The 72089-nt window shown below is 34.1% G+C and overlaps 1 protein-coding gene across 1 annotated transcript; it reads right to left on the bottom strand.

Moving 5' to 3' along the window:
• Nucleotides 1-50280: 50280 nt before the first annotated feature.
• Nucleotides 50281-55717, bottom strand: LOC112702883 (protein DAMAGED DNA-BINDING 2). Its single transcript, XM_025754107.3, has 11 exons — nucleotides 55131-55717; nucleotides 54946-55036; nucleotides 54244-54371; nucleotides 53646-53768; nucleotides 53454-53542; nucleotides 53244-53364; nucleotides 52875-52966; nucleotides 52420-52549; nucleotides 52055-52303; nucleotides 51758-51954; nucleotides 50281-51231 (listed from the first exon to the last, which is right to left on the bottom strand). The coding sequence occupies exons 1-11, from the start codon at nucleotides 55386-55388 to the stop codon at nucleotides 51012-51014; spliced, it is 1698 nt and encodes a 565-aa protein (XP_025609892.1). The 5' UTR covers nucleotides 55389-55717; the 3' UTR covers nucleotides 50281-51011.
• Between the last annotated feature and the right edge of the window lie 16372 nt (nucleotides 55718-72089).

Genomic DNA, 72089 nt, shown 5'->3' with positions numbered 1-72089 from the left:
GCATGCTTGTAATATGAAAAGGTACTACAGTTAAAAGCGAACTCTACTCCCTGATATACTCTTTTTCCAACTTCATGATTTTTTCCCAAAAGAAAAGGGTTTTTTTCTGAAGGGGAGTTTTTAACGAGGCATCACAGTAGAGACTAAGGGGTCATAGATAATCAAAAACCCTTAGTAGCAGTAAAGTACCTTCGCAAATAAATAAAGATCCTTTACAATATCTATTATAAATTCCTTCTCGCTTTTTTTCTTTCTACGAAACGCGCCGACTTAAGCTTGACAAAGCGTGAAAATCCCATGAACCAACCTAGATGGTCGTCAGGATAAAACAACGAGGTACAATTCGGTGTAAAGAAGTTATAAAAGTCGATCGTGATAAACTCGGAAATTATCTAACTAACAAGTCGGAAAAAACCGAGAAACAAAGAAATGCATCGCAAAAATAACCTAAGTTATAGGAACTCAATAAATAAAAAAATTGAGTATAAGGAATGCCAAAAAGAGATCAGAAAACCTATGGAAAGCACTAAGACTGTCCCAAGTATTCAAGAAAAATTTAAGAAAAACTTAGAAGAAGGGACAGCCAGCCAAGAAAAAGGTTTTTCAAAACAAGGATCAAAAAGGTTTTTCGAAACCTAAACAGAAAGGCATGCGCACAACCAACAAAGATAACCTAAACCCTTGTCCAAAAAAGGATATTTTTAAATATTTTGTTTACGGCCATAAAAAGTCAAGGAAATGTCAGCAAGATACCACCACAGAATAAAAATAAATAGTTTAAAAAAGGAGGGACACACAGGTCGGGCCCCCATATAGCCACAAATAATTTTTTTCTTTTCAGTTAGGAAGGACGTCACCACCAGAGTCAGGAAGAATAGTCGGAGCACCACCAGAGTCAGGGAGAGTAGTCGGAGAGCTATCGGGGCCAGGAAGAGAAATGTCCATAGGAGATGGAGTGGAAGTTCCAAGAGCCTTCGAAGAACTCGGGACATCTTTTGGTCGGGAAGAGGACTCCATTATCCTCTGCCCCCGAGTCTTTAGACCAGACTCGGTGACATATCAGGGAGAGGGAGGAGAAACGATAGCTCCGTCAACCATAATTTTATCCGGATCCAAAGGAGAGAGATCCAGGTACCTGTTCTTTAAAGATCCCTCATGCTTCTTCAGCCCCGTCAGCAATGGAGTCCTCCAACTTTGTATAGGCCTCTCGAGCTCTCAGCAAATCCTTCTTCACCTCCACAAGATCCTCGAACAGGCTCGAATAACTCTCTTGCGTCTTCTCTCTCAGGCCCTCCGCCATGGAACACTGGGCCTGCAACTTCCTCTCCCTCTCCTGAAGGCCATTCCTCTCCTCCTTCAATTTGGCGACCTCCTCCCTCAGCACCTTCTCCTGCCCTTGATATAAGAGAAGCCTCCCCTCCAGCTCCTCAACCCTCGAGGATGAACCCAAAAAGCTAAAAGGAGTCTTCTAAAAAATATCAAGAAACTTTGTGTACATCCTGCCGCCCTGATACTCTCCTGAGCTAGAATTGTAAGGTGGTTTCAAACAGAAGCATCATCCATACTTAGACGAATATGAGGATAGATATGCTTCCAAACAAACTGAGACGCATCCACCTTGGCCTCACCTTCAAAAGAAGAACTAGACTCTAAAGTCTTGCGCCTCTTCTTTTCTGGCTCACGGGAAGATCGGGAAGGAGGGGACGGCAGAGAAGATGCTGAGGAAGAAATAACAATAGGACGAGTGGGGGTCCCCAAATTGTGAGAAGGAGGGAGAGGAGAAGGAAGAGAAGGACCAGCTTCCCTGGCACCGCCGACTCTGGCACGGGACCTCGCTTTGGCCTCCTAAACTCTCTGGTAAGACTCCCTGGAATTCTTCTTCGCCATTTCTGTAAAAGCAATTAGGAAAAGTTAGTAAAACAAGTCGGAAAAAACAAGTCGTGTGACCATCAAGTCGGAAAATATGATAAATAAACAAAAAGCTACCTAGTTGAGCCTGGACAAAGGTCGGAGATCCCTGGAGAAACGTTTTTGTATCTAGGTAGGGGGCTCTCCCCCATACTTCTCAGAAAAATCCCACAATGGCCGCCTCCACCTCATCCAAACCGTATTTTTCACAAGGAGAGGCCTCTATCCAGTACAGGGGGAAACGAGGAGAAGAAGTTTCATCCAGGAAAAAGGAGTGGTGACCCTCTACAGCTTGAAATTTGAAAAAGAAATTTTTGAAGTCAAGGAAGGATTCATCACAAAGGGTAAAAACTCTCTAGCCTTGTATGGCCCAGAAAGACACCTACTGCTGTTTGTTATTTTGCTCACTGAAGGGCTTAGTCATGTGAAAGAAATAAAAGAAAATCTTTAAAGAAGTCGGAAAGTCTAAAGCATGGCTGATAAATTGATAAATTTTTAGAAAACCCCAAGAATTAGGGTGAAGTTGGGTAGAAGCAACACGACAGTGGCATAAAACAGCTATCTCAAAGTCGGAAAAAGGAAGAAAAATGCCTAAGCGGGTAATCATGCTCTCATACATATAGAAAAAATGAGGGCCTGCCTTAGAAGCCCTCCCAAAACAAACCCGGTCTTCCGGACCCAGGAAAATCAGTTCATATTTCGGCTCATCCTCCTCAGAAGTACAAAGCCTATGATGAGTGCGAAGGTTGGCGATGAAGTCAGTATCAACAAAAGGTTCTTCTCCCAGAACCGTGACATCCACCCATTGAGCAAGGGTTTCTACAGAAGACATTTTCTCCTAGAAAGGGATAGCGAAACCTACAAAGAAAAAAGAAAAAGGATAAAAAACAGGGTCTCTAAGGGGCCTAGAATCAAACAAAACAGAGTCACTAGGAGCCTACGAGCCAACCTTCCTCTCTAAAATAAAAACATGTAAACAAAAGCACTTTGAAAAAAGAGAGTAGAGAAAAACTAACCTTTGCTTGAAAAAGGGCAGGGGCAGAGAAAGAGGAATTCCTTCGAACAGGAGCTTCTTTCGAACAGAGTAGAGGAAGTGTAAAAGTTTTCAGAAACGAAGCAAGGAAAGAGAGGAAAAGTATTTATAAAAATATTAGGGGCATAATGGTAAAAACGGAGGCCGTCATTTAAAGAAAGGCACCGTTCCCAATGTAACTGATCCCCGCGTATGAATACACAAATCTCTAACGGATGCGACGTTTGATTAGACGCGACAGTTGAGAATTTTTAAAACACGTCGGTTCCAAAAAATCACGTCGGTTCCTTATCAGGTCGGCTACGGTCCCAAGTTAAAATACTCGACCCCAACTCTTAAAAGAAATTGGGCTCGAGTAGGGAAACTGTTCATACCCTGGCCCAACGCTAGGGCCCAGGTCCAAACAAAAGGCCCAACCCACAAGGATGAGCCTCGCATTACGCCGACCTTCCCCTGAGAAGTCGGTTCTCGCCACGACTTGCTTTAAGGAAGTCGAAAATGAGGATTAGCTGGCATATAATTGGTGCACGAAATTGTGATCATCAATGGCGCCATCAACATGGTACGCTCAATTGCAATCTCAACTCTTTATCACAACTTCGCACAACTAACCAGCAAGTGCACTGGGTCGTCCAAGTAATAAATCTTACGCGAGTAAGGGTCGATCCCACGGAGATTGTTGGTATGAAGCAAGCTATGGTCATCTTGTAAATCTCAGTCAGGTAGATTCAAATGGTTATGGATGATTTAAGAATAAAACATAAAATAAAGATAGAGATACTTATGTAATTCATTGGTGAGAATTTCAGATAAGCGTATGGAGATGCTTTGTCCCTTCCGTCTCTCTGCTTTCCTACTGTCTTCTTCCAATCCTTCTTACTCCTTTCCATGGCAAGCTGTATGTTGGGCATCACCGTTGTCAGTGGCTACAGTCCCGTCCTCTCAGTGAAAATGTTCAACGCGCTCTGTCACAGCACGGCTAATCATCTGTCGGTTCTTAATCAGGTTGGAATAGAATCCATTGATTCTTTTGCGTCTGTCACTAACGCCCAGCCTTCAGGAGTTTGAAGCTCGTCACAGTCATTCAATCCTTGAATCCTACTCAGAATACCACAGACAAGGTTTAGACCTTCCGGATTCTCTTGAATGCCGCCATCAATTCTAGCTTATACCACGAAGATTCTGATTAAGGGATCCAAGAGATATCCACTCAATCTAAGGTAGAACGGAGGTGGTTGTCAGGCACACGTTCATAGGTGAGAATGATGATGAGTGTCACGGATCATCACATTCATCAAGTTGAGGAACAAGTGATATCTTAGAACAAGAACAAGTTGAATTGAATAAAAGAACAATAGTAATTGCATTAATACTCGAGGTACAGCAGAGCTCCACACCTTAATCTATGGTGTGTAGAAACTCCACCGTTGAAAATACATTAGAACAAGGTCTAGGCATGGCTGAGAGGCCAGCCTCCCAATGATCTAAGATAGCATAAGACTACTCAAAGATAGCTACCCTGATAAGAATACAATAGTAACAGGTCCTATATGTAGAGAACTAGTAGCCTAGGGTTTAAAGAAATGAGTAAATGACATAAAAATCCACTTTCAGTCCCACTTGGTGTGTGCTTGGGCTGAGCATTGAAGCTTTCATGTGTAGAGACTTTTCTTGGAGTTAAACGCCAGCTTTTGTGCCCGTTTGGGCGTTTAACTCCCATTCTTGTGCCAGTTCTGGCGTTTAACACCAGGCAGTTTTGAGCTGATTTGGAACGCCGGTTTGGGCTATCAAATCTCGAGCAAAGTATGGACTATTATACATTTCTGGAAAGCTCAGGATGTCTACTTTCTAACGCAATTAAGAGCGCGCCAATTGGGCTTCAGTAGCTCCAGAAAATCTACTTCGAGTGCAGGGATGTCAGAATCCAACAGCATCTGCAGTCCTTTTCAGCCTCTGAATCATATTTTTGCTCAGGTCCTTCAATTTCAGCCAGAAAATACCTGAAATCACAGAAAAACACACAAACTCATAGTAAAGTCCAGAAAAGTGATTTTAAACTAAAAACTAATAAAAATATAATAAAAACTAACTAAAATATACTAAAAACAATGCCAAAAAGCGTACAAATTATCCGCTCATCAATAATACTAAAATAACTACCTATAAAATCTCTCAACCCACTTCCAGGAGCCATATCTCAACTTTCCTAAGATAAAGGGACGGTTATCCACCTTAAAAGGTGAAACTACTTCAACGGTGGTTATTGGTTCACCACTATAAATACACTGACACCCCTCAGATATCTCTAAGTCCTAATACTCTCTAGACCTGCTCACACCCTTGCTGACTTAGGCATCAGAGTGTCTTTGCAGGTACTATCCCCATCTCACTCACACTCACAAGTCGGACGGAGGCCCCAAAGGTGCGAACCCATTCGAAGGCTTCCCTCCTCAGACGATTGGGCCAACCTAACGAATCCAGCTCATTAATCTCCGGTTACCCATCGTAACAAGTTACATTCGTAAAGTTTAAGGATTAATAATATTACCTCAATATTTTTTTAAAAAATATTGCTAAATAATAAAAAATATTAATGTAATTTTAATAATACTTTTTGAAACATCAAAATTCAAAAGACATCCTAAATATTTTATGAGTAAGTTTGTTAATATTTAAAATTTTTATGAATAAATTAATAGGTTACTCAAATAAAGAATAACTATCAAAATTTCAATTATTATCATTGTCCAAAATAGAAAGGAAAAGTAATTGCGGTGACTACTTATATTGTCAACACGTAACACAAATTTTAGTGGCGTGACAAAAATTTCCCTACTTTATTATCAGGAAATTTGTTTATGAATTTAGGAGAAAATTGTTTATTCTCCCAGACGCGGGTTTTATTTCATAAATAAAAAAGAGTAAAGTATCGTTTTTGTTCCCAATGTTTGGGGTAAATCCTATTTGTGTCCCTAACGTTTAAATCGTCCTATTTGTATCCCTAACATTTGTAAAAGTGATTCAATGTTATCCTGTCATCAATTACACATCATGAACGTTTTAGTTTGAGTTTTAAAAATATTTTTCTGAAGTTAGAATACAAATGTCTGGGATAGAATCGATGATCCACTCCGAAAAATGACTCATCAAAAGTTGAAATTAATTCCTACAACATTTATAAAATTCACTTTTCTAAAGATATAATTGAATCTAAACACAAATAATGGGTATAATATTAAAATCGAACACATTCAAGTGAAACCTAATTGAGAATGAATACATCCAAGTGAGAATAATTGAAAAATATAATCTGATTTGTTAATATAATTGATAGTAGGATAACATTAAATCACTTTTATAAACGTTAGGGATACAAATAGGATGATTTAAACGTTAGGAACACAAATAAGACTTACCCCAAATGTTGAGGACAAAAACAATACTTTACTCAATAAAAAAAGTTTGTATTGAATATTAGGCCAATAAAAAATATATCAGAATTTCTTTTAAAAGTGTATTAGGCCTTCTATTATTAACAACCCATAATTAATTGTGTTTGAAGGCCCTCTGTAGTCTCTTCAAATAGTGAAATGTTCAGTTCAGTAAGACGTTGTCATTTAACCCCTATCTCCAACATAAGGTATATTATTTTTGCATCCAGTAGCACTAACATACCATCACCATGTTTTTTTTTTCCTAAAAAAAAGTAATAAACATGCATCTTAAGTGTTAACCATATATATTCATCAGACCATATATATTCCACTTCCCAGATGGACCATGGTGAAGAAAATTATAGCAACTTACAATAGATTTGTGACAACAATCCTATAGCTCAGTACCTCTTTGTTTCTTCCATTGCTTTAATTGGATATTAGCATGAACTGCATGTGTACAAAGATGAAATTAAATTAATTAATTAATTAAAGTTACAGAGAAATTATTAATTATTATATATATTTTTATCTTTCTTAATTATGATATACACAAGAATTCTTCTATGATAAAAAGTTTTGGACATTACATATAAAGAAATATAATTGTCACTCACGGTTCATGTGCGACAAAAGTTTTGGAGATTAATTAATTAAATAAAAGCTTGCTTTTGAATTATAAGGTTAATGGGACGGATATTAGGACAAACACTGGAGCGGAAAGAATACAATAATTTGTCAATCAGTAAAATTAGAAAAATAAAAAATATTTAATTTAAACAGTCTAAATTTATTTTATTTATTATAAGATGTAAAATAAAATAAAAAATAATAAAATTTGATAAAATTTGACTAATATGTTTTTGTTATTAAATATTTTTATTTGTCAATTAATAATATTTTAAAAATAATAAAAAATTAGTCTAAATAATTTAAAATGATCTTATTTAATATTAATTAATTATTGCTAAAATAATTATATATAATTTTAAATATAATAAATATATAATTATAAATATTATATTATATAACACAATTTTAATATTATCTCTCAAATATTGCTGTTTACCAATTAATATATAAATTTGATATAACAAACATAATAAAATCGATGATCCGTTGCTAACTAATTCATAAAAGTGACACAAATTTGTATAACAAACATAATAAATTTGCTTTTTTAGGGTCATGTACAATGGACTTGCCTAAAATTAGATAACCAAGTCTAACCTATCGGATGTTCATTTGTTTAACAAAGGACAACCTTGCATTTAATATTTTTTATCTACCCCGTTAAGCAATATGCTAATAGTCTAATGATCATATTGAATTTATCAAATAACAGGACACCTATACACTTACCTGTATCAGCGGCGAGAGGTAAATTTATCAAATAACAAGACACCTACATATTTACCTGTATCAGTAGTGATGAAGTGAATACTTTCTCTTTTTCTGTCAGGTGCAGGCTAAAATCGCCCGTGACTAAATAAACGACAACACTATGGAGGAGAAAAAGCCTAACACGAAGTCTAGAAAATTATAATAACACGTCCTTATTTTCGCACAATACCTAGACAGCATAAACATACTAGAAGCAGGTCTCATATTATAGGTGACGTTTGATAAATGCATTGGGAAAGAGAGAACAAATAGAAAAATGCTTTTGACTTTTTCAAATGTTTTATTTTTATGTTTGGCAACTTTTTACTTCTATTAATAAGGTGAATTTTTTTTTTAACCTTACTTTTTATTTTATTTTTATCAAAAAGATACCGATATCCATTAGCTTGATGATTTTACAGTAATTTGTTTCTAATTTTTCGTAATTTTTTGTTTTAATTTTTTTTCATTAAAATTATTTAGATTTGTTTTAATTATCAGAAAGGTGAATATTTTAATTTTTTTATTATTTTTAGTACTCTCTTTTATATTTTTTGTTCATATAATATATATTATTTTTATGGAATTTTTATTGTTGTTTATCTATATGAGTTTTTTTCTTATTCTTTGATGTACTCTATTTTCGTTTTGTATAAAAAAAATTATTTTTTATTCGACTTTGTAAAATTTGTAATTATAATTATTATATGCTACATTTTTTTTTTCAAAGGCAACAAATTTTATTCATTAAGAATAGCATTGCAAAAAAAAGCCCAACTATTAGGCTAATACAAATAGAATTGGAGTTTTTCCAAATGTACTCAAAAGACTACAATAATTAATAATACTTAATTTAAAATAGGAAATAGTACTTCGACGTGAGATTGCAATAAGTTCTTGAAAAAGCTTGAATGATGTTGCGATAGAGTCTGATGATGGAGATTCTTTCTCAAATACATGGCGATTACAAGTATTTCAGACGCACTAGCACATAATAGCCACAAGATGGAGGAGGTGAGTACCATTAACCCTTAACTATAAAAACAAGTTGATGTGCTTCTAAACTTGATGAAAGTGTTTCTTTTTTTCAACATCAAAGATCTCCTGTAAACTACATTTTTTCCATGTTTCTTTTGAAATTGGACATCGAAAAAAACAATGATTTATGGACTCTTCTTCTATGTTGCAGCACCGGCACATAGGATGGATAGAGATTATTCGATGGTGGAGGGCTTGCATTACCGGGATTGAGCCATGAAAGGATCTCCATAAGAAAAATTAAATTTTTAGAGGAAGACCCATTTTTCATAGGTCACACCATAGTTTCTTGTTTCTCATTATTTCAGGGCACAGGTCTATGGGTAAATGGTGGAAAAGGTAAGCTATTTGGTATCCTGAAGAAACATGATATTTTTCATTCTTATTAAAAGACCAAATGATCTCATCTTCTCCATCACCAATATTGGTTGCAAGAATTCTTCGTCTCATCGCTTCTGAAAAATTATGTTCAATTAAATTTTGGTTCCATACTTTACCAGGTAACATCAAATTACGGACTCGAAAAAGAGGCTGAGTTGGTACAGAATTAGCTTCAGAAGGAAGAACATAGTATGGATATGGAAGAAAAACCCAAGGATCTCAAAAAATTTTGATGTTATCACCAGTTCCAACTTTTCAGCGGAGATCCTTCTCTATCACTTTTCGACATTGAAGAACACTCTGCCACCCCCAATAAGGTAATATTCCGATCTCAACTTGCATTGCATTACTGTATCTAAAATATTTTTCTCTGAGCATTCTGGCTAGTAAAGGTTGGGGTTGTTAGATTATTCTCCAGCACTGTTTTGCCAATAGAGCTAGGTTCTGAGCTCCTAAATCTTTAAACCGCAAACCACTTTCTTTCTTAGCTCGAGTCATAGTATCCCCAGCTAACTCAAACCATTTTTTGTTCTGAACCCTTTTGACCCCACCAAAATTGAGCTAAAATACTGTGAATCTCTTTAATAAGAGTATCTGGGAGCTTGAAGTAACATAACGAATAAATAAGCACTGCTTCTCCCAGTGCCTTGTGGTGCACGAAATTGTATGGCCAATATTAATGGACTATTTAACAGTTTCGCACAACTAACCAGCAAGTGCACTGGGTCGTCCAAGTAATACCTTACGTGAGTAAGGGTCGATCCCACGGAGATTATTGGCTTGAAGCAATCAATGTTTATTTTATTTGTCTTAGTCAGGATACCAATAGGATTCTTTGGATTTAATTGCAAGAAGTCAAAGTATTTAAAATTGTAAGTTGGAATAATAGAGAATAACAGTGTTACTTGTTGTGCAGTAATGGGGAATATGTTGGAGTTTTGGAGATGCTTTGTCCTTAGAACTTCAACTCTTCCTTGAATTCCTCTTCTCACACGCAAGTTCCTTCCATGGCAAGCTCTATGTAGGGTGTCACCGTTGTCAGTGGCTACTTCCCATCCTCGCAGTGAAAACTATGCTCACGCACTCTGTCACAGTACGGCTAATCACCGGTTGGTTCCCGCTCCTACTGGAATAGAATCCCTCTTTTGCGTCTGTCACTAACGCCCAGCAGGTTAAAGTTTGAAGCACGTCACAGTCATTCAATCCCAGAATCCTACTTGGAATACCACAGACAAGGTTTAGACTTTCCGGATTCTCATGAATGCTGCCATCAATCCGGCTTATACCATGAAGATTCTGTTGGGGAATCTAAGAGATATTCATTCAATCTGATGTAGAACGGAGGTGGTTGTCAGGCACACGTTCATGGGTTGAGGAAGGTGATGAGTGTCACGGATCATCACCTTCTCCACAGTTAAGCGCGAATAAACATCTTAGATGAGAACAAGCGTGTTTGAATGGAAAACAAAGGAATTGTATTAAATCATCGAGACGCTGCAGAGCTCCTCACCCCCAACAATGGAGTTTAGAGACTCATGCCGTCACAAAGTATGTAATTCAGATCTGAAAATGTCATGAGGTACAAGAAATGTCTGTAAAAGTTGTTTAAATAGTAAACTAGTAACCTAGGTTTACAGAAAATGAATAAACTAAGATAATTGGTGCAGAAATCCACTTCTGGGGCCCACTTGGTGTGTGCTGGGGCTGAGACTAAAGCTTTCCACGTGTGGAGACCCTTCTTGGCGTCAAACTTCAGGTTATGACGTGTTTTGGGCGTTCAACTCCGGATAATGACGTTTTTCTGGCGTTTAACTCCAGACAGCAGCATGAACTTGGCGTTTAACGCCAAGTTACGTCGTCTATCCTCGCTCAAAGTATGGACTATTATATATTGCTGGAAAGCCCTGGATGTCTACTTTCCAACGCCGTTAAGAGCGCGCCAATTGGACTCTTGTAGCTCCAGAAAATCCATTTCGAGTGCAGGGAGGTCAGGATCCAACAGCATCAGCAGTCCTTTTTCAGCCTAAGTCAGATTTTTGCTCAGCTCCCTCAATTTCAGCCAGAAAATACCTGAAATCACAGAAAAACACACAAACTCATAGTAAAGTCCAGAAATATGATTTTTGCCTAAAAACTAATAATATTCTACTAAAAACTAACTGAAACATGCTAAAATCTACATGAAATTACCCCCAAAAAGCGTATAAAATATCCGCTCATCACAACACCAAACTTAAACTGTTGCTTGTCCTCAAGCAACTAGATGAATAAAATAGGTTCTAACAGAAATAAAGAAGTAATAATATTCTTGAGTTTTAAATGAGGCTCAGATTCTTATTAGATGAGCGGGGCTTGCAGCTTTTTGTTTCTGAATAGTTTTGGCATCTCCCTGTATCTTTAAATTTTCAGAATGATTGGCATCCTTAGGAACTCAGAATTCAGATAGTATTGTTGACTCTCCTAGTGTAGTATGTTGATTCTTGAACACAGTCATTTTATGAGTCTTGGCTGTGGCCCTAAGCACTTTGTCTTCCAGTATTACCACCGGATACATAAATGCCACAGACACATAACTGGGTGAACCTTTTCAGATTATGACTTAGCTTTGCTAGAATCCCCAGTCAGTGGTGTCCAGAGCTCTTAAGCACACTCTTTTGCTTTTGATCACGACTTTAACCACTCAGTCTCAAGTTTTTCACTTGGACCTTCATGACACAAGCACATGGTTAGGGACAGCTTGGCTTAGCCGCTTAGGCCTGGATTTTTATTTCCTTGGGCCCTCCTATCCATTGATGCTCAAAGCCTTGGATCCTTTTTACTCTTGGCTGGTGCTCATGGCTTGTGAATATTGTGTTATTTTTTTTTTTTTTTGAACTGCTTTTTCTTGCTTCAAGAATCAATTTCATGATTTTTCAGATCATCAACAATATTTTTCGTGTTCCTCATCCTTTCAGGAGCCAATATTCATCAAATTCAAAGTACATCTTATGCACTGTTCAAGCATTCATTCAGAGAACAGAAAGTATTGCCACCACATATAATTAATTATAAATTTTATTTATTAAGAACTCGGAAAATATAAATTACTTCTTTATTCTAAAAGAAAATCTACTACTTTATTCATGCCTAATGATGATGAGAAAAATAAATTATAGCTTAATTGGAAATAAAATCAAAATAGACATCCTAATTACTACTAAATATCTTCTAAGGTCAATTTCTATAATAATACTATCACAGAGTTAAAGCTGGAATTAGAACTTAACAACCTGTATTTTGGGAAGTGGATGTTCCTCTAGTCTGTGGGGTGCCTTCAAGAATTAATTTCTGACGCTTCAGCTCCCTTAAGTTCACATCCTTGCTCTTCCTGTTCTCTTAGGTGCCATGGTCTTAATGAGTTTTAGCTCAGTGATCATGGCAAATCACACCAAACTTAGAGGTTTGCTTGTCCTCAAGCAAAAGAAAGGAAAGGAGAGGAGTAGAAGGAAAGGCATTGTCAAATAAAGATAAGATGAGTTTAAAAAAAAGATATGAGAAGAAATTAAAAATATTTGAAAAAGAATTGGATTAGAAAAAGATTTGTGTTTATGAATTAAGATACATTTGATGTTTTTGAAAAAGGGATTTTAGAAATTAGGGTTCTTAGAAAACCAATTTGATTTTGAAGGATGACATTTTGAAACATGTTTATGCAAGAAATCATGAATTGAAACTTAAAAATTTAGAAAAATTGTAAAGAAAAATGAATTTTACCTCCTCCCCACCATCCTGGCGTTAAACGCCCAACTGCTGCATGGTTTGGGCGTTTAACGCCCAAATGCTGCTTCTCCTGGGCGTTCAACGCCCAGCTGATGCATCTTTCTGGCGTTGAACGCCAGGAAGGCCTTTGTCACTGGGCGTTTTTCTGAACGCCCAGGATGCTAACAAGCTGGCGTTAAACGCCCAGAATGTGCTTCTTTCTGGCGTTTAACGCCCAGATGCTACCCTTACTGGCGTTAAACGCCCAGTGGGTGCTTCTCATGGGCGTTCAACGCCCAAATTGTTTCTTACTGGCTTTTTCACGTCAGTGAGCTTCCAATTTTCCTTGTAACTCTGTGACTTCAATCAATTGCTATTTCACCTTTTGAAGATACTATAGCATCTACCTGTAAAACTAGATCAAATAAAATTATATTTTGTGAGTGGCTGGGTTGCCTCCCAGTAAGCGCTTCTTTAATGTCATTAGCTGGACTATTATTGAGCTTTTTAATCAAGTCTCAGTTTTGAGCATTCTTGCTCAAAATTGCCTTCAAGATAATGTTTAACTCTCTGTCCATTAACAATGAACTTTTTGTTAGATTCATTATCCTGAAGCTCTACATATCCATATGGTGATACACTTGTAATTACATATGGACCTTTCCACCGGGATTTTAATTTCCCAGGGAATAATTTGAGCCTAGAATTAAATAGCAGAACTTTCTGCCCTGGCTCAAAGACTCTGGATGACAATTTCTTATCATGCCATCTTTTTGCTTTCTCCTTGTAAATTTTTGCATTCTCGAAAGCATTGAGTCTAAATTCCTCTAGCTCATTTAACTGGAGTAAACGTTTTTCTCCAGCTAATTTGGCATCAAGGTTTAGGAATCTGGTTGCCCAGTAGGCCTTGTGTTCCAGTTCCACTGGCAAGTGACATGCCTTTCCATACACAAGCTGGTATGGAGAGGTCCCTATAGGGGTCTTGAACGCTGTTCTGTATGCCCACAGAGCATCATCCAAGCTTCTTGCCCACTCCTTTCTACGGTTAATTACAGTCCGTTCCAGGATTCTTTTGAGTTCTCTATTTGAGACTTCAGCTTGCCCATTAGTCTGTGGGTGATATGGAGTAGCCACCCTGTGGTTGACTCCATAACGTACTAGAGCAGAGTAGAGCTGTTTATTACAGAAATGAGTGCCCCCATCACTGATTAATACTCTAGGGATACCAAATCTGCTGAAAATATGTTTCTGGAGGAATTTTAACACTGTTTTAGTGTCATTAGTGGGTGTTGCAATAGCCTCCACCCATTTGGATACATAATCCACTGCCACCAGAATATAGGTGTTTGAGTATGATGGTGGGAAAGGTCCCATGAAATCAATGCCCCATACATCAAACAACTCAATCTCCAAGATTCCTTGTTGAGGCATAGCATAACTGTGAGGCAGGTTGCCTGATCTCTGGCAACTATCACAGTTAAGCACAAATGCTCGGGAATCTTTATAAAGAGTAGGCCAGTAGAAGCCACTCTGGAGGACTCTTGTGGCTGTTCGTTCACTTCCAAAATGTCCTCCATACTGTGATCCATGGCAATGCCAAAGGATCTTCTGTGCTTCTTCTTTAGGCACACATCTACGGATCACTCCGTCTGCACATCTCTTAAAGAGATATGGTTCATCCCAAAGATAGTATTTTGCATCTGTGATTAATTTCTTTGATTGCACCTTACTGTACTCTTTGGGTATGAATCTCACTGCCTTGTAGTTTGCAATGTCTGCAAACCATGGCACTTCCTGGACGGCTAGTAATTGCTCATCCGGAAAGGTTTCAGAAATTTCAGTGAGAGGGAGGGACGCCCCTTCCACTGGTTCTATTCGGGACAGGTGATCTGCTACTTGATTTTCTGTCCCTTTTCTGTCTCTTATTTCTATATCAAACTCTTGCAGAAGCAGCACCCATCTGATGAGTCTGGGTTTTGAATCCTGCTTTGTGAGTAGATATTTAAGAGCAGCATGATCAGTGTACACAATCATTTTTGATCCTACTAAGTAAGATCTGAATTTGTCAATGGCGTAAACCACTGCAAGTAGCTCTTTTTCTGTGGTTGTGTAATTCTTCTGTGCATCATTTAGCACACGGCTGGCATAGTAAATGACATGCAGAAGCTTGTCATGCCTTTGTCCCAACACTGCACCAATGGCATGGTCACTGGCATCACACATTAGTTCAAATGGTAATGTCCAGTCTGGTGCAGAGATGATTGGTGCTGTAACTAATTTAGCTTTCAGAGTTTCAAATGTCTGCAGACACTCTTCATCAAAGATGAATGGCGTGTCTGCAGCTAGCAGGTTGCTCAGAGGTTTGGCGATTTTTGAAAAATCCTTTATAAACCTCCTATAGAACCCTGCATGTCCCAGAAAGCTTCTGATTGCCTTAACATTAGCAGGTGGTGGTAATTTTTCAATTACTTCCACCTTAGCTTGGTCCACCTCTATCCCCTTGTTCGAAATTTTGTGCCCAAGGACAATTCCTTCAGTCACCATAAAGTGACATTTTTCCCAGTTTAAAACCAGGTTAGTCTCTTGGCATCTTTTCAGAACAAGTGCTAAATGGTTAAGGCAGGAGCTGAATGAGTCTCCAAATACTGAAAAGTCATCCATGAAGACTTCCAGAAATTTTTCCACCATATCAGAGAAAATAGAGAGCATGCACCTTTGAAAAGTTGCAAGTGCATTGCACAGGCCAAATGGCATCCTTCTGTATGCAAATACTCCAGATGGACATGTGAAGGCCGTTTTCTCCTGATCCTGGGGATCTACTACAATTTGATTATAACCTGAATATCCATCCAGGAAGCAGTAGTATTCATGACCTGCTAGTCTTTCTAGCATCTGGTCTATGAATGGTAAAGGAAAATGATCCTTTCTGGTGGCTGTATTGAGTCTTCTGTAATCAATGCACATACGCCACCCTGTAACTGTCCTTGTAGGAACCAGTTCATTTTTTTCATTATGAACCACTGTCATGCCACCCTTCTTAGGGACAACTTGAACAGGGCTCACCCAGGGGCTGTCAGAAATAGGATAAATAATCCCAACCTCTAGTAATTTAGTGACCTCTTTTTGCACCACTTCTTTCATAGCTGGGTTCAGCCGCCTTTGTGGTTGAACCACTGGCTTGGCGTCATCCTCCAACAAGATTTTGTGCATGCATCTGGCTGGGCTAATGCCCTTAAGATCACTAATGGACCACCCAAGAGCTGTCTTGTGCGTCCTTAGCACTTGAATTAGTGCTTCCTCTTCCTGTGGCTCTAAGGTAGAGCTTATAATTACAGGAAAGGTTTCACCTTCTCCCAGAAATGCATATTTCAGGGATGGTGGCAATGGTTTGAGCTCGGGTTTTGGAGGTTTCTCCTCTTCTTGAGGGATTTTCAGAGGTTCTATTATCTTCTCTGATTCCTCCAAATCAGGCTGAACATCTTTAAAGATGTCCTCCAGCTCTGATTCGAGACTCTCAGCCATATTGACCTCTCTTACCAGAGAATCAATAAGATCAACACTCATGCAGTCATTTGGGGTGTCTGGATGTTGCATGGCTTTAACAACATTCAACTTGAACTCCTCCTCATTGACTCTTAAGGTCACTTCCCCTTTTTGGACATCAATGAGGGTTCGGCCAGTTGCTAGGAAAGGTCTTCCTAGAATGAGAGTTGCACTCTTGTGCTCCTCCATTTCCAGCACCACAAAGTCAGTAGGAAAGGCAAATGGCCCAACCTTGACAATCATGTCTTCAATCACGCCTGATGGGTATTTAATGGAGCCATCAGCAAGTTGAAGACATATCCTGGTTGGTTTGATTTCTTCAGTCAAACCAAGCTTTCTGATAGTAGATGCAGGTATTAGGTTGATACTTGCCCCAAGATCGCATGAAGCTTGCTTGGTACAAACACCTTCTAATGTGCATGGTATCATAAAGCTCCCAGGATCTTTAAGCTTCTCAGGTAAGCTTTTTAGAATGACTGCACTGCATTCTTCAGTGAGGTAAACTGTTTCAGTTTCCCTCCAATCCTTCTTATGACTTAAGATCTCTTTCATGAACTTAGCATAAGAAGGTATTTGCTCAAGTGCTTCTGCAAACGGAATCTTTATTTCAAGAGTCCTGAGATAGTCTGCAAAGCGGGCAAATTGCTTATCCTGTTCCGCTTGGCGGAGTTTTTGAGGATAAGGCATTTTGGCTTTGTATTCCTCAACTTTAGTTGCTGCAGGTTTATTACCTACAGAAATGGGTTGGGAAGCCTTTTTAGAAGGATTGTTATCAGCACTTGTATGTGACTGATCACCCACTGGCGTTTGAATACCAGGGGTGGAAGCTGGGGTGGCGTTAAACGCCACCTCCCTGCTTGTTTCTGGCGTTTGAACGCCAGAACCATGTTCCTTTTGGGCGTTCAACGCCAGATCCATGCTTGTTTCTGGCGTTGAACGCCAGGAATGAGCATGGTTTGGGCGTTCAGCGCCAGCTTTATCCCTCTCTGGGCTCTGCTTGTCCTTAGAGGGATTTTGAGTAGCTATTTGTTCATTTCCTGTCTTCTTGCTGCTTTGAAGTGAGGTATTTAATGTTTTCCCACTTCTTAATTGAACTGCTTGGCATTCATCTGCTATTTGTTTTGACAGTTGCTTTTCTATCTGTTTTAATTGCACTTCCATGTTCCTGTTAGCCACTCTTGTTTCCTGTAACATTTCCTTGAATTCGGCTAGCTGCTGAGTTAGAAAGTCTAATTGCTGATTAAATTCATTAGCCTGATCCACCGGACTGAGTTCTGCAGTTACTGTTTTAGCTTCTTCTTTCATGGAAGATTCACTGTTCAGATACAGATGCTGATTTCTGGCAACTGTATCAATAAGATCTTGAGCTTCTTCAATTGTTTTTCTCATGTGTATAGATCCACCAGCTGAGTGGTCTAGAGAAATCTGAGCTTTTTCTGTAAGCCCATAGTAAAAGATGTCTAATTGCACCCATTCTGAAAACATTTCAGAGGGGCATTTTCTTAGCATCTCTCTGTATCTCTCCCAAGCATCATAAAGGGGTTCATTATCTCCTTGTTTGAAGCCTTGGATGCTTAGCCTTAGCTGTGTCATCCGTTTGGGAGGGAAATAGTGATTCAGGAATTTTTCTGACAGCTGTTTCCATGTTTTTATGCTGTTCTTAGGCTGGTTGTTTAACCACCTCTTAGCTTGATCTTTTATAGCAAATGGAAACAGTAGTAATCTGTAGACATCCTGATCCACTTCCTTATCATGTACTGTATCAGCAATTTGCAGAAATTGTGCCAGAAATTCTGTAGGTTCTTCATGTGGAAGACCAGAGTACTGGCAGTTTTGCTGCACCATGATAATGAGCTGAGGATTCAGCTCAAAGCTACTAACTCCAATGGAGGGTATGCATATACTACTCCCATATGAAGCATTAGTGGGGTTAGCATATGACCCCAGAGTCCTCTTGGACTGATCATTCCCCCTTAATTCCATAATGGAATAAAAGAGATGGTATGTATGTTGCTATTGTCTAAAAAAATAAAATTAATTTTTTATAAAATAAAATAAAAACGAAACAAAAGCAATTGAAAAATAATTTAAAATTGAAATCTGAATTTTTTTTTTTTTTAAATTTCGAAAAAAAGTAGTTCAAAATTAATTGGAAAATAGAAAAATTTTTGAATTTTGAATTTTATGATGAAAGAGGAAAACACACAAAAGACTCAAGACTTAAAATTTTTAGATCTAGTGCTCCTTATTTTCGAAAATTCTTGGAGGGAAAACACCAAGGAACACCAAACTTAAAAATTTTAAGATCAGGACACAAGAAAAACTCAAGAACACCTTGAAGATTCACAAGAACACCAAGAACAAAAGAAAGAACACCAAACTTAAAATTTTTAGAAAACTTGAAGAAAATTTTCGAAAATTATAAAAAAGATTAACAAGAAAACACCAAACTTAAAGTTTGGCACAAGATTCAATCCAAGAAAAATTATTTTTGAAAAAGGTTCCAAAGGGTATAACCAATTATCAAGAACAACTTAAAGATCAAGGAAGAACCAAGAACACTAACACGAAATTTTCAAAGAACAAATAAAACATGCAATTAACACCAAACTTAGAACAAGACACTAAAACTCACAAAAATTATCAATTAATTAAAAGAAAATAATATTTTTGAAAAGAAATTTTTGAAAAGAAACTATCCTATCAAGATTTAATGACTCTATAAAAATAAGAATAAAAATAAAAAGAAATTATTCCTAATCTAAGAAATAAAATAAACCTTCAATTGTTCAAACTCAATAATCCCCGGCGCCAAAAACTTGGTGCACGAAATTGTGTGGCCAATATTAATGGACTATTTAACAGTTTCGCACAACTAACCAGCAAGTGCACTGGGTCGTCCAAGTAATACCTTACGTGAGTAAGGGTCGATCCCACGGAGATTATTGGCTTGAAGCAATCAATGTTTATTTTATTTGTCTTAGTCAGGATACCAATAGGATTCTTTGGATTTAATTGCAAGAAGTCAAAGTATTTAAAATTGTAAGTTGGAATAATAGAGAATAACAGTGTTACTTGTTGTGCAGTAATGGGGAATATGTTGGAGTTTTGGAGATGCTTTGTCCTTAGAACTTCAACTCTTCCTTGAATTCCTCTTCTCACACGCAAGTTCCTTCCATGGCAAGCTCTATGTAGGGTGTCACCGTTGTCAGTGGCTACTTCCCATCCTCGCAGTGAAAACTATGCTCACGCACTCTGTCACAGTACGGCTAATCACCGGTTGGTTCCCGCTCCTACTGGAATAGAATCCCTCTTTTGCGTCTGTCACTAACGCCCAGCAGGTTAAAGTTTGAAGCACGTCACAGTCATTCAATCCCAGAATCCTACTTGGAATACCACAGACAAGGTTTAGACTTTCCGGATTCTCATGAATGCTGCCATCAATCCGGCTTATACCATGAAGATTCTGTTGGGGAATCTAAGAGATATTCATTCAATCTGATGTAGAACGGAGGTGGTTGTCAGGCACACGTTCATGGGTTGAGGAAGGTGATGAGTGTCACGGATCATCACCTTCTCCACAGTTAAGCGCGAATAAACATCTTAGATGAGAACAAGCGTGTTTGAATGGAAAACAAAGGAATTGTATTAAATCATCGAGACGCTGCAGAGCTCCTCACCCCCAACAATGGAGTTTAGAGACTCATGCCGTCACAAAGTATGTAATTCAGATCTGAAAATGTCATGAGGTACAAGAAATGTCTGTAAAAGTTGTTTAAATAGTAAACTAGTAACCTAGGTTTACAGAAAATGAATAAACTAAGATAATTGGTGCAGAAATCCACTTCTGGGGCCCACTTGGTGTGTGCTGGGGCTGAGACTAAAGCTTTCCACGTGTGGAGACCCTTCTTGGCGTCAAACTTCAGGTTATGATGTGTTTTGGGCGTTCAACTCCGGATAATGACGTTTTTCTGGCGTTTAACTCCAGACAGCAGCATGAACTTGGCGTTTAACGCCAAGTTACGTCGTCTATCCTCGCTCAAAGTATGGACTATTATATATTGCTGGAAAGCCCTGGATGTCTACTTTCCAACGCCGTTGATAGCGCGCCAATTGGACTCCTGTAGCTCCAGAAAATTCATTTCGAGTGCAGGGAGGTCAGGATCCAACAGCATCAGCAGTCCTTTTTCAGCCTAAGTCAGATTTTTGCTCAGCTCCCTCAATTTCAGCCAGAAAATACCTGAAATCACAGAAAAACACACAAACTCATAGTAAAGTCCAGAAATATGATTTTTGCCTAAAAACTAATAATATTCTACTAAAAACTAACTGAAACATGCTAAAATCTACATGAAATTACCCCCAAAAAGCGTATAAAATATCCACTCATCACCTTGATAAGTACATGTCTTCCAGCCGATGACAAAAGGTGTCTTTTCCATCCTTGCACTTTCTTTCTAACTTTCTCTTTAATCAGCCCAAAAATAGCCTTTTAGAGCGTTGAACAACAGAAGGTAACCCCAGATACTTGTCTTAAGCTCCTATGTGTCTAATATGCAGTTGGTTAGCATGAGAGATTCAGATATCAGCAGGAGTGTTATTATTGAAAAAGATAGTTGATTTATCTAAATTAACTTTTTGACCTCTGAACTCCTCATAAGTCTCTAGATGTTGCAAAATATGATCACAAGATCGAGGGTTAGCCTTGCAAAAGAATATAGAGTCGTCGGTGAATAAAAGATGATTAACAGTAGGACTTCTTCGATTGATCTGAATACCTTGAATGAGACTGTTTTGCTCTGTCTTGTGTAGCAAAAAGGATAATCCTTCTGCACAAAATAGGAATGGATATGGAGATAGAGGGTCACCTTGTCAGATGCCTCTATTTAGCTTAAAAAAGCCAAAAAGTTGACCTTCCACAACAACAGAGTAAGAAACTGTAGTCACCACCTCGCGAACCCAATCAATCCATTTAGAATGAAAGGCCAACTTATCCATCATAAACCATAAAAAATGCCATTCAACTCTATCATATGCCTTGCTCATATCTAATTTAATAGTCATCTCAGTCTCCAAGCCTTTCTTCTTGTTTTCTAAGTAATGCATACATTCATGGGCTATAAGGATATTATCAGAAATAATCTTGTTCATAATACCTTGTAGCCTATGATATTATCAGATATTATCAGTCTCCAAGCCTTTGATTAGGGCTGATTAATTTGTTCATAATACCTTGTAGCCTATGAACCAAGACTTTAGAAATAATCTTGTAAACAACGTAAGAAAGGCTGATAGGTCTCACCTGAGTCATATTACCGGCATTTGAGACTTTTGGAATCAAGCAAATATGGGTATGGTTAAAACTCCTAAGAATTCTTTCACTAATAAAAAAACTCATGACTGCCTAAGTGACATCTTCTCCCACAATATTCTAGTAGAATTGAAAAAATTTGGCTGTAAATCCGTCTTCTCCTGGTGCACTTTGTGGGTGAACGCTAAAGGTTGCCCGCTTAATTTTCTCCCTCGACACCAGCCTTAATAAGCTTCTATTCATAGAGTTCGTCACTTTAGGCACAAAATCTTCAAACATCAGGTTCGGATCAGAAGTTTCTGAAGCAGAGAAAATCTTCTTAAAATACTCTTTAGCCACTAAAGCAATCCCATCATGAGTTGTAGCTACTCCACCATCAGTCCTCTCTAGTCTCCAGATTTTATTATTCCGGTTTCTAGATTGGACACTTCGATGGAAAAATCTAGTATTTCTGTCACCTGCTTGTAACCACTTAATACGAGATTTTTCTCTCCAGTAACTTTCTTCTTTATCGTAAGCTGACTCGACTTTCAAATCTAGCTCATCAATCACTTCCCCGCCATTAACTCTTGCTTCCCGCAACACTTCAATTTCTCTCAAAAGATCTTCAATTTTTTTTCTTGAGTTTGACTTGCATTGCTGCTGTCACTGCACTAATTTATGCCTACATATTTTTAGTTTTTATGCCAAAATAAACATAGCCAAGACCTCTACTTCCGTCCTCCAAGTCCTTGTAATAATATCTCTAACATCCACTTGACTACACCATCTCTCTTAAAATTTAAACCTCCTTTTAGACTTCTCCAAAATTGGATTAGTATCTAAAAGGAGGGGGGCATGGTCAGAGCCGTTCTCAGAGAGTCTATGAATTGTTGCCGAAGGATAAAAATTCAGCCACTCTTCTTTTGTCAGCCCCCTGTCAATGCGTTCTTTGATAAGCTCTTGACCCCTTCTTCTATCTGTCCATGTAAATGGTCTTCCAACCATACCCAAATCAATAAGTGCATTTCCATCAATAAAGTCAGTAAACGCAGCAATAGAGGAAGGAAATTCGTCATTACCTCCTTCCTTTTCTTGCTGGTTTACAATGGCGTTAAAATTCCCTATCACCACTACCTCCTCTTGCATCTGGTTGATTATAAAAGAAAGTTCATTGAACTGTAACAACCTAGTATGTCTAGGTTACTCAAGTGCACACCAACCAACACCCATATCTTATTAATTGCTAAATCTGTAACTTTTGCTGCAATGAAGTATACCTCTTTTCGAATCACTTTCACTTCCGTTTCTTCCCTCCAAGCTAGTGCCAAACCTCCAGTGGTACCATTTGGATTCACCAAAATCCATTCATTAAAGCCACAACCTCCTATCTTCCTCTCAACCTGTCGAAATTGGTTCTTAGTTTCACAAATGAACGCAATTTTGGTGGAGTGGGATCGGTAGATCCCTTTCAAGTTCTGGATTGTCAAGGGTCTTTCCAAACCCCAACAATTCCAGCTCAGAACCTTCATATCTCTTTGGGTGCCAATTGAAGGCTGGCATCCTCCACCATCATTTCAATGGTCTCTTTCTTGCTAGGACAGAATTTCTTCGCATCTCCTCCCATATCTTCCTCAGAGGCTCTCTTTTTTTATCCTGATTCTGGCTGTTTTTTTTTCAAATTCTATCTAGCCAATTTTTTAATTGAAGGCAATTTACTTGGCCCTCTTATCTTCACTTCTACAGCTTGATTTTTTGATCGCATGACATCTTCATCAACAGCCGCTTCTTTTTTAGTTTTCATGTCAGAATTTGTAATAGAAAGGTTTGTTACTTCTGCATTCATATTGTTTTCTGTCTTTTCATTCTCCATATTTGGCACTGGGTTATCTATCTTTTTAGAATTCCGCCCTCCTATGTTCAACTTTGAAAAGCTTTCTAGAAAGCAAGGTGGGAGTGATTTTTTTCTTGGAGTTGAGTAGTGTTCTGAGCTTCTCTCCTTTAGCGTCACTCTAATCCCAACCTAGCCTGCCTTCACCCATTCTCCTATAACATTTTGTTTTGTAATCTCCTGCAGCGAGTCTTTTATAAAAAAAATTACACGTTTTAACTTCATGTCCAATGTGTGCACAATAAGTGCATACAGTACCTATTCGCTCATACCGCACTCCGATTTTAATAGTTTTATTATTCGGGTCAATGATATTGAAGCTATCTTTCACCAAATTATCTCCCGAAATCATCACCTTTTCCTTCACAATTCTGGATTCCTTTCCCTTCATGTCAAAGAAACCCACATCCATCACTTCGCCAATATTTTCCCAAATCCTCCTACCAACCTCAATGGTTTTGTAGCTTTTTGGCAGATCCCAGAATTGGGCCCAAACTGAAAAGCCAGAAATTTGAGTCTTCTCTTCATTCTCCTCTTCTGTCCACCTTTGAACATGGAGGATAAAATCTTTAAAAAGGCAAGGAGATCCTCTTTCTATTCTTTTTACATCTAACTCTTTATCAAAGAAGAACTGAAAATGGTTACCTCTTTTTTCTACAGTTCTGAATCCGTCAGGGTGGCGCCATATTGCTCTGAGAGCACTGTCTACAGTACCTTTGGAAAAGGCCTTATCAGCAAACAGCTTGCCGAGTAAACTATTATTGTAGGCATGTACTCCAAAGGCAATGTCTTCCTTTCTCAAGTGGATTGCACTTCCATTATTTCTACCTTTTTCTTTGGACTTTCTTCCATGTCTTCTGTTGTCATCTGCCACGAGGATCAGTCCGCCAAAAGGTTGTTTGAAATTCAGGTTAAAAGATTATGAGTGGTTACCGTAACGCTGAGGAACAGTGTTGACGGCAGAGACCAAACTATGTTAAAGGTAAAAAGAATCCTAACAAAGCACTAAACAATTCTATTATCAAAATTTGTATAATATGAATTGATCCTATCAAAAAGGATAAAATAAATAAAAAATTAATTATAAATAATAATAGAATCATAAATAATAAAAGTTTATAATTTAAAATAATACTAAATTAAAGAAGACTAATAGTACAAAAAAATTATAAAATATTTTTTTTGTTTGACAATATAAAATTTATAGTACTGTCTTTTATATTTTTATTTTTATTATATTTATTTTATTTATATGATAAATAATGTTTATATTATTTTTGTTAATGTTCTGATTTTTCATATATATTGTTATTTTTTGTAATTTTTATTGTTTTTTTGTTCATATTAATGTTTTTATCATTTACTGTTCTTTATGTCTAATATTTTTGTTTTGGTTGAAAATTTTTTATTTTTTATTCGGTTATGTAAAATTTATAATTATAATGCTCGTATATTATGTTTTATTATAATTTTTTATAATATAGATTATGATCCTATTTAAAAAGATAAATCAAAATTATTCATAGATAATAAAATATAATTTTTTATTTTTAATATAAAATATATTTTGTTAACTTTTATTTGTTACTTTAATTTAGTAAGTAAATATTAATTTTATTATAAAATTAATTAATAATATTTAAATATCTAAATTAAAATTAAAATGATAGAATAATATAAAAAATATTTAAATTGATGTCTTTTTATTAATTTTTCATCTAAAAGTAATTTTGAATAGTATAATTTAAACAACATTTATTTTACTATAATTTATTTTGATATAAAAATTGTCAAATATAAATCACATTACAAACTTACTTTTCATCAAAATCAATTTTATACAAATTTTCTTTTGTAAACTGTAATTCAAACACACACTATATCGGATTTTATAATTGCTTCTACAAATTTGGTTTAAATAAATTTGTCTTGAATATTGTAAAAAAAAAAGCAAAAAAGAATTAAATCAGCGAGAATAAGAATGAACTATCATCTGTACTACTAAAGTACTAATAACTCTTTCTGAAAGAAAAAATTGGGTTATGTAGCAAACTTATGCTGAATTAATCACTGATTAGACTAGTATTCCTCTCAAATTATATCTTGGGTCTTTCTGTTATATGAATGAACTATCAGTAATTAACTAATGAATAGAAACAGAGCTCTAAGATTTTACACAAAGTAAAATCAAAATCTCATGAGTTAAATATAGAATCCTTTCTAGTGTGTGTGAGTGTGTGTGAGTGTGTGCAGTGTAAGATCTAAAAAAAATAAAATCAAAATTAAAATTAAGATATAAGCAGAGTCAGACCCCCAAAAAAGGCATAAAGATACCTTTGTTCAATCTTATAGTTTGAAGAGTGAAAAATTATACAAAATCATCAGAAAGAAAGAAGAAAAAGAAAAAAAAAAGCACAATCCAACATAACCTATATACATGACTTCCTAAAATGCTATAGTGCCATTAGCATTGCCTTCACTATAGCACAAAAATACATCATGATTTCCGTTTAGAAAGATCCATTCAAAAAACATAGGATGGAGAGTTGGAATTTAGAAGTCATGACATGTTAGTAGATGCAATGGTCAAAAGTAGTGAAATGCTATCCTAAAAACTAATAGTTTTTCATAGTTATTTATCATTTAAATAGTCAAATTAGTTCTTTAGATTTCACTCGTCAGTTAAACTAATCTTCTAAATTTTTACTAAATCAAATTGATTTTTCAAATTTACCAAAGTCAACCACATTCGTCTTTGTCTAAAGTGATATGAGAAACCAATGTGATTTGCATTAGGAAATTTGAAAAACCAATTCAATTTGGTGAAATTTAAAATTTTATTAACCCAAATCATCCGAATTGAATAAAAAATATATATGATAATGCGGAAGCGTACCTTTACTAGTAGAAATTAGAAATTAGACGAAAAGATTATCTCAATTTTGTGGTTCTTTTGATCTTCCTCAACCAAAATCTTCTGTATTCATAGGCGGCTGAATTGTGACTCTTTTGATAGGAAAAGAGCAACAAAGACGCCTTTTGGTATATTAGGAACCGAAACCCTGAAGGCACTATTTATATTTGAGCATGGTACCCATTAAACCCTAAAACCCAAATAAAATAGTATTTAAAGTCCAAAAGATAATATATCTAAAATCTAAAAGATAATTATCTAAAGAACAAAAGATAATATCCGGTTTTATTCTCATTTAATTTCAAATCAAAATTAATAATGACTTATTCAATTTAGCATTTAAAACAATAAATGAGATTATCATTATATAAATCATTTAATTTAAAATAGTATAATCTGTGATTATAATTAAATATATGTGTTGCCCACACACAAATTAGAAAATTAAAATAATTTCCTAACAATCTCCCATTTGGGATATACATATATTTTTTCTTAACATAATCACATCTTACAAACTTTGTGTATGCATCTGAATGCTATTTCTTTTATTACTTTAACAATCTGGTCCGTCTCATATATTAGATATGGAACTATCGCAGCTTTTATCACATTAATGTCATGACTGAACCATGATAATCACCATCCTAATATACTTAACGACAAAGATCAAATTTGGATGAGTAATATGGAAATTACATGCCAAGTGATATCATGCATGTCTATTTCCAGCTGGTCCAACCTTAAAACTTTATTGAGATCAAACACATACAAATTTTGCAAAATGAACATTTCACATAACATGAAATAAATCATCAACTTAATTCTGCAGAAAAATAATTCAATTATCTGTCGTAGGACATATAGTCTAAAATAAACTCCCACTAAATCAAGGTATCACAAATATTGACACCCATCCGAGCAGTGTGCTCATAAAAGACTTTAGAGTTCAATTCCTTGGTTAATGAGTCTGCTAGCATATACTCTATTCCTATATGTCCTATGAAAATATGTTTTTCTTAAACTTTTTCTTTGACAACTAAGAACTTGATATATGTATGCTTCGATTTTTTCAAGCTCTTATTGTTAAAGTATATTACTGGTGACTTATTGTCACAAAATATCTTTAATGACCTTTTAATGTCATCTATTATATGAAATTTAGTGACAAAGTTTCGCAACCATATGACATGAAATCGGAATTAGAGGACCTAATTATCTCCAAATTTTCTGATTTCCGATAAGTAAGCATGTAATCCTTTGTTCTCTTTAGATAACGCATTACGCATTTAACAACTATCCAATGATCCATGCTATGATTGCTCAAGTATCTACCCAACACTCCTACTAAGAATGATATATCAGGGAGTAGGCAGACTTAAGTATACATTAAGCTCCTTAGTGCTAATGCATAAGGGTTATCATGCATTGTTGTCCTCTCAAGGTCATTTTTAGGGCATTGCTTGAGACTGAACTTGTCTTTTTTAGTTACGGGTGTGTCCATTGGTCTACAACTTTTCATGACATATCTACTTAAAATCTTTTTGATATAGTTCTTTTGTGATAATCCAAGAATACCTTGAAAGCGATCTGTTAGTATCTTGATTCCTAATACAAAAGAGGTATCACCAAAATCTTTCATTTCGAATTTGTTCGATAGAAATTTCTTAGTTTCATGCAACAAACCTATATCGTTACTGGCAAATAGAATGTCATTAATATATAAAACAAAAAAAATGTATTTACTCCCATTAAATTTGCGGTATACACATTCATCTATAATATTTACCTCAAAACCATATGAGGTAATGCCTTAAATTTGTGATACCATTGACGAGAAGCTTGTTTGAGATCAGATGAATTTTCTCCTTTTTTCTGTTGGATCTCCTTAATAGTACTTCTTGAGGTTGTTGAGCTTGCTATATGGGTTGGGATTTAGGAGAATTCTCATTATTTTCCTGTGCTGTAGCAGTATCTTGAGCAACAACAATATTCTCATTGTTCTCTTGTACTGTAATTGGATCTACAGTAGGATTCTCATCATGCTCTTATACTATAATTGTATCTTGAACAATAATAGGTACAAAGACCTGATAATTGTCAGTTATAGAATCCTCATAAAAAATAACATTCCTAATATTTTCTTCCCCCCAAAATTCAACATCCTCAAGAAATCTCACATTTTTCGTTTCAAAAATAGATCTTGATGCAGGATTGTAAAATTTGTACCCCCATAAACGCGAGCGTAACCAACAAAGTAGCAACTAATTTTTCTTGAATCCAATTTTCTTTCATGCGGCCTATAAGGTCGTGCCTCAGTTGGACATCCCCAAACATGCAAATGCTTTATACTGGGCCTTTTTCCAGTCCAAATTTCATAAGGAGTTTTGCTAACTACTTTGCTTGGCACCCTATTAAGAATATACACTACGATCTTTAAGACTTCTCCCCAAAGTGATTCAGGTAAGGAAGAATGACTAATCATACTTCTCACCATTTCCTTAAGAGTTCGGTTCCTACGCTCAGCAATACCATTCATGCTAGGTTTGCCTGGCATGGTGTATTCAAAATAATACCGCACTCCTTTAAGAAAAAAGCAAAAGGGCCGAAACGTTACTCACCTGAACCATCATATTTTTCGTGGTATTCACCACCATGATAAGATTTTATAGCTTTAATTTTCTTCCCAAGTTAAAGTTCAACTTCAACTTTGAAAGACTTGAAAATATCCAAGACTTGGGACTTTTCATGGATTAAATATAGATACCCGTAACTAGAGTAATCATCTATGAACGTAATAAAATACCATTGTCCATTTCAAGAAACAGTAGGGAATGGGCCACATATATCAGTATGTATTAGTTCTAAGACATCTTTGGCTTTCTCGACACCTAATTTCCTTTTGTTTGTCCTTTTCCCCTTTATACACTCAATGAGACTTCAAAGTCTGCCAAATTTAGGAGTCTGAGAATTTCATTCGACAAGATCCTCTAAATTCGCAGTTTAGAGATGTGACCTAGGCGATTGTGCCATAATGATGCTGAATTCTCATTTAGTTTTCGTTTTGTACTTGTTTGCAGTATTTCATTATTATAGGAATTCAAATCAAGCCTATATAGATTATCCACCAAACGACCAGAGCAAATATTATTCTAATTATAAAAGAGACTGACTTTATTATTTTCGAACGAACAAAAATAACCTGATTTGTCGAAACGAGAAATAGAAACTAAATTTCATCTAAATGACGATACATAAAATGTCTCTAATAAATCCAAGTAAAATCCACTCGTGGAACATACTCTAAAGGTTTCTATAGCTTCGACTACAACTATATTGCCGTCTGCCACAAAGATGTATCTTTCAGTATCACTTGGCAGTCGGCTCCACAGGCAACCCTGCATAGTAACACTTACATGAGTAGTAGTAGCAGAATCTACCCACTAAATATCAACAGGTGCATAACTTAAACTAGCCTCAGAATAAACGAAAGTAAGAATTATACCCTTCTTTACGCCCCAAGTAACATGTTTGGTACAATCATTCTTCATGTGTCCCACCTTGTTACAGAAGAAACAGGTTGAAACTTGATCCTGTTTCTTAGTCTTTTTCTACTGAGAAGGCACATTCACAGTAGTATCACGCTTTTTTTATATTGAGAAGATGAAGCCATATGAGCACTTTCACTCTTATCTTGTTGTAGCCTCTCTTCTTCTTGCACATAGTGAGATATAAGCTCATTTAAGGACCAAGTGTCCTTCAAAGTGTTATAACTCACTTCGAATTACCCAAAGTGTGCAGGAAGGGAGATCAAAATGAAATGCATGAGTCAATCTTCAGACAACTCTAACTTTAGCACTTTCAATTTTAAAGCAAGATGAGACATTTTCATAATGTACTCCCTTATGTTCCCTTTAACTTTATACCTCATGAAGACAAGTTTGCTCAAAAGGCTACTTGCCTCCGCCTTTTCATTCTTAGCAAAGAATTTTTCAACATCTTTCAGGAACTGTTGGCATCTTTATCCTCAGTAATTGAACCCTGAAACGCCTTAGGAATTGAGCGTTTCATGATCATAATGCTCATTCGATTGGATCTCTCCCACTTCTCTATTTTAACCTCATTGAGATTTTCTGGAGTGGAAGTGGGTTTCTCCTCTCGAAGAGCTATATCCATATCCAAACAACCGAGGACAATCTCTATGGTATCCTTACAAACTTTAAAGTTTTAATCATTCAGCATAGTAATACTGCTAATTTGTGCAGAAACATTGGTAGCTGAAGTCATAGTTTCTGAATTAGAACAAAAAGAACATGCAGTAACTGTTAGTTAAATAATGGAAAAAATCCATATTGAGATATCTAGAACAACGTTAATTTTCAATCTTTAGATAGAAAAATTAACTATAAATGATACTTTCATTGCAGTAATTAAATATTGTCAAAATTCATGTTACACATTAATCCTTTCTTTGGACCGACTTAATGCGCACATGGAAACTTTAACTTCGCAACCTATTTATTATCGCATATATTTTCTATTAATTGGCCAAACAATAACCTTCCTTTGGGCCGATTATTGACCGCATAATTAAAAGAAAATAAACAGAAGTGTGCAATGCTTATTATTTGGCCAAACAATAAACATCTAATTGGACCGATTATTATCCGCATAAATAATAAGTATTACTTTATTCTTAATTAGTTATCCAAACATGTATTTACTATCAATATGTGTATATAATTCGGCCAAATATAGACCTTCCTTTAGGTTGACCAATATTCGCATGAATTATATATCGCCATATTCCTTATGTTATGAATAAATCAATTTTAATAAAAGATGCTACTTTGATAGCATAATGTTCAATTAATTTATTTCAAAACTAAATCTTTATAAAATAGATGGGTATAATAATCCAAATTGTTACTAGTTTTCTTATGTAATAATTAATTTTTTTTATTATTGATATATACATCTAATTTGGCCAAATATAAATCTCCTTCTGAATTAATTAATATTTGTATAAGTGACATATATATATTAATATTTATATCCTAAAAGGATAATCAATTAATTTTATATCAAATTAATGGTATACACATAATAAAAAAATGAGATAATTATAATTTAATAATATTCTATAAATATTTTAAAATAAATCATCAATATTTATTTATCAAAATAATTTTATGGGCATTGTCTAAAAAAGAAAAGAAATAACCAAACACACTAACACAGGAGGTATCCATCACAAATACACAATAATGTATATAGCCAAAAAATAACAAGATGATGTCTCCGAATTTACATACATAATAGTACGAGTATATATATAGAGAGAACTAACCCATGATAGCATATATACATATATATAATGCATGCACATAGTAAATTATATATATGCAGTAGCAATAAACCAAACCACGTAAGGATGTTTAAAAAATTATATGTATATAATTTTACAGCACAAAAAATTCCAAACGTATACGATGTACGCATATACATATATTAATTCAAAAAAATAATAAATTGAATTTTTTGATGGTTAAATTATAGATGACTCTGATATTACTTGTTGGAATAAATAATTTTATTAATTCAGATCATCCATATTGAATCATCAAAAATATATCATAATATGAAAGGTATTTTTATTTGTAGAAATTAGAAATTAGACGAAAGATTGTCTCAATCTTGTAGTTCTTTTGATCTTCTTTAACTAAAGTATTCTGTATTCTTAGGCGGCTGAATTGTGACTCTTTTGATGGAGAAAGAGCAACAAAGACGACTGAAGGCACTATTTATATTCGAACAAGACACCTGATGTGCGGAAAACGATCCGACACAAAACTCACTGGCAAGTATACCAGGTCGCATCAAGTAATAAAACTCACAGGAGTGAGGTCGATCCCACAGGGATTGAAGGATTGAGCAATTTTAGTTTAGTGGTTGATTTAGTCAAGCAAACAGAAGTTGATTTGAGTGATTTGTATCCGGCTGAAGCTAAATTGCATGAAATTTAAAAGGGAGAGGGAAAATTGCAGTAAATTAAAGAGAACAGGAAGTAAAGAAGCTAAATCTTAAAGTGCAAGTAATATAAATTGCAGAAACTTAGATTGCAAAGACATGTAAATGACTGAAACTTAAAGTGCAAGAAATGTAAATTACTTGAATTATAAAAGGAATTGGGAATTGGGATTGCAGAAACTAAATGAGAGAAAAGTAAATTGCAACAAGCAGGAAAGTAAAAGATGAATTTAATTGCAGCAGGTTTCAAACAGAAAATGTAAATTGGCTTGAAGAAGCATTCAACAGAAGAATTGAAAGTGGTAACCGGCAGATCTCCGGACCCAAGAGACTAGATAACTAAGTCTAGATCTCAATGCCTTCCTAGATCCAAATTCAGAGAGCAATTGCAGAATTTAAGAAGAGAGCAATGTAGAAAAGTAAATTCAAAGTTCAATTTCCAAAAGTTGCAGTAAATCAAAACAGAGGGAGATCTCAAGGTGAGATTGAAACAGAATTCCTTCAATTCTCAACACCCAAGACTCAAGACAAGTGTAAATGAAATTGAAAACAAGAAAACTAAGAGGAAGAGAATTCAATTCTCCTTTCTCAAGACTCAGAATCTCAAAACAACTCAAAACCAAAAGCTTTCCAAAACTACCCAGCAAAACTCAAAGAAAAAAACTCCAAAAGGAAAGCTCCCCGAAAACTTAAATTCTAAGCTATTTATACACTTTCTTCAAATGATCTTCAAGTCTTGAATTTTGGGCCTTGGCCTTGATGGAATTGGGTTGATAGTAGCCTCCGTTGATTGCTCTTGGTGTTAGGAAGAGATCCACTTGTGAACCGGGCCATGAACCATTTAAGCTTGAGTCAAAGCTTGAGGCAAGCTTTGGCTCAAGCTTTTTTTAGCAGATTGCCTTTCTTTGCTGCCATCCACGTTTGGCTCAATGTTTGAGGTCAAACGTGAGCTCAAACATGGCTCCTTCATTGCATCTCTCTTGGCCAACGTTTGGCCCAACGTTTGAGGCAAACGTTGGCTTATCCAAGGCTTCAAACAAAGTGCTCCTCCTTGCTAAAATGGCGCCAACGTTTGAGCTAAAGCTTGAGGCAAGCTTTAGCTCAAGCTTTTTGTCCTCCCTGGGTGAAATGTTGCAAGCTCTTCCTCACGTTTGAGCTAAAGCTTGAGGCAAGCTTTAGCTCAAGCTTTTTGTCCTCTCTTGCTCTTTGCCATTCCTTCTTTCTTCATCTTTCTTCAAAGCTCTTTTCACCTATCATCAATCAACCAAAAACATCAAAGCTATGCTATAATCATGAGAGTTTTTCTTCTTCTTGAAATTTAAGCAATTATGGCATAAAAACTCATGAAAATGCATCAATCCATCCATGGTTGATTGAATTAAAGGAAACATGAAATTCTACCCAAATGGCTTGCTTATGGCTCAAGAAAGTGCATAAAATCTATTGAAAACAAAGGAAAAGACTAGTGAAACTAGGCTAAGATGACTTGTCATCACAATACCAAACTTAAAACTTGCTTGTCCCCAAGCAAGAAAAGAATTTATTGAGAAGAAAGAATGAAAATGGAAGAGGATGTTCATGCAAGCAGAGTATTATTGGTAGCTCATGGGGTTGTATGCATATATGCAGCTACTCACTTCTTATTTGACATTTAGGCCTAGTAAGTCTCCTCCAAGTATCAAGCAACACACTGCTATGACCTCTCATTATTCCTTTGTCCTTGGTTACTATTTTTTTCTATAAGCTTTAATTCAGTGTCATGTGTAACAAGCTCCTTTCTTTATTTATGCTTGACACATTATTCACTATAGACACTTGGCTTACATTCCTTCTTAGAACATTGATGCCCAGCACCTCTTTGGGTTACTAAATGCCTTGTAGTTAGGTTGCTCTTGATAGTGGACTTTCAGTTGATAATCCCGGGTTAGTTAACCCAAGTTACCAAGTGTTGATGCACTCCAAAGAACTTAATAATCCAAGCAGATCCTAGTACAAAGACACCACAGGCATATATTCCAAGGTTCAAGCTATTGGTGTCTAGCTTTATTTCTCTTTTTTTTCTTTTTGTTTTGCTGTCACCTTTGTCTTTTTCTTTTCTCTTTTTGTTTTTCTTTTTAACCAAGGACTTTTATTTGATTGAGATTCATAGACAGTGAGTTATTTTCTACTTAGAAGGATAACAGTCTAGTCCTTTTATTCACTAAAAGTGAGCTACCACACAATCATACATACATGCCACCACTTACTGTTATTTGACTTCTAGCTAGCAATGAACTATCTTACTTCATGTTCCAAACATTTCTTTTATTGAATTAAAAAGATACAGGGGACAGAGCATGCATTTAGTTAAGTGAGAGTAAACATACAAGCACACACTTAGGCTAGCTTACTTGTTGCAAAGAGTGATTCTACTTGTACTAAATGAATACTTTAGCAAGACATGAGTCAAAGCGTCTCTTAACAGCAAGAGTTAAGTATAGATACAACCTATTGGTTTGCAGTCCTCTTGTTCTTTCTTCTATTGTGCTCCTTTTGAGTTATGAGTTCCCTGCATAATTCTCAAAGGTTGCTTGCTTCTCAAGCCCTTAGGTGACTGGTTAATATGCACGAATCGAATGTGGCTTTTGGGTTTAATTTGATGTGGGAACACCAAACTTAATTCCTTGCCACTTCCTCTGATGCAACGGGTTAACTGTTTGTAAAATCTTGTGTCCTTGCTAAAGGTTATGGAGTTAAATCTAGAAAGTGGTTAAGTAGTTGAATAATCTGTTTGATTGCTTGGAGCTAGTATTGTGCAGGAACTGAGAATGAGGTTTTGGTGGAACACCAAACTTAGAATCCTTCATTCTCTCTTGAATTGTTTTGGTGTGCAACACCAAACTTAGCTCCTTGTAATGCATACCAGTTATTCAACATTTTTATTGAAAAAGCTATGAAAAGAAAACTACCTCAGGTTGGGTTGCCTCCCAACAAGCGCTTCTTTATTGTCACTAGCTTGACATCTTTCATTTTTGCTTCAAGAGGGCTGTAGGCTCTGAACCTCTTTTTCCTTGTCCCATTGTCCTCCTAAGTACAGCTTTGCTCTGTGACCATTTGCTGTGAATTGACTCTTTGTTGCTTCATCTAGCAATTCAATACTCCCATAAGGAAAAACCTTAGTTACCAAATATGGACCAGTCCACTTAGATTTAAGCTTGCCAGGGAATATCTTGAGTCGTGAATTGTACAAGAGTACTTGCTGCCCAGGTTTGAATTCTTTCTTCAAGATCTTCCTGTCATGCCACCTCTTGGCTTTTTCTTTATATATCTTGGCATTTTTATAGGTTTCTAGCCTAAATTCATCCAGCTCATTTAGCTGCAACAACCTTTTCTCCCCTGCTGCTTCAGAATCAAGGTTGAGGAGTTTAGTGGCCGAAAAAGCTTTGTGTTCAAGCTCTACAGGGAGGTGACAAGATTTTCCATATAATAGCTGAAATGGAGACTTTCCAATGGGAGTTTTGAAAGCTGTCCTATATGCCCAGAGTGCATCTTCTAACTTCCTGGCCCAATCTTTCCTTGTGCTTCCCACTGTTTTTTCCAAAATTCTCTTCAACTCTCTATTTGCTAGTTCAGCCTGGCCATTAGTCTGAGGATGGTATGGTGTGGCTACTTTATGGATTACTCCATATTTGTGGAGGAGCTTCTCCATTTGTTTGTTGCAGAAATGGCCACCACCATCGCTGACAAGACCCTTGGGTACTCCATATCTGGTGAAAATATGCTTTTTAAGGAATTGGAGGACAATCTGTGCATCACAAGTGGTTGTGGCTATGGCTTCCACCCACTTTGAGACATACTCCACTGCCACCAAGATGTATCTGAAAGAGTAAGAAGGGGGAAAAGGTCCCATGAAATCAATACCCCATAGGTCAATAGCTCAACTTCCAAGATGAAATTTTGAGGCATCTCATTCCTTTTTGTCAATCCTCCAGCTCTTTGGCATTCATTGCATTGATGAACAAACTCTCTGGCATCCTTGAAGATAGTTGGCCAATAGAAACCGCTTTGTAGTATTTTTGCAGCTGTTCTCTCTAGTCCAAAGTGTCTGCCATATGCTGAACCATGACAATGCCACAATATGTCCTTCATTTCATTTTCATGGACACACCTCCTAATCATTCCGTCAGAGCACCTCTTGAATAAGAAGGGTTCATCCCACAAGAACTTCCTTGCTTCATTGAGTAACTTTTTCACTTGTTGCTTAGAGAATTCTTGAGGTATCTTCCTTCCTACTTTGTAATTTGCTATGTCAGCAAACCAAGGTGCTTGTTGAATTTGGAACAGATGCTCATCAGGGAAATTCTCATTTACTTGTTGTGGTCTATCTTGATAGGCTTCTTGTGGTACTCTTGATAAATGATCTGCCACTTGATTTTCACTTTCCTTCCTATCTCTTACTTCAATATCAAACTCTTGTAGCAGCAGCACCCACCTAATAAGCCTTGGCTTTAAATCCTGTTTAGACATTAAATACTTGAGAGCGGCATGGTCAGTGTACACTATTACTTTTGAGCCAATCAAGTATTGCCTAAACTTATCAAATGCATAAACAATTGCCAAAAGTTCTTTCTCAGTGGTGGTATAATTTTTCTGTGTTTCATTTAACACTTTGCTGGCATAATATATGACATGGTGCAATTTATCTTTCTTTTGTCCCAGCATAGCACCAATAGCAAGGTCACTTGCATCACACATAAGTTCAAAAGGTAAGTTCCAATCAAGAGGTGTGATGATTGGTGCTGTGATGAGTTTTCTCTTTAAGGTTTCAAAGGCATGCTTACAGTTGCCATCAAAGATGAAAGGGTTGTCAATCACTAGCAAATTGCTCAATGGCTTTGCTATTTTTGAGAAATCTTTGATGAACCTTCTGTAGAAACCAGCATGCCCAAGAAAACTCCTTACTGCTTTCACATTAACGGGTATAGGAAGTTTTTCAATAATTTCTATTTTTGCTTTATCAACTTCTATACCTTTGCATGACACTTTATGCCCAAGAACTATCCCTTCAGGAACCATGAAATGGCATTTTTCCCAGTTCAAGACCAAGTTAGTTTCTTGGCATCTTTTCAAAACAAGAGTTAAATGATGCAAACAAGTATTAAATGAATTGCCAAAGACAAAAAAATCATCCATGAAGACTTCTAAAATTTTTTCAACCATATCAGAGAAAATGGAAAGCATATACCTCTGAAACGTGGCTGGGGCGTTACATAGCCCAAAAGGCATCCTCCTGTATACAAAAACTCCAAATGGACATGTGAAGGCAGTCTTCTCTTGGTCCTTGGGATCCACCACAATTTGATTGTACCCGGAATACCCATCCAAGAAGCAATAATAGGCATGGCCGGCCAATCTTTCCAGTATCTGATCAATGAATGGGAGAGGAAAATGATCTTTCCTCGTGGCATCATTCAATCTTCTATAGTCTATGCACATCCTCCACCCAGTCACTGTTCTGGTAGGGATCAACTTATTCTTCTCATTGGTGATGACCGTCATCCCTCCTTTTTTTGGTACAACTTGAACTGGGCTCACCCATGAGCTGTCAGAGATTGGAAAAATTATTCCAGCATTCCATAACTTCATGACTTCTTTTTGAACCACCTCCTTCATGGCTGGGTTGAGTCTTCTTTGGGGTTGAACCACATGCTTTGATTTTTCTTCCAGCAAAATTTTATGCATACAAATGGCTGGGCTAATGCCTTTGATATCCTCAATTGTCCAACCCAAGGCTGTTTTGTGGGCTTTCGACACCTCAATCAGCCTTATCTCTTCTTCCATATCTAAGGAGGAATTAATGATTACTGGTAGGGTCTCTTCTTTTCCCAAGAATACATATTTGAGGTGAGGAGGAAGAGGCTTCAACTCCTGTTTTGGCTTCTCTTTCTCCTTGTCTTCACTGGAAATTTCTACCACTTCTTCTTCCTGTTGCTCATGACAATTGGCTTCTAACATTTCCTCCACCAGACTTTCTATCATATCCACCTTCATGTAGTTTTCTTGTTCAAGGAGGTGTTGCATTGATTTGAAGACATTGATGACCATTTGTTCATTATGCACCCTGAAAATCATTTCTCCCTTCTCTACATCAATAATGGCTCTGGCTGTGGCTAGGAATGGTCTTCCCAAGATGATTGAATTGTTTCCTTCTTCCTCTATATCCAGAATTACAAAGTCTGCAGGGAAGATAAACTCCCCAACCTTTACTAACAAGTTTTCCACAATGCCATTGGGTGTCTTGATTGATCTGTCAGCCATCACCAAAGACATCCTAGTAGGTTTGAGTTCTTCTATATCAAGCTTTCTCATCATTGATAACGGCATTAGATTAATGCTAGCACCAAGGTCACAGAGAGCTTTGTCTAAGGTCATTTTGCCTTTGGTGCATGAAACTACAAAGCTCCCTGGATCTTTGAGCTTTGGTGGGATACCTCCTTGAATCACAGCACTACATTCTTCAGTGAGCATTACAGTCTCCTTTTCTTGCCAACTCCTCTTCTTGTTGATAAGCTCTTTCAAGAATTTTGCATACAGGGGCATCTGTTTCAATGCTTCAGCCAGTGGAATGTTTATCTCTAATTTCTTGAAAATTTCAAGAAATTTAGGAAAGTGTTGGTCCTTAGTCTCCTTGTTGAACCTTTGAGGGTAGGGCAATGGGGGTGTGAAGTTTACTCCCTGCCTTTGTTCCTTTGTTGACTCTTCCATTGCTTCCTTCTCTTTCCTTGATTTTTGTGGCTGATCTTCCTTTTCTTGGGGCTGATTCTGAGGTTGCTTGCTTGCTGTTGCATCTTCATCATTGGTTTTCTCTCCTTCATCTTGTTTCTCGTCACTTTCCTTTGCTTTTTGGTAGCTTCTTCATTTTTCACCAGGATTTTTTCACTCCTTAGCTGTATCGCCTTGCATTCTTCCTTGGGATTTGGAATTGTGTCACTTGGCAGGGAACTTGATGGTTTCTCTATTGCAAGGTGTTTACAGAGCTGGCCAATTTGTCTTTCCATGTTCTTTATGGAGGCTTCTTGATTCTTGGCCGTCATTTCTTGGTGTTTCCATATTTTGTCTATCAAGGTTTCCAGGTTGGTGATTCTTTGAGATTCTGGTGATGCTTGTGGTTGGTTGTGAGATGTGGGTGGTGGATGATGAAAATTTTGGTTGATGGGCTGGTTATGGGTTTGATAATGGTTAGAGTTAGGGTAAGTGTTTTGTGGTTTTCTGAATGAATTTTGGTTGTTGTTTTGCTGGTTGTTCCTTGGGTTATTTTGGGTTGTGTTTCTTTGCCATGGCTGTTGCCTTTAGTTATGGTTGTCTCCCCATCTAAGGTTGGGGTGTTTTTTCCAGGAAGGATTGTAGGTATCACCATAAACTTCATTCTGTCCAGAGTTTTAGTTATGCATGTATTGCACTTGCTCCTGTTGTTGTTCTTCTTGATTTTCTTCATTTTGAACCCATATGGTTGATGGTTGGCTTATGTTCACAGCTGCCACTTGAAGGCTGTCAATTCTCTTGGCCATCTGCTCAAACTGTTGTTGAATTTGCTGTTGCATCATCTTGTTTTGAGCCAAAATGGAGTCCACTCCTTCCAATTCTAGTACCCCCTTTCTCTGTGATGGTTGACGGGTTCTTTGATGAGCAAAGACGTATTGGTTGTTAGCCACCATGTCCACAAGATTCTAAGCTTCTTCAGCGGTTTTCATCAGTTGCAATGAACCTCCAGCAGAGTGATCTAATGCCTCTTGAGATTTCAGTGTTAAGCCTTCATAGAAATTCTGCAACACGTCCCATTCATTGAACATTTCTGGGGGACACTTTCTGATTAGAGCTTTGTACCTCTCCCATGCTTCATATAAGGATTCAGCATCTAATTGAGTGAATGTCTGCACCTCGGTTTTCAGCCTGATGATCCTTTGGGGTGGATAGAATTTGGCTAGAAATTTATTCACCAAATCATCCCAACTAGTAATACTTCCTTGGGAAAAAGTCTCAAGCCATTGTGCAGCCTTGTCCCGTAGTGAGAATGGGAACAGTAGAAGTTTGTAAGTTTTAGGATTCACACCATTGGATTTAACAGTGTCGCAAATCCTCAAAAAGGTAGATAGGTGCTGGTTTGGATTCTCTAGTGGACTTCCTCCATATGAACAATTGTTCTGGACAAGTGTAATGAGTTGTGGCTTCAACTCAAAGTTGTTCGCATTGACATTGGGAGTGAGAATGCGGCTCCCACAGTGTCTTGGATTTGCAAAAGTGTAAGAGGCTAGGACTCTTCTTTGAGGGGGGTTATTGTTAGCTACTCCCCCTGTTGCATTCAAGTTTGAGTGATTCCCTTCCATTTCGTGATACTCTTCTTCCTCAGAGACTTCTTCTTCTCCAACAACACCTTTTTCTCTAGCTTCTCTTCTCAACCTCCTGAGAGTTCGTTGGTCTTGCTCAGAGAAGTGAAGAATCTCTCCTCTTACCTGTGTCATACACACAATCCACAAAGAACAAACATCAGCACTCTTGAAATTTGAGTGCAGTTAATTGAGACAAAATCTCAAACAGTTAGTGGGTTAATCAAAATTAAAGAAAAAAATGCTTGATCTAAACTACCACCTCACTTAATCATTGTCAATCTAATCAATCCCCGGCAACGGCGCCAAAAACTTGATGTGCGGAAAACGATCCGACACAAAACTCACCGGCAAGTATACCAGGTCGCATCAAGTAATAAAACTCACAGGAGTGAGGTCGATCCCACAGGGATTGAAGGATTGAGCAATTTTAGTTTAGTGGTTGATTTAGTCAAGCAAACAGAAGTTGATTTGAGTGATTTGTATCCGGCTGAAGCTAAATTGCATGAAATTTAAAAGGGAGAGGGAAAATTGCAGTAAATTAAAGAGAACAGGAAGTAAAGAAGCTAAATCTTAAAGTGCAAGTAATATAAATTGCAGAAACTTAGATTGCAAAGACATGTAAATGACTGAAACTTAAAGTGCAAGAAATGTAAATTACTTGAATTAGAAAAGGAATTGGGAATTGGGATTGCAGAAACTAAATGAGAGAAAAGTAAATTGCAACAAGCAGGAAAGTAAAAGATGAATTTAATTGCAGCAGGTTTCAAACAGAAAATGTAAATTGGCTTGAAGAAGCATTCAACAGAAGAATTGAAAGTGGAAACCGGCAGATCTCCGGACCCAAGAGACTAGATAACTAAGTCTAGATCTCAATGCCTTCCTAGATCCAAATTCAGAGAGCAATTGCAGAATTTAAGAAGAGAGCAATGTAGAAAAGTAAATTCAAAGTTCAATTTCCAAAAGTTGCAGTAAATCAAAACAGAGGGAGATCTCAAGGTGAGATTGAAACAGAATTCCTTCAATTCTCAACACCCAAGACTCAAGACAAGTGTAAATGAAATTGAAAACAAGAAAACTAAGAGGAAGAGAATTCAATTCTCCTTTCTCAAGACTCAGAATCTCAAAACAACTCAAAACCAAAAGCTTTCCAAAACTACCCAGCAAAACTCAAAGAAAAACTCCAAAAGGAAAGCTCCCCGAAAACTTAAATTCTAAGCTATTTATACACTTTCTTCAAATGATCTTCAAGTCTTGAATTTTGGGCCTTGGCCTTGATGGAATTGGGTTGATAGTAGCCTCCGTTGATTGCTCTTGGTGTTAGGAAGAGATCCACTTGTGAACCGGGCCATGAACCATTTAAGCTTGAGTCAAAGCTTGAGGCAAGCTTTGGCTCAAGCTTTTTTTAGCAGATTGCCTTTCTTTGCTGCCATCCACGTTTGGCTCAACGTTTGAGGTCAAACGTGAGCTCAAACATGGCTCCTTCATTGCATCTCTCTTGGCCAACGTTTGGCCCAACGTTTGAGGCAAACGTTGGCGCAAACGTTGGCTTATCCAAGGCTTCAAACAAAGTGCTCCTCCTTGCTAAAATGGCGCCAACGTTTGAGCTAAAGCTTGAGGCAAGCTTTAGCTCAAGCTTTTTGTCCTCCCTGGGTGAAATGTTGCAAGCTCTTCCTCACGTTTGAGCTAAAGCTTGAGGCAAGCTTTAGCTCAAACTTTTTGTCCTCTCTTGCTCTTTGCCATTCCTTCTTTCTTCATCTTTCTTCAAAGCTCTTTTCACCTATCATCAATCAACCAAAAACATCAAAGCTATGCTATAATCATGAGAGTTTTTCTTCTTCTTGAAATTTAAGCAATTATGGCATAAAAACTCATGAAAATGCATCAATCCATCCTTGGTTGATTGAATCAAAGAAAACATGAAATTCTACCCAAATGGCTTGCTTATGGCTCAAGAAAGTGCATAAAATCTATTGAAAACAAAGGAAAAGACTAGTGAAACTAGGCTAAGATGACTTGTCATCAACACCCATTAAACACTAAAACTCAAATAAAATAGTATTTAAAGTCCAAAAGATAATATATCTAAAATCCAAAAGATAATATATCTAAAATCCAAAAGATAATTATCTAAAGAACAAAAGATAATATCCAATTTTATTCTCATTTAATTCCAAATCAAATGTAATAATAACTTATTCAATTTAGCATTTAAAACAATAAATGAAATCACTATTATATAAGTTATTTAATTTAAATAACATAATCTGTAATTATAATTAATATATGTATTGTCTACACACAAATTAAAAAATTAAAATAATTTTCTAATGGTGAATAAATTGAATATAATTAGACAAGGGATTCTTTGAGAGAGACTTGTATAATTAGTTTTCACATAATAAGTGTTATTATGTTGGTTATTTTCCAATAATAGCCATCACTCCTTTTTTCCAATTTAAAAATTTTTCCATACAAAAATTATGTTTAAATTGGGATTTTTAAATAAATTAAATATTTAGCCATGTATATATATATGGTGCAGACTCTAGGCTCTGGTGGCTTATTTTTTTAATAGCTAAAGTGACTAAGTGGTTAAACTAAAAGAATATTAGCATATGGCTTATTGAGCAGAGACTGAAACGTTTGTTTGACTTTGCTGACTCCAGTAACTTTGGTAATCATTCAAAGTAAAAAAGTTAGATAATTAATTAGGACCATCATCTTTAACAGTTAATCAAATTAAGAAAAAAGGTTAATTAGAAATTTTAAAAAGCTACCCAAAAAACCTAAATGACCAAAAAATTCTCGACATTTGAGTTTGAAAGGTTTGCGTGAATGGTGACCATGACCTGGGGTTCATGTTGGAGTCAACTTGAACCATTGTTGAAGGTGAGTTCTTAACAGTTGATTTCATGAGTAAGTTCCTGTGTTGTTTCAGGAGAGAATTTTGGGTTCTAGCTGACGATTGTATTGTGGTTTGGGCGTATTCGGTACATACAGTAGCAGATTCAACCACTACTGTCCCGTTTCAGGTCCGCAACCAAGCACCGTGATAAAAGTGGTTGACGACATCCAAGCCTCCTCCAATCTGCGGCTGTGTATCTCCTTGTTATTTGGATGCAATTTGTACAGCAGCATATACAAACATTCATCCTCATTAATTTTCTGATATATTAATTAAGTATTTTCACAATTTTCTAATTCTATCCAAATGTAACATTTTTTTTAACATATCAAAAAATGCTACTAAAGAGTTTGATTTTCACATATTTTCTTATAAACTAATTTAAAACTTATTGTTTGTGAAATACAATGAAAAACAGTAATATAAAGATTTTTTTTTTATAAATCAATATTTTAAAAAAAATTAATAATAAAAATAAATTACTCTTAAATTAAGATAATAAAATATATATTTTATAAAATTTGTAAAATTAATAATAATTAATTTTTTATTTTATTATTTTACTAATTTTTTTATTTTAAAATGTTCAAATTTTCTTATATATAAAAAATTTCATTATTTCCAAAAAAAATTACAACAAAAGATAAATTAGTGTTTTTTGTAATTGAATCTAATTTTACTTATAATTAATATAAGAAATTTTTGTACTAACATGGATTTTTTAAGTTTTTCGATTCAAATCTTAAAGAACTATTTTCGTTTTTTTAAATTTTACGATTAACGGAATCTATCAATCTAATCCTAAAATAAATAAAAAAATCCTTTATTTTTTTTTTCTCTACATTGACCTCTACACCTTAATTTTTCATTCATTTCTAAAAATTAGATTTATTCTTTGTCTAATTTATTTTCGGATATTCAACCATTTTTTAAAACAAGTATTTTTGTCCACTCATATTTTAGCCGATCCATGTCACAATCATTTTTTTAAGTCAAAATTACTCCACTATCTTTACGGTAAACCTCACAAATTTTCGGCGCTCAACATTAAGGTAGTGTTTGGTGGAGAGACAGATACTGAAATATTGAAATAAGTTTTAGTATTCTATTTGGTGCCAAGTGAAAGACAAAAATTGAAACAAGAATAAAACTCTAATTTAATTTACACAAAAAATAAAATTAAAATTAATTAATTAAAATGAGAGTATTTTAGATATAAAATGTTATTAAAGTTTCAGTCTCTATTTCTAAAAATATCAGTCCCCTGTGTCCCTACATTTTGGAGGCACTGAAATACTGAAACTTTGAAGAAAGAGACAGAAATTTTAGTATCAATCTTTGAGCTAACAAATATGATACTTTGTCTCAGTCTCTTAATCTCTGTCTCAGTACTGCAAAATAACCGCTATTTAAGAGATCCTTTTGCTACATAGTTGATACACTCAAATAAGATTTACCACTTACACATGTTAACATGTCATTGACCAGTCAAATATTAGTCACACTTACTTGGGAGTGGATCCTCTCCAGTGGAAAAAAAAACTGGATGATATCCAGTGGAAGATCTCACCCTTCATTGCATTCTCTTTCTTATTTATTTCTGGTCCCACTTATAGAATTAAAAGTGGAAGATTACACTTTATTCTCTCCGGTGACAAAAAAATGGAGAGGATCCATTTCCCACTTACTTAGCCACCTAAAATCATGCCACCAGAAAACTCACCTATAATATATATGTGAAGCAAATTACATTTTTACACTGTATTATAAAAGTATGTAGGTTTGACCCCAAAAAAAATATATGTCGATTATATATACTCTAGGATGAATTCTAATATTTATAATTACGGTGGTTATTATATGCATATTGTTAAAACTAAAGTTGCAATTTTTAATATTTTGGTACCATTTTTTTAATAATATTTTTTTAGTTAATATTTAATTTGGTCTTTTGATTTGTGCGCAAACTTTAATTTAATCTTTAAAGTTTCAATTGCTTTTATTTAGTTTACAAATTTTATAAACTTGACTTACAATAATTTTTGAGATAATTTTTGACACACAAATATTAATTGAGCGTTAATATAGACTGTCAGATACTATGGTGGAATTTGTAAAATAATATCATTTTAATTTTGGTGCTCAAATAGCTCAAAAATAATGCTAAAACACTTATTTTAGAAGAAAAAGTTTCAATAAACACCACTTACAAAATTATTTTTAGCTATTTGAGTGTCAAAATAAAAATAATATCATTTTATAGAGTGCAACGTAGTATCTTACTGCCTATATCTATTAACATCTGTAGGTCGAAAATTATTCTAAAGACTAATAAGAGATACATTCGTAAAGTTTGAGGACTAATAATATTACTTCAATATTTTTTAAAAAATATTGCCAAACAATAAAAAATATTAATATAATTTTAATAATACTTTTTGAAACATCAAAATTCAAAAGACATCTTAAATATTTTATGAGTAAATTTGTCAATATTTAAAATTTTTATGAATAAAATAATAGGTTACTCAAATAAAAAAGAATAACTATCATAATTTTAATTATTATCATTGTCCAAAATAGAAAGGGAAAGTATTTGCGGTGACTAAATAAACGACAACATAAAGGAGGAGAGAAAGTCTGACACGAAGTCCATAAAACTATAACCACGTGTACTTATTTCCGCACAACACTTAGATAGCATAGGCATACTAGAAGCAGGTCTCATAGTATGGGTGACGTTTGATAAATGCATTGAAAAAGAGAGAACAAATAAAAAAGTGCGTTTGACTTTTTTAAATGTTTTATTTGTATGTTTGGCAAATTTTTACTTCTATTAATCAAGTGAGATTTTTTTTATTAACCTTACTTTTTATTTTTTTTATTAAAAAGATATCGATAACCATTAGCTTGATGATTTTAGAGTAGTTCTTTCTAATTTTTCGTAATTTTTGGTTTTAAAATTTTTTTCATTAAAATTATTCAAATTTATTTTAATTACTAGAAAGGTGAATATTTTAATTTTTTTATTATTTTTAGTATTTTTTTTATATTTTAATTTTTATATTTTTTTATTCATATAATATATATTATTTTTATAGAATTTTTATTGTTTTTATCTGTATGAGTTTTTTTTCTATTTTTTATGTACTCTATTTTCGTTTTGTATAAAAAAATTATTTTTTATTTGATTTTATAAAATTTGTAATTATAATTATTACATGTTACTGATGGTTTATCAGTGGCTAAGAGAGGGGGTTAAATCTTAGCCCCTTTTTTGCTTAGTAGCACTTGCTGTCTTTTAGAACACTTGAGGAGATATTTTTGTTTTTGTCTCGTGCCTAGTCAAGAGACTTTTTCTTTTTGTTTCGTAAGCAGTCAGAAGATATTTTTCAATTTTGTCTCCTATACAACAGAATCAGAAATAGAGTAGAAGAGAAAGAAAATCACACCAAGATGTATCATGGTTCAGCTGCTAACTGCAATGCAGCCTACATCCAGTCTCCATCACAACAATGATGGAATTTTACTATAATCATGATTACATACACCAATTCTCCTTAGAAACTACCCTTCCTATCTGGGACAAGTCCAGAATCTAGTCCCAATCCTGAATTTGACTTGGTCACCTACCAAGCTTTCAACTGCTAAGTGCTAACCCAACTTGCAAGGGGATTCCCACAGAATCATGAAACACAACATAGATGTACAAATGACCTCTAAGGACATCTATGGCTTTTTCTTTTAATTTTGTGCACTTTGCCTTTTTTCACTCTATGTCTTTTTCTTACAAACCTCACTGTTTGTCTTTTTCCATGAGACTTAAGACAGACAAAATTAAACAGAAAAATACAAAATGAAGAACATTGAAGGAGAAGAACTTCTGTTAGTTTAGGTAGTTACGTGAACACTGTGCTTTCACTCTTTTCCTTACTTCAAGCCCTGTCTATTCTCCCTTATTTATAGAAGGGAAAGCCTCGACGGTTGAAACTGTTGGACCAAGCTAAACTTCTTCTTCTTCATGCAAAACCGGTTCAGCCAGATTGAGAGAGTACCGGTTCGGCCAGAGAGAGAGAGTAGAGGAAATCGAATGTAAAACCCAACATGCAATTACCTCTGTGTCTTCCCTTGTCACCAATATTCATCAATCCGGGCCTTCCATCTTGACTTGCACTCCAAGAAGAATTCCTAGCCCTTGATGCGTTCTTGATGATGATAGCTCTATCTGCTCTAACTTCTGCCTCTTCCATCACGTAGCTACTGTAGCTACCTCCTGTGGTGGTTGATCAAAAGCAGAGACGAGCCATGCCTCCAAGGATCTTCTTCCTCTGACCGAATGGATCTTCTTCCATTTTAGGTTATGGAGAGCTTAAGCTTATTTCACCACATCTTACCTTTTGTGGTAAAGATCTTAGCCACTCCATACCTCAGATTTTCTTTTTCTTGATGCCATCAGCATAATAGCTCTTTGCTTGTGCCTAGCTTCATCACTTCATTCTCTGATAGCTTGTTTCTTCATTTTTCTTTCTGACAGAGAAGTGACCGAAAGTTTGAGAGAGAAGAGAGAGTAGAAAGAAACGCATTCAATGGATTTGAACAAATGAATTAATTTTACTTTCCTCTTGTTTTGAGTGGCGTGGATCATCATTAAGTTGCCATCAAATCAATTTCTCTTTCTCTTTCATAGTCTCAATATCTGCATTAACTCCTCTTAATAAAAATTTAAATTCCATCAAGTAAGGGGTGTGAAATCCGTTGGAAGCATGCAGCAGTTTAAGAAAAATGGATTTCATCCTGTTAAATGAGTAAAGAAAAATATTGTGCCCCATTTTCTTTTCTTTGATTTCGGACCAAGCTAGTGGATCTTTTCTTTAAAGTTGATTTGGGCTAATAATTAAATTTGGCCCAATAAGACTAATAATAATTCAGCCACAACATTTAACATTTTTATAACCAAGGCTGATTCTCTTTCAACATCTTGGGCTTTTTTTTCGGCCCAATAGTAAAATCTGCACAACAAAATTATTTAATTAACACATATGAACCAAAATTAAATTAATAATTTTGCAATTAATTATATTAATAATGTTTAATCATCACTAATTTAATTTAGAGTTTTCCAAACTCATCAGTTACATTTATTATCAAAATTTTGTATAATATAAATTGATCCTATAAAAAAGGACAAAATAAATAAAAAATTAATTATAAATAATAATAAAATCATAAATAATGAAAATTTATAGTTTAAAATAAAGCTAAATTAAAGAGTACTGATAATACTAAAAAGATAATAAAATATTTTTTTATTTGACATTATAAAATTTATAATACTCTCTTTTATATTTTTATTTTTTATTATATTTATTTTATTTATATGATAAATAATATTTATATTATTTTTGTTAATGTTCTAATTTTTTATATATATTGTTATTTTTTGTAATTCTTATTTTTTTTTGTTCATATTAATTTTTTTTATCATTTATTGTTCTTTATGTCTAATATTTTTGTTTTGGTTAAATTTTTTTATTTTTTATTCCGTTATGTAATATTTATAATTATAATGCTCATATATTATGTTTTATTATAATTTTTTATAATATAGATTATGATCCTATTTAAAAGATAAATTAAATAAAAAATTATTCATAGATAATAAAATATATTTTTTATTTTTAATATAAAATATATTTTGTTAATTTTCATATATGTTACTTTAATTTAGTAAGTAAATATTAATTTTATTATAAAATTAATTAATAATATTGAAATATCTAAATTAAGATGATAGAATAATATAAAAAATATTTAAATTGATGTCTTTTTATTAATTTTTCATCTAAAAGTAATTTTAAATAGTACAATTTAAACAATATTTATTTTACTATCATTTATTTTGATATAAAAATTGTCAAACATAAATTCCGTTACAAACTTATTTTTCATCAAAATCAATTTTATACAAACTTTCATTTACAAATTGTAATCCAAACACACACTATATCTCATTTTATAATTACTTATACAAATTTGGTTTAAATAAATTTGGATTGGATATTGTAAAATTAAAAGCAAAAAGGATTAAATCAACGAGAATAGGAACAATTTTTTTTTTTCGTCGGATAACAAAAATCATCTATACTACTAATCACTTTTTCTGAAGGAAAAAATTGGGTTATGTAGCAAACTTATGCCGAATTAATCGCTGATTAGACTAGTATCCCTCTCAAATTATATCTTGGGTCTTTCTGACATAAATGAACTATCAGTAATTAACTAATGAACATAAATAGGGTTCCAAGATTTCACACAAAGTAAAATCAAAATCTCATGAGTTAAATATAGAATCCTTTCTAGTGTGTGCAGTGTAAGATCTAAAAAAAATAAAATCAAAATTAAGATATAAGCTTAGACCCCCCAAAAAAAGCATAAAGATACCTTTGTTCAATCTTATAGCTTGAAGAGTGAAAAACTATACAAAATCATCAAAAAGAAAGAAGAAAAAAAAAAGCATAATCCAACATAACCTATATACATGACTTCCTAAAATGCTATAGTGCCATTAGCATTGCCTTCTAATATGATACACTATAGCACAAAAATATACCATGACTTCCGTTTAAAAAGATCCATTCAAAAAACATAGGATAGAAAATTAGAACTTAGAAGCCATGACATGTTAGCAGATGCAATGGTCAACAGTAGTGAAATGCCATCCTGAAAACTAATAATTTTTCAGTTATCTAACGTTTAAATAGTCAAATTGGTCCCTCAGATTTCACTCGCCAGTTAAACTAATCTTCTAAATTTCCACTGAATCAAATTGATTCTCCAAATTTACCAAAATCAACCACATTCGTCATTGTCTAAAGTGATATAAGAAACCAACGTGATTTGCATTGAGAAATTTGAAAAACCAATTTGATTTAGTGAAATTTAAAAGACCAATTTGTCCATTTACTCATCACCTATAGTTATAAAGTGAGAGAAATGTTTTTTCAAGTTGCAAAAAACAATGCGCTCCTTTCTCTCATTATAACAGTAGACAATTATAGATAACTGACTTATCAAAATAGCATTTCTCCATCAAAAAAATCATTGACAAGAAAACATCAAAATAGTCAATGTACTCAAAAAGGGACTGACTTCGCTATTCAGCATTTATTCTTGGTGCAGCGAGTCAATTTCCAGTTGGTCTTTTCCGACTTAGATTTCTTGTTCTTGGGTAGGAATGCTTCATCATCTGATTCATCACTGTCATCGTGCTTCTTCTTACCGCGTTTCTTCTCGGCTTCTCCACAAATCACAATTTTGCTCTCATCTTTCTCCTCTACAGGCGCAGATGTCTCCTTGGGCTTCCATATGAACAGAGATCTGAATAACAAACCAGACTCAGAACACCATGGTTTTACAGCTTTTTTTCACACATTATTGGTAACACTAATGATCTATCATTAACAGAATATCAGATCAAGTTATGTATGTACCATGTCAGAATTGATTATAGTATCACCAGTTTCAATGTTCATAATAATTTATGGTCCTAAAAGCACTTGTCAAAGACCAGTTATAAGGGTCTATTTGGTTTCTATTTTCATTTTCAATATTTTCTGCTTTCATAATTTTGTTAAAAAGTGAAACTCATTTTATTTCCTGTTTTAGCTTTATTTTTTCCAGAAAATCCTGAAAACAGAAAATACTATAAATAAAAATAGAAAATAAAAACAAAAACCAAACATGCTCTTTCAAATCATAGAAGGCCTTCAAAATTTTCTATTTGGATATGGAAAATCTCAACAGCAAAGGTAACATGAAGTTTGTCATGGATAAAATGGAGGGAAAAAAAATCACAAGCATCATTATCCAGTTCTCTAGGACTGATTAAAAAGAAAATTCAAACCTTGAACTTCCAGATGCTAGGATATCATCGCGTGGGTGTAACTTATTCACTGGAGTGATGGTTGTGATGTTTGGATCCATGACTTCAGCTACCAATTGTCCGGTACTGGTATCTATAAAATCAATGGGATGTAAGGCAGCTCCATTATAGTTCTCGCTTATATAACGACCAATGACAGCAAGCGATTCCGATGGATCCTGCAATTACACACATGCCGTTGCCCATTGTCCCTAAGCAACTTAAAAAATAAAACACTATAAACAACTAGCACAAACTTTAACTTTAAAATAATAATACCTTTGGATCCCATTCAGCTTTAAAAGGGGTCAAGTAACGATTGAAATCATTACTGTGAACAATTTCTCGGCTGGGGGAGTCCATATTTCCAAAGATTGAATCCCAAATACGAAGACGGTTGTCTTGTGATGTGGTAAGAATTTTGCACCCAGACACTGGAGAGAAATAGGCTGAGTTGACTACACCGCCGTGCTTAAGTTCATATATGGATGATTTTGGTTCTATTCGACGAATATCCCAAATACGAGCCTAAAAAGAGAGGCCATTACATGTTTTAAATACTAGTATATATACAGTGAGCACCGAGCATCAGACTTACATTTTTTAACTGAATAACTTTTGTATGGACAAGAGTAAGGACTCACAAAATGATCATTTCCACAACTCAATAGGAGGTCTGGCTGAACTGGGTTGCAATGGAGACCAACTACCTTTCGACCTTTTTTATGGATCAAAATTGCATCACTAGTCTTGTGGTTAGAGCGAGTGTCAACCCTGTAAATGCCACAGGTGGCTACGGATTAAAGATACATAGCTACAGATTAAAAGGAAACAAAATTTTTTTCCCTATTCAAGAAAAATAATGACATGATAATACAAAAAGAAAACTTTCATATTAGGAACAAATTCAGGCTCTGGTGGATGCAAATATCGAGTACTTTATTATTTACCTTACGAATAAGCCATAACATAAGCTTACCATGTGTGATGTACGCATTCATTACTTTGTTATTAAGTGATACTAATGCCTAACAAGAATGGATATCTCTTCATAAAATTAAAAACTTTAGGAAATAAAATACCAACCCAGGTTACTTACATGTGAAGAAAGCCAAAGCTATCGGCAGCAAGCACAAGACCCTTTTCAAAGTTAATATCCATGCCATAGAGCATTTTCCAAGTGTTTGGACCCTAAACAAAACATTATAAAAAAACGTTGTAAATAGACAAGAAAAACTTTAGGGAAACTTCAATGAATGGCCATTCCTAACTTTTTTTCTATTTTCTACCACTCTTTTTTCTTGCCAAAACTACCCAGAAGTAAAATTAAAGTAAAACAACTTGCTACAAGCCTACAACCATTCCAATTAAAAGCAGAAAATTAAAGCAGGCCAAAACAAAAACCCACACATTGAGCACATCATAGTCAAGAAGTTAAACCAGACATATCAGAAATGAAAAATGTTACCTGCCATCCATCAGGGTTCAGGTTCAATGGACAGGATGATATTCCAGTCTCCATGTCAGAATAACTAATTGTTCCATCCGAGGATGCAGAATAGACCATGCAATCATTTCTAGGATCAAACCTACGAAATTTTCCATATTGAGAATCAGATTCTGAGTTCACAGATACAAATAAATGCAACTTACTTCATGTTTTGATAAAGCAACTTACTTCATGTTATTCAGAATACAAGAATGTATGTTACCATAGACCATCCTCTCATGTACTTTCTGAAAATCCCAAACTCCAAGTTGTCCTTTCTTTAGGGTCAAAGAAGGAAAAGCACAATCAGTGGTGTTAAACGAAGGCAAACTGGAAACTAATCTGGACTAACATAATGAGAATGTAATTTATTATAATTACCTTATCTCCAGATAAAAGGATGTTATTTTTTGTCGGGTGGAACTCCAAACAAGTTACACGTCTACTGTGATATCTAATAACGGCACAATTCACTTGATCTGGGATCACATATTTGGGCTTGATCTATTGCATAATGCATATAACGAAGAAAATCTTGTAAGATACAGCTGTGCCATATAAATAACCATAACAATGAAAACACATTCATGTAAAATTATTAGCAAAACCCAATGATTCATCTCAACCATGTAAACTTCATAGAATCCTACAATGGCTAACTAAGCAGATGAACTTAACACTAATAGCTTAGAAGCAAGTAAACTGAAAAAGGCTAAGCCTAAAAGTACAAAATCTACTTGGTTAATTAATTAGGCTGTGCATGGGGTAAATGCCATTATACCATCAAATCAATGGCTTAAAAAATAAATTACAATACCACTGCATAGACAGGCAAAAGAGTAAGGCGCTTAGAAAACTTCTAGTTGTTTTGCTATTTGGTTAGAGGAACTCTTATCCTCTATCTTCTATGATTCTTCCATTTGTCTCAATGAAATTCTTCTTATCAAAAAAGAAAAAACAAAAAAAAGCTCAGACTTACCGAAGGAACAGAAGGTTTTAGCTGGCGTTCAAACACATACTCCAATGGTTTACGTGTCTTTTTGCGAGGTGCCGGAATAACTCCATACTCAGTGGTCACCCGATGAGGGCAAGTCAAAGTGGTATGTCCTCCAATTCAAAAGATCACAGCAAATGAAGAACATTAACAAAGAAGTACCAATAAATTAGAGAAATTAACAAGTTGTTATCATGCCAGAGTGGAAATGGAAACAATGTCACAAAAACGAGCATCCCACAATAAATGGATATTTAGGGGGAAAACATTCTTAAACGATCAAAGCTTTTAAGATTTAACATAAAATATCCTCTACATATATGAATACCTCAATGCTCACTCATACTCATTGAAGTATATGGTAGCAGTGGCATACATGTTATACTCCTGATGATGTCACTAAGTAAAACAAATACTTTTCTTGATTAAAACTTAAAAACAACAGCGAAAAATAGAACCCCCTCTCCTCTCTCGATGAAAAAAAAAGGGCATTTTGATGCATTTTGGTAATCACTATCAGTTTAAGCATTCCATGACCATATTCACTATCACTATAACTAAATTTTAGTATTAAAGTGTTAAACAAACTTTTTAAAGAAATTAAAACAAAGGAGTCCTATATAGAACAACAATACAAAGCAATGAGCAGAATATAACAGTTAGTTAGTTAGTTACTTACTTACTTACCAGGCATTTTACAGAGAAAGCAAGGCTTCATAGGGCAATCAATATAAGTAGCACCCTTGAACCCCGCTTCATGTCCAGGCTTCTTACACACCTATAAAAACAATCAACATTGACTTTTTTGTTTTTAACCAAAACAGCAACGAACATCATGAACTTAAAAAAACTAAATAATATAAAACTTCAACCTTGCAAACTTTTTTGAGAGTGATAGTGATCGGTGCTTTCCCTTTCCTCTTACAATCCAAACCCACTTCCAACCTCTCCGCGTTCCCATTCCCAGCAACATTAACATCATTGTCCTCCTCCTCCTCCTCTTCTTCTTCTTCTTCTTCTTGAAGTGATTCTGGCCCTTCCTCTTCTTCTTCTGAGGAACTGTGTTCAGTGTCGGAATCCCTCTCAATGATGACCTTCGGGAAGAAAGCTTTTCTAGTTATGGGTGCCATTGGCGGTTGAGAAAAAAGGACCAACCTTTTCTTTCTGTTGTTTGGGGGGAAAACAGAGTTGTAGAGAGTACGATACAGAATAAGCGAAAGAGAATGAAAGGTTTTTGAGCCTTTCGAGGGAAGACACGGAGGGTGGACTTTGACGACTTGGTTTTGTTGGTTTTGGAGTAACGCACGTCACGCTTTATTTAAATTACGGAAATGCCCCAAGGATTCTTGTCTTCCATTTCTTCCATCACCTCTGTAAGGACAAATTCGGAAACTACGCCGTTGTTTAGTTGAAAGGGAAACTTCAATAAAGTATTGGAAAGTTTTCAAATGGTCCGGACTATTTTTTTTGGAACTCCGATGATTCATGTACGGTAAGGTAGCAGGTGTTGTTTTTGTCTTGTAGCATGCAGTGAAATATGTAAATATTTCTGTAATAAAGTAAAAATTGAAGATAGGGGCAGTGATCCATGATCAGCTTAAAGCATAAAGGAAGTCAAGTTGCAGCTGAGCCAGTTGGATGAAAAATTGTATTCTTTGGACCCGCAAGAACATAATTGGCTGAATTTGGGCTTGTATTAAATTTTGGATTGGTTTTCTATTATGGGCCTTTTTGTTACTGTTGGATTGTTGGAATAGCGATGGTTATAGTGATGCAGTTAGGAAAAGAAACTGAAGCCCGTGATGAAAATGGTCCATGGAGGGAAGTTAGTGCAACGAAAATAGTTTATTTTTAAAACACAAAAATATTTTTAAAAGTTTATTTTTATTAAAAATATCAATAAAATTTATTTTTTCTATTTTTTAAAATATGTTTATTCTTAAAATAATATTAAACATATTTTTTTTAAATAATAAATTAAAATAATACAACATATATGATAATTATTAGTTGAAATAAAACATAAAAAGAATATTTATTTATTTATTTCTTTATTTTTGCGGATACGCGGATATGCGGATATCTACACAAAATCCGCAATCTGATCCGATTCGATAGACTTGCGGATTAGATCCATATCCACAATTTTTGGATCGAATTTGGATAAACACAGTGGATATGCAGATCGGATCCAATCCATGAACACCCTTATTTTAGACTATAAAATCTATCCAATTTTTTATTAGTAGATAAACTCTTAGCTATTATAATTATGGTTAACTTAATCACCATAGTCATAACTTTATACTAAGAGTTTAATTTTAATATATTAAGTGTGTAAAAGAGTTTTATACAGTTATGTAATTACATTCGTTATTTTGGATGATTATTTATGTGATTAATATGAAAGATAATTATTTTTATCGATGTAGTGTTATGTAATTGAATATACGTATAAAGCTACTTTACACTGACAATACATTAAAATTAAATTCTTATACCTGAAAAATAAGAAAGATCGTAACCTTAAAAAAAAAAACTAATTTGTAAGTTCAGAAACATATAAAACTAAGGCAAAACATATAAAACTAAGGGCATGAATAAGTTATAGGAAGACTTTCACATGTATCAGGCAACTTTACTGTCATATTGCTATGCCATGTACGGCTAAGTGTGTGTTTGGATTACATTTTGCAAATGAAAATTTACATAAAATTGATTTTGTAAAATTGATTTTGATGAAAAGTAAGTTTGGGTTAACGTGATTTTTGTTTGGTAAATTGATTGTAGTAAAATAAATGTTGTTTGGATTATACTACTCAAAATTACTGTTAGATGAAAAATTACTAAAAAGACATCAATTCAAATAATTTTTTTATATATGCAAAATCAGAATACTAACAAAAATAATATAAAAAATATTTATCATATAAATAAAATAAATACAATAAAAAATAAAAATATAAAAGAGAGTACTATAAATTTTATAATGTCAAACAAAAAAAAATATTCTATAATTTTTCTAGTACTGTTAGTACTCTTTAATTTAGTATTATTTTTTATTATAAATTTTCATTATTTATGGTTTTGTTGTTACTTATAATTAATTTTTTATTTATTTTGTCATTTTTTATAGGATCATAATTTATATTATACAAAATTTTGATAATAAACGTAGTATATAATAATTACCATTACAAATTATACAAAGTCAGAATAAAAAATAAAAAAAATTAATACAAAACAAAAATAGAGTACTTCAAAGAATAGAAAAAAATCATACACATCAAAAATAATAAAAATTCCATAAAATCAACAACATATATCATATGAATAAAAAAATATAATAAAAAGTAAATAAAATTCGTATGAATAAAATTAAATAAAAAAAATTTCATACACAACATAAATATAATGCAGAAAAGGATAGAAAAAAAAGAATTCATATAAAAAAATAATAAAAATATCATAAAAAAAATCAGCAACATTTGTCATATGAATAAAAGAAATACAATAAAATAAATAAAAAAGCCAAACAAAAATAAAAAAAAAAAGATTTCATAAAAAAACATACATATAAAAAATAGTATAATAAATGATAAAAAAAACTCATAAAAACATAACATGAGAAACCAGAATACTACACAAATAATATAAAAATATTTATCATATAAATAAAAAATATAATAAAAAAATAAGTAAAAAATACAATAAAAAATATAAAATTTAAAATATAAAAATGAGTATTAAAAATAATAAAAAATTAAAATATTCAATTTGCTAGTGATTAAAACAAATTTGAACTATTTTAATGAAAAAAAATTGGAACGAAGAACTATGAAAAAGTAAGAAGAACTACAAAGAATTATTGTGAAAGTAATAGTTACTAGTATCTTTTTATAGAAGAAAATGAAGGGTAGGGTTAGTAAAAAAAATAAAATTTCACCTAATTTTTCAAAGACAACAAGCAACCATGAACGTAAAATGCAGAAGTTACAAATTTTAGCTTCTCCTGAACGTGCGTTTAGAAGCAGAATTAATTCTGCGTTCAGGAAGATAAAAATGGTCAAACAAAAAAGTGAAACTTTTAAGAAGCTCAAATGTGCTTCTCTCTTTCCCAACATGTTTGCCAAACACACCCTAAGTAGTAAGTTTATAGTTTGTCTTGTAGCAAGAATGAGAATTACAAAAGAACTCTTAAAATGGTAGATGAAAAGACGAAAATACTCATAAATAGTAGCCGCTAGGATAGGTAGCTAAGATGGGGAGGATCAAAGTTACTGGACTGCGCCTTTATAGAGTCAGAGTGCAGTAAATGACAAAAAATTAAAATTTTGGTACTACTTATAATTAATATATTAAATCTATAATATTTTTAATTTTAATTTTTTATTATAATGAACTTATTCTAAGAACACTTTATATTCGTATAATAATAAAAATATTAATTTTTATGTATTTAACACATTAAAAATATAAAATAAATTATATTTTCGATAACTTTTAATGAAATATATTTTTTGTCCAATTTTAATTAAAATATTTTTTGCATACATAAAACAAAGAAGAGTACTTAATCTTATTTTAAAAATTGACAAAAACAAAATAATATATTTTAGAGTAAAGTATTATTTTTGTTTCCAACGTTTAGGGTAAGTTCTAAAGTTGTTTTGAATCGTCGTATTTAAGTCTTTAACGTTTTAAAATTGGCTCAACGTTAACCTACCGTTAGAGATCCGTTAACAGAATTGACGGCAGGACAAATTAAGACGATTTTGAAACGTTAGATACTTAAATAGAACGAAAATGTTGGGGACAAAAACGATAGATAGGAATAAATTTTAATTTTATCTTTCAATAATTTTAAATTTTTACTGTATATAATATTTAATTATTTTTAATCACATCTAAGTAAATTACACTTAATCACACTACTTTCATTCCAAATAATTTTTTTTATATTTTTATATTAACTTATAACTTTAAGTGTAAAATTATAAAAAAAAAACAAAGTTATTTAGAATGAAAGTAATATGATTAAGTGTAATTACTTAGATGTGATTAAAAAATAATTGAATACTATGTATAGTAAAAAATTGATATTATTGAAAGATAAAACTAAAATTTATAATAAAGTATCAGTTTTGTTCCCAACGTTTTTGTCCTATTTAAGTCCCTAATGTTTCAAAATCGTCTCAATTTTGTCTTGCCGTCAATTCTGTTAACGGTCCCTAACGGGCAGAACAACATTGAGTCAATTTTAAAACGTTAAGGACTTAAATAGGACACAATTAAAACATTAGGGACAACTTTAAAACTTATCCCAAACGTTGAGAAAAAAACTGATACTTTACTCTATATTTTATATGATAATTATTCAATCACTCATTAAAAAATTGGTATAATCGAAAAAATTACAATATACATTTTTACTAAAACTGTTTAATAAATTAAAAAATTTAGAAATAAATAATTAATAATTTAACACACATATGTAATTAAAAGTTTTTTTTGGAAAGGAGAACATGGTCCATGCTGGCCTCCTCGGTTTCGCCACTGGTGTTCGATGAAGAGAGAGATCGAATAAGAAAAATTTGGATTCTCTAAAATAAAGTGAGATCTTTTATTATTGAATGTTTTTTCTCTTATGTTTTTTCTTGATCCCACCTATAAAATAAATGGTGATAGATCATATTTTATCATCTAAAATAAAATTCAAAATTTAGAAGATCCAAATCCAAATAAGAGAGGTTGATTTGTATTCGATCTTTATGTGGATAAAAATATAAAAAATACATAATAGCTCGTGTAAATGTATAAATAACATTTTTTATTTAAGAATATATAAAAATCTGTATGTTCATCATCAGATGGAGAACTGTTCCGGGGCTTACCTAGAACAGGATGGTGGTTGGGCTTGTTTGTAAGGCTCAAGCGCTAAAGGATGGTGGCCTCCGACTTGTTTTACGTCTGGGAGTCTCGTCCGAGTTATGTATAGTGAAATTCCATCATTGTTGTGATGGAGACTGGATGTAGGCTGCACTGCACTTAGCAGCTGAACCAGGATATATCTGGGTGTAATATTCTCTCTTTTCTACTCCATTTTTGTTTCTACTGCACAGGAGCTAAAACTGAAAAATATCTCGTGCCAAGTGACGAGACAAAAATAAAAGTCTCGTGACTAGGGATGAGACAAAAATAAAAAAGTCTCCTCAAAGACCAGCAAGTGTAACTAAGCAAAAAGGGGCTAAGATTCAACCCCCTTCTCTTAGCCATTAAAAATCATCAGTGGATAACCGTCCCTTTTATCTAGGGGTTGTTGAGGTCTCCCTTCTAGAAATGAGGTAGAGATTTACGGAAGTAGTTACTCACTTAGATAAGTATGAGCTGCCTCCTTCAGTCTGTTCCGACCTCTTAAAAGAGGTTGGATAAGTGGATAAGGCCACTCTTCTTGATTGGCCCTTTTAACTTTATTGGGTCTAACTTATGTTTTGGGTTAGGGTATGAACAAGAACTATCCTAATATTGTTTCTGATCAAATTATAAAATTCTACAAATTCAAATAAATTGAATTTCACAATAATATTATACAATTAACACCACATTTATTTCGACTTGAATACTCACTTATGAGCAACACGAAACATATTAACTTCGTGTGACAGACATGTTTTTGCAAGTCTTTGTTGACGTAAACAAAGGTTTTTAAATTCAATTCATTTTAGTATCGACTTAGCGTTTAATCTTATAAACAATTCTTTTGAAGGTAGCACATTTTATAAATCATTGAATTTTAATAAATAAATATATTTTTTTTAAAAATTACTCAAGTTCTTAATAATAGAATATATTAAAATATAAATAAATAAGTAACATATAAAATAATAGTACAAAATAATTATTTTATTTATATATATTAAAAATAATTCGAATTCATCAAGTGAAATTCACTTTTTTTTTACCTGCTCTTATAAACAAATAAAAAATAACATAATTATAAATTCATTATGAGATATATATGTATATACCGTTAGATACATATAATTTTGACGTACCTAATTTTTTTATATTTAAAAATTTTTAAAAAATAATAATATTTTTTATTTTTTATTTCTATTACTAATCTTAGGTATAAATGAAACAACTAAAAAGTTTTACTGTTTTTTTTTTCATAAAAAGGATCAATTTCTGTATATAATTATACATGTAATATTTTAAATAAAAATCTATTTTAATAATATTTTTAACAAATATAGTTATTTAACATATTTTTAATAGTTATATGAAATAATCTATCATATATCGGGAATTAATATAAAATTTATTTATTTTATATTTTATTTGTTGCAATAAAAAAATATCCTAATATAAATTTTATTTGTTTTTTGGCTGGAATATAAATTTTATTTGTTAAAATAGTCACATTATATTATTGTTGCCACATATATTTAATGGTCCATCTCACATTCTTGCTCTTATATAGTAATAGTGTTACTCCTTGACCCAATCTTTGCATCGGTTCCCATGCACTCCCGCGGCTTGGTTCCAAACAATGGCTTCACAAAAAGACAAAAAAAATGCATTCAACTGCCCACTATGTAATTTTCACCAACTCTAATTTGGTTCCCGCTTCAACCTGTTAGAAGACCAGCCAACACCCTCTGTCTCCTTACTCTACCGCATAACTCTACTAATCCATCTCCACCTTTATAATTTTTTAATATATATATCAACGGCTCTGCATTATGGCATAGCAATGTACCAATAAAGTTGCCTGGCACATGTGAAAGTTTTCTTAAAGTATTACTTGTTTCTTTGGAACTACCGGTACTGTTATTTTAAATAAATAAAATAAATATAAAAAATATGGATAGACCAAAAAAAAATATAATTTTTCAGTTTTATTTCTTTTTATTGGTGATGCAAACGAAATAATTATGAAAATACTTTATTATTATCTGAATTAATTATGTTTTGAATTAATTATTTTTTGCTGTTAATTGTTTGAATTAATCTTAATTTATTTATTTTTTGAGTTAATTTTTGACTTATTATTTATTGTAATTAATTTTTTAAGTTTATTATTATCTAAATTAATTATTTTCTGAGTTAATTAATTTATATTTTTTATTTATTAGTTTAAAAATGATTAAATTTAAATATTTAAAATTATATATTAATTTTTGAACAATTTTTTTTAAATTTAAAATTTAAGTTTATAATCGGATTTATCATCGGTTAAATCCGACGATAATTATTAATTTGATTATTAATTAATAATATATTACCGTCGAATTTATTTGGAGAAAAATCCAACAGTAAAATCACAAGTAAAACTTTTTTATGGTAATTAGTGGCGGGCAAAAAAATTCGCCGGTAAATAATTACCAACGAGGTTTATACCATCATATTTATTTTGACAGTAATTCCGATAGTAATTAAATATATTGCCGGCGAATATTTTTTATAAATTCACTGGTAAATCCAATAGTACTCAATGTTTTTCTTGTAGTGAATTACCACACTTTGATTTGAACATCAAATCGTCGTCATTAAAATAATAAAATTAAAAGTATAAAAATTTAAAGGTTTAACCAGAATTGAACCAAAGTTAAACCGAATATAATAAAACAATATATTTATATATAAAATATATATATTTTTAGAAAAATTTGATTTTTTTTATTATTTAAATCAGTTAACTGTTAAAAATTTACACCAATTCGATTAATTAATAGGTTTTTTTACCCTTTTTTTTCACTAGTCCATTATCAATTGATTTTTAGTTAACCCAATTAAACCGGTCAATTTCACTCGATTCTCATAATCATGTTGTGAACGTTGTTAATACACCCTATAGGATATGTAGGATAATCCCATAGAACATGAAGCAACATTCTTCTTTTCCATGACATCTTGGACAGTTATCTTCATCTATGAAAGCTAACTAAAGGTTCTAAGCATGGTTCTGAAAATCAAACCGGACCGGCCAGTTTAATCGAATTAATCGAAAATCGGTCATCTAGTCGGTCCGAGTAAGATCAGAAACTGCCTGGTAAAAAATTGATAAAAAATTGATCGAATCGACGGTTAACCGGTGAACCGGGAGAACCGTTCGGTTTTTTAGCGATTTTTGGTTTGAAACTTAAACTGCTAAACGGCGTCGTTTTGGAGGTTAAAAAAAAGAAAGGCTAAACGCCTAAACAACGAAGCCCTAATCTCAGTCTCACCTAGAACTCCAGAAGTGAGAAGCCAGAAGAGAAATCACCCACGGACCACGATCGAGCAGCCCCTCTTCGCCACCGCATCCCACCGCCATCGCCACCGCATCCCACAGCCACAGCAGCGATGGCGTTGACCACGGCAACCACCACGGCATCCCTTCTCCCTTCTCCCTTCTCCCTCACTCTCATCAGTCTCACTCACCCAAATCCCTAACCCACTACGGCGCTACTTCCCTCTCTCTCTCAGCCAGGCGCCAGCAGCCCCTCTCTCTCAGCCAAGCACCAGCAACCCCTCTCTCTCTCAGCCAACAGCGGTCACCGCCTCCTCGTCTCCTCCTCGTCTCTCTCTCAGCTAACAACAGCAGTCTCCGGCGACCCATCGTCCGACAACCTAACCACCATTCTTACCTTTCCTTTTCTCTTCTCGCCTCTCCTCTTCCCTTCGAACGCTTCTACCCCCCACTCAGCTCTCGTCACTGCCAAAGAGAGAAGCTGAATCTCTCTATCCTGCATTGTTCTGCCGCTCACGCCACTCTCTGCGCCGCCGTGAGCTCAGTCGGCCACCACCAACTCTGGGCGGCACTACTTCTGCTCTTCTTCCCCTTTCCATTTTCCAGTCTGTCTCTGCTACATTTCAGGTCCCCTGCCTCATCCCTGCTTCCTGCTCTGTTTCTTTACTTTCTTTTATTAATTCTGTTATTAATTTTAGTTAGATTGCTGATTAATTCTGTTTGTTAGGATAGATAGATATATATGCTATTAGGTAGTTAGGTTGTGGTTAGAGGATTCTAGGCCTGATAATTGCTCCGTTCTTGATTATCCAACATGGCTTAATACTGCTTGTTTGCTGAATGATGTTGGTGTGATCATTACTGTGCTGTTTCTGTTTCATGTGACCTGATTCTACCTGCTGCCCTACTGAACTCTACTTGTAAAATTAAGTTTGATGCTGCCTCTGTACATGCAATCCATGCTTTTCTCATGTTAATTGCAATTTTTGGATTCATGTGCTTATATTTTGCTACTACTTGCTACCCAAATTTCTAGAAATTGCTCTCTTTTTAAACTTGCTACTTAAGAGTTGAACGTGGTACTTTTCAAATTCTTAATATCACTATATTTCTCTTCCTTAATGATCTATGAAGTTGTTTAGTTATAAACTTTGATATTTGAAATTGTTTGTGAACATCTAATATTAAGTTATGGATAATTTATTATGTAAAATTTTAAATTTTATTAAGTTAAAAATTATTAAATTTATATATTTAAAATTATTTTTAGATTTTTTAATAATTTTATTTAATATTTAATTAAATCGGTTAAATTCTGATTGAACCCTAATCAAACTAATAAACCATTAAATCAGTAACTTTACCGATTTATTGACCGGTCCGAATTTCGCAACCTTAATTCTAAGGCGTTGAGGAAGTTTAGTCTCCCAAATCTACTTGTAAAGTGTTCTTTTTCTCCATTTTCTATAATTTTGCGTCACATGCTGATCTAATAGATAAATTACATAAAAATATTATGTATGCATAAAAAATTAACTATCAAATTAATTACTATAAATTTATATATAGTAATTATTAGAATTTTAATATGTAATTTATATTTTAATGTATATTCTATATTAATATATTGATAATTTCAGTATACACTTGATTGGAAATTATACAACTAGTAGCCAACTAATAGAGTTACATTTTCACCATCTAATTCCACTTTTTTTCTCTTAGTTTATCTTTTGTCTTTTACGCCAAACCTTTGTGTATAATTTTTTTTCAGTGCTCTACTTCATCTTTTGCATGCACCATTTTCTTTAATTATATATATATATATTTTTTAAAAAATTTAACCTCTTATATTTTAACATATTTATCATTTTATCATCGTTTACTATATTAGAATATATGAAAATTTTAAAAGGAAAGGTCGAATAATGAACAACATTTATCGATTAAATACACAACATAGCTTTTAATTAAAAGATAGGAATGGAATTGTGAATTGTTTTGTATATGTCTTTGTGCGTGTAGATTAGTGTCATACTATACAAGTGTTGACTATTGATAATAGATATAATTAGAAACCAACTATTTATTGATAATATTATTATTGAAATTTTATTTTTAACTTGTATTATTATTCAAGCGAACATATGAAACACATACTAAAAACATCCAAAACTTCACTAACAAAATCATCAAAAGTAAAATAAACTATCCAGTGATAATTCTATTAGAAGTCATGATACTTGGACAATATGTTTGGAATTAAAGTTATAGCATTTTAATAAGTGTGTGCGAAGAAAAATGAATAAAGAAAATTTATTTTAAGAGAAAAAAAAAACTGAATTGGTTTTGAAATTGAATTATTTTGTTTGGCTTTGCTTTGGACATTTAGTTTGTAACTAAAATAGCGTAACCAATTATTTTGTTTTGTAACTATGGCTTAAGAATGAATAACATTGTGCTATAATGGAAAAGAGTTTATGAAAAGCGTATGATTTCCAAATTAAATTTATCTTTATTTTTCTATAGGCAACAAGCCAACAATTATCTGAGGATATCAGAGAATTGGTTCATCATATTTGAATGAAAAGCAACAGCATTTCACATGCATGTTTGTTGATTCTAATAGACTATAGCAATATGAATATGCATAATAAAGCTCACATCTCATGAGATTATATACTCATGTATCTTGTGGGTGAATGTAACCTTCTAACTCATAGATATCAAATTCTTAGCTGGTTGGGGGGATTCTGATTATGTATGAGAGGAGGATCCATTCCCAACCAATAAGTCTGAAGGTCTGATCCCTTTTAATTTTACACTTTATTTATATTTAGTATGTTATCATTACTATATTTTTGAGCCAAAATATTAGCCAACATTTTGTAAGTGTTCTCTTTGATCAATTAGGTGAAGAATAGGATATTGAGATACAAAATTCTTTTTGATAGATAAAATATAGATAAAGTTATTATATTTTACGATACTAAATTAGTGTATTTTGTGTCTTTACTATAAAAAAGAATGGACACAGAGACATTGGACAAAGACACAATTTATTTTTTTTTCTTTTATTATTATCATTATTAATTTTTTATAATTATATTTTTTCATTTTATTTTTCTTTTTAAATTTTGTATAAAGAAAAAATAAAGATAAATTAAACTTTTTATTATTTATTCTACCTTATATTCAGTTTATCATCAAATAAAATAAAAAAATATTAATTTTTGTGTTTCTATTTTTTTAGTGTTTCTATTTTTTTAGTGTCTCAATATCCTATTTTATCCTATACTCAAAACTACTCAGAACAAGCACAACTTTAAAGAATAAATTAAAAAACGTATAAATAGACAATATTTAGAGTTGCTTTCAAATTTTTAATAAGCTTCTTACCATAAATATTGTCTAAAATAAATCAATATATTTCTACTAAAATTTCAATTTTTTTTCCAAATATTAAAAAAAATTATTTTTCCTCTTTAACTTAAAAAAATAATCACAAAATACATTCATCACCTTCATAACCACTTTACTAAGATTTCAAAATCAAAATCCTATAACTAACTCTAACTCCAATTAAATGGAAATGAATCCTTCAACCACCAAACGACTTTGTTCTCTTTTAACTTGTCAAGAAGCTTTTCAAGGGAATCTCTTTCCATTATCACATTGAGACTACTACTTTTGAGCTACAAACAAGAGGTACGACTGTGCCAAAATAAGAGGCACAACGGTTCGGACATGAAACTGAGGTTTCGGGGTAAGGTTATGTTTTGGGTAGGGTTATGATATAATTTAAATAGATATGGTGATGAATAAAAGGAATGGTGGATTAGTATAAGTTGAAAACCTAGAGAACTAAATTTGGTCACTGAAATTGAGAAGTTTTGCTGCAAAATTTTTTAAATTGTTTGGACAACAACTTAAAACGAAAACTGGGAATAATTTGGACATGATTTTTAAATCAACCCATTTTTTTAACAACTTTCTATAAGTCAAAATTATCCTATAAAAATTTCAGAAAATTTGGCCTAGTGATTTGGAAGATATGAATTTTTGAAGTTTAGTAGTTGTTGCAGAATTTTCTGATTCTGCAATACCAACTTTCAAACGCTATCACTTTTGATTTAAACAAAATTTTGAGTTACTTCTAAAAGGATTTTAAAGATCTATCAGTCTATTTAAGTGAATACAAATTTCATGTCCATATCTATTTTGTAGACTTAAATAAGTCACTTGAAAGATGGGTTGTTTGCTGAAAACTCTGAACTGGTTTATGAAAATAGGACACCACTTCCAATTGCCAATTAATTAATCAAAATGAAGTGATATGAACCTGAAACTTGTGTATTCTTAAACTTGGGGTGTTACAAATGACCGCGATCCATGGTGTTGGATATGGATTAGAGGAGATTAATTGACCACGATCTAATCACTTACAACTTTGTCATAGAATGAATCATTCATTGTTGAAGTAAACAGTAAGAAGTATTAATCCAAAAAGATAAAGCATCTCCAAAGCCTTCACTAATTTCTCTTTACTGTTTCTATATCAGTTCTTTACTGTTTTTTTTATTGTTTAGTTTTATGCGCCTGCAACAACAACAATTATCTTTCTATTGGTCTGACTAAGATCTGCAAGATAACCACTACTTGCTCAATCCAACAATTTTCGTGGGATCGACCCTCACTCACCCGAGATATTACTTGGAGGACCTAATGCACTTGACCGGTGAAGTTGTGCGAGTTCAATTTCATGCACCACGAAGCCACCAAATTCGATCCAAAAGTCTCAAATCAACTCCAACAAACACCAAAACTCAATCTAGCATCATACAACATACCAACATCAAACCTAAGGTTCACAAAAATAACTAGATACAAGGGTTTGGCGAGACCTTACCTTACCCAACGGTATTAGGGACAAAATCCAACAATATTCCAATGCTAGATCACCCCTAAACAAACAAAATCATGAAAATCTCAATCTAACAAAGCAACAACTCGAATTTGTCAAATAACAGAAAACTGGAGCTTGGGATTCGAGTTGCTTTCCATTTTGTTTAGATAGAATTGAAGAGCTCGGCGAGAACTTCCCGTGACTGCAAAGGACTCGTCAATCGGAGTTCCGAAACTCAGGTTATGGCCAAAAGAAGGAAGAAGGTGAATAGTGCAAACCCTCACCTCCACTCTTCTCACTTCAGCAGCGCCTGCTAGTAAAGAATTTTATAAAAATAGTCGTGTTATAAGTATAGCTTCTAAACTAATAGAAAATCCTTTCGTACAAACGTTTGGTTGTCACAAGTAACAAACCCAATAAAATTTATAAACCGAAGTATTCAAACCCTGGGTCGTCTTCTCAAGAAATTGCAGGGAGGTGTGTTTTATTATTGGTTATGGAAAATAGTATTTTGGATTTTGAAAAGGGTTTTGAGAAAGAGAAATGGGTCGCAGAAATTAATAAATTAATAAATAAGAAATCTCTTGGCAAGGTATGAAAACTGGAAGTCCTATCCTAGTTATCCTTATCAATGGTGATGAGAATTATATTTTTGCTCCCACTAAGTCAACCTCTAACTATGAAGGTCAGTTAAGTGGACAAATTAATTTAACACCTAAAGTCCTAGTCAACTCCTCAAGGAAAGACTAGAGTTATAGGAATCTAAATTAATCAGCAAAGATAGTAATTATCAATCACGATGAGTTTGACAACTCAAAAGTTACCAATCAATCAACAAAAGCCAAAAGGAAAAATAAATCATAAATAGAGCGAAATAATCATGAGTCTGAAATACCTCAATGTGTATTAATTAAGAAAATCATAACATGAATGGTCCATAAGCCAATTTGGCAACATAAATAATTAACAAATAAGAGAAGTCAAAATAAAGGAATGTTGAACCTGATATGAAGATGAGATAATCCTAAAATCAAGAGAAATTCTAAATCCTAATCCTAAGAGAGAGGAGAGAACCTCTCTCTCTAAAAACTACATCTAAATCCTAAAACTATGTATGAATGTATGTTGTATGATGTATCCAGTGTTGGGAATAAGACACCATTCCCCCTTGAGAAAACACCTTTGACAGAGAAATAAAATAGACACAATCACAACACAAGAATTTAACGTGGAAACTCCAATTACCGGAGAAAAAACCACGGCCGTTGTCAAATGACAACCAAAGAATATCACTATGTGAAAATTGTTACAACACATAGACTTCTTTCTCTCACCGGCACCCCAGTACACCCACACTCTCTCAAAGCAAATATCTAACTACACCTCACAACACTCTCTAATCAAAGAGTACAGAGGAAAAGAAAAATTAGATACAAGCTTAAAGTGTTTCTGACTGGTGCAAAAACAAATGGAGAACTTAGCCTCATATTTATAGCCTAGGCCACCCACTCCATTTGCCATCCTAAGCAATGTGGGACTAATTCAACCAAATCCTAACAATCTCCACCTTGATTGAAATAGTCACACATCTTCAGCTTCCATTGTCAACACCGACAATTCTTTGCTGCCATTGTCTATACCGACAATCATAGTTCAGAGAACTATCATACTCCACCATGAAAGTATACTCACTTGGAATTAGACCACTCCAAGCATTTCACCTTGGTACAGATCGAAACCTTGCTGAAAATTCATGGTGCAACTTCCAAATTGGCTTTTCCTGGAAGTTCTTCAGCCATCGACCTAACTCCGCCACACACCTTGCATCTCAACGCCAACCAATGCCCGTGTGCAATTGTGGACCCGATTGCCACAACTCATCCTTATCCATGGCAGTGTGGTAATACCATGAGGATACTTCTTGTCTTCTAGAGAACATCATCTTCTCTCATAGAGAGAGCAACCAGAGATCTTCTCCTTCAACGCCTTGTGCAAACCTGATTGTATCAACACATCCTTGACTTGTACTTGCCACAAGCCAAAATTGATTCTTCCATCAAATTTCTCTATTTCAAGCTTCACAGCACTTGAATATCCTGACATTGTTGCAACCGTATACTGGAATAGTATAACTTAACTGTAGACCGTGCACTAGGAAGGGTCCCCAGGAAAGAGAGGTGGGTCACAATGGACACACTTAAATACCAAGTCTTTCCTTAGCCAGAACCTTTCCAAACTGCACTCTCACAGAGTCACACTGCCTTCCAGCAACAACAACAGCAACCAAAGATCAACCTCAAGCCACAGGACAAAATTCTTTTCTGATGTGGAAGGTCAGACTAGGCTGCAACCACAGAGCATACTAAGAATAAATCCCACCGAACCGAAGCTCTGATACCACTTGTTGGGAATAAGACACCATTCCCCCTTGAGAAAACACCTTTGACAGAGAAATAAAATAGACACAATCACAACACAAGAATTTAACGTGGAAACTCCAATTACCGGAGAAAAAACCACGGCCGTTGTCAAATGACAACCAGAGAATATCACTATGTGAAAATTGTTACAACACATAGACTTCTTTCTCTCACCGGCACCCCAGTACACCCACACTCTCTCAAAGCAAATATCTAACTACACCTCACAACACTCTCTAATCAAAGAGTACAGAGGAAAAGAAAAATCAGATACAAGCTTAAAGTGTTTCTGACTGGTGCAAAAACAAATGGAGAACTTAGCCTCATATTTATAGCCTAGGCCACCCACTCCATTTGCCATCCTAAGCAATGTGGGACTAATTCAACCAAATCCTAACATCTAGTATATCCCCTCTATGAATGGATAGATTCCTCCATTTATAACCCTTTAATCTGTGTTCTATGGGCTTGGATCTGGGCCAAAAAGGGCCCAGAAGTCGTTGGGGCCGACTTCTACAAATTCTGCTGATCGCGCACGTCACGCGTTCGCGTGGGTCATGCGGTCGCGTCATTTGGAGTTTTGCTCTTCCACGCGGTCGCGTCAATTATGCGTCCGCGTCAGTTGTGTTTCGCACGGCACGCGTTCGCCTCATCCATGCGCTCACGTCGATTCTCTTTTGTGCGAACCACGCATTCGCGTCGTCCATGCGGACGCGTCACTGCCAGTTCCTCAAGAGACTCTAATTTGTGCTTTCCTTCCATTTTTGTATGTTTCCTTTCCATCCTTTAAGTCATTCCTGCCCTATAAAACCTGAAAGTACTCAACACACAAATCACGGCATCAAATGGTAATAAAGGATAATTAAATTTGGTAATTTTAAAGCATAGGAAACATGTTTTCTCATATGTCATATCCTAAGGAAGGAATTGTAAAACCATGCAAATTCATATGAATAAATAGGTGAAGAGTTGATAAAATCATTCAATTTAAGTACAAGATTTGTCATGAAATAGTGGTTTATCAACGCCCCTTTCTTGTTTTAGGGCTAGAAATGAGCTGCTCATTAGGATGTTTATATAACTTGGACTTGGGCCTAACTTGGGTCCAGTCTCACCCGTTAGCATTTTTAGTCCGTTTGGCCCACTTTGGGTCAAAACCTTTAAGATTAGTGTCTGATTTTCGATTCTAAATTATTTTTGTCCTTTTAAAATAATAAATTTAATTTTTAAAATCTTATTTTCCCAAAATACGCGGTACCGGACAGACTAG

This window comes from Arachis hypogaea, chromosome 7, assembly GCF_003086295.3.
Source record: "Arachis hypogaea cultivar Tifrunner chromosome 7, arahy.Tifrunner.gnm2.J5K5, whole genome shotgun sequence".
NCBI lineage: Eukaryota > Viridiplantae > Streptophyta > Magnoliopsida > Fabales > Fabaceae > Arachis > Arachis hypogaea.
Note: the sequence above shows the minus strand (reverse complement) of the source record. Positions and strands in the feature narration are given on the sequence as shown.

Coding starts and splice junctions, on each gene's coding strand:
- LOC112702883 (XM_025754107.3), bottom strand. CDS start 55,388: ATGGCACCCATAACTAGAAAAGCTTTCTTCCCGAAGGTCATCATTGAG. Junction 53,543..53,645: donor TCCTTTTATCTGGAGATAAG/GTAATTATAATA, acceptor TTGACCCTAAAG/AAAGGACAACTTGGAGTTTG. Junction 52,550..52,874: donor AGCTTTGGCTTTCTTCACAT/GTAAGTAACCTG, acceptor TGGCATTTACAG/GGTTGACACTCGCTCTAACC.